At 46.7% G+C, this 70,984-nt stretch overlaps 3 protein-coding genes and 1 long non-coding RNA gene across 13 annotated transcripts; 2 read left to right on the top strand and 2 right to left on the bottom strand.

Moving 5' to 3' along the window:
- Positions 1–36,558: 36,558 nt before the first annotated feature.
- Positions 36,559–42,172, top strand: LOC100193903 (uncharacterized). Its single transcript, NM_001138976.1, has 15 exons — positions 36,559–36,801; positions 36,893–36,925; positions 37,498–37,562; positions 37,821–37,908; positions 37,994–38,066; positions 38,382–38,488; positions 38,829–38,871; positions 39,011–39,067; positions 39,160–39,236; positions 41,045–41,090; positions 41,170–41,216; positions 41,325–41,398; positions 41,473–41,528; positions 41,608–41,746; positions 41,865–42,172. Exons 1-15 carry the CDS (start codon positions 36,707–36,709, stop codon positions 41,936–41,938), a joined length of 1,074 nt encoding a protein of 357 aa, NP_001132448.1. The 5' UTR covers positions 36,559–36,706; the 3' UTR covers positions 41,939–42,172.
- A 652-nt stretch (positions 42,173–42,824) lies between these two features.
- On the bottom strand, positions 42,825–51,896 carry LOC100272347l (uncharacterized LOC100272347). Its single transcript, NM_001146830.1, has 4 exons — positions 50,968–51,896; positions 50,337–50,418; positions 43,352–43,463; positions 42,825–43,248 (listed from the first exon to the last, which is right to left on the bottom strand). The coding sequence occupies exons 1-4, from the start codon at positions 51,645–51,647 to the stop codon at positions 43,127–43,129; spliced, it is 996 nt and encodes a 331-aa protein (NP_001140302.1). The 5' UTR covers positions 51,648–51,896; the 3' UTR covers positions 42,825–43,126.
- Positions 51,897–52,055: 159 nt separating this feature from the next.
- On the top strand, positions 52,056–65,268 carry LOC109941998 (uncharacterized). 10 transcript variants are annotated; one of them, XR_002264579.3, is made up of 7 exons: positions 52,067–52,334; positions 53,000–53,070; positions 53,233–53,301; positions 58,357–58,709; positions 59,375–59,445; positions 59,608–59,676; positions 60,980–62,616. XR_002264579.3 is itself a non-coding variant. In XM_020543349.2 (6 exons), exons 2-6 carry the CDS (start codon positions 53,037–53,039, stop codon positions 64,816–64,818), a joined length of 336 nt encoding a protein of 111 aa, XP_020398938.1. In that variant the 5' UTR covers positions 52,067–52,334; positions 53,000–53,036; the 3' UTR covers positions 64,819–65,268. The 10 variants fall into 10 exon arrangements, 4 of the variants coding, with proteins under 4 accessions (XP_020398938.1, XP_020398940.1, XP_020398939.1 ...); XR_002264580.2 differs by lacking the exon at positions 60,980–62,616 and adding an exon at positions 59,837–60,657; XR_004852001.1 differs by lacking the exon at positions 60,980–62,616 and adding an exon at positions 59,837–60,657 and having other exon boundaries at positions 59,375–59,449.
- A 489-nt stretch (positions 65,269–65,757) lies between these two features.
- On the bottom strand, positions 65,758–66,519 carry LOC109941591 (uncharacterized). Its single transcript, XR_002264249.2, has 2 exons — positions 66,145–66,519; positions 65,758–65,892 (listed from the first exon to the last, which is right to left on the bottom strand). It is a non-coding gene; the product is annotated as an uncharacterized lncRNA (long non-coding RNA).
- Between the last annotated feature and the right edge of the window lie 4,465 nt (positions 66,520–70,984).

Genomic DNA, 70,984 nt, shown 5'->3' with positions numbered 1-70,984 from the left:
ACCGAAGGTACATGTGTAATTTAAAATCATTTCTATTTCTCCACATGAATAAAATAGAAATGATTTTATGTTAATGTTTATATTTCATGCTTTATATGAACCCTTCGGCATTATTTATTAATTTTACGAAGGTATGTCCTTTATGACCTTCGTCCTAAAGCATTATTTTCCAAAGGGGCATAATGTTTCAGAGGACGAAGGACCTTAATGTTTAATATTTTCTATGTTGCCTTGTTCTTAACTCTTAGCGTTTGAGATCAAGTCCCCAACATTGGCGCCCACCTCCGGTGAACCCACTTCCACTTCGAGTTTTTGTGAACACCTTCGGAAGCTATAGACCTTCGCTATGGCGCCGAAGAAAGCTTCAGCGACTGAGGCAGCACCACTACAACCGCTGGACCACAACCAGGAGACCGTCTCTCTTCGGGAGGCCCGAAGCCAGAAGAGAAAAGCCGTCAGCCCGACGCTTGAGGAAGAAGAGCTAGACCAAGAAATCAGAGAGATGGAGATGCTACATCAACAAGTGCAGAGGAAGAAGGAGAAGATGGCCCGCCTAGCTGAGTTGCAAAGGCAAATTGACGAAGCTTCTGAGGAAGTTCGCCATCTCACTCACGATGAGCAGAACAGAAGGCCTCATCAGAAAGACCTTCATCAGGAGGGCTTCGTCAACGAAGACGACTGGTATGATAATTTCCATCAGGGAAATTTTGTTTTTGATGATGCTTCTCCTCTGTCTGCTGAGCTGCAGGCTACACCTTGGCCTCCATCCTATAAGCCACCCCAGCTCCCCATGTTTGACGGCCACTCCGACCCGAAGCAATTCTTGATGAGCTACGAAGCAACAGTGTCTTCGTACGGGGGCAACGCTGCAATCATGGCGAAGTCTTTCGTCATGGCCGTCAGGAATGTTGCTCAGACCTGGTATTCCTCCCTTCGGCCAGGAACAATCACTTCATGGCAGAAGCTGAAGGATATGTTACTGACCAGCTTTCAAGGATTTCAAACGAAGCCGGTTACAGCTCAAGCTCTCTTCCAGTGTATTCAGGATCACGAAGAATACCTTCAGGCGTATGTCCGAAGGTTCTTACGATTGAGGGCGCAGGCACCAACGGTGCCCAATGAAATCGTTATCGAAGCCATGATCAAGGGGCTTCGTCCTGGACCTGCAGCTCAATACTTTGCTCGGAAGCCTCCTCAGACCTTGGAGAAATTGCTCCAAAAGATGGATGAGTACATTCGTGCTGACAATGACTTTCGCCAAAGAAGGGAGGAGGCCTTCAGATTTTCTGAGATGACCAGGGGCTTCGGAGGAAGATACTACCCGAGGCATGTCCGTTCCATTCACAGCACTCAGAATGATGATAAGGGGAGTCAGCAAAACAGGCCGCAGTGCTCCTCACAGGCTTCGGGGCAACAACAAACTTCCTTTCGGCCACCAGCTCCAAGAGGCAGAGGCGCCAGGGGCTTCGGCGGAAGATTCGGAGATCAGCCAAGGAGACTGTTTTGCCTATTCTGTGGAGAGGGCAAGGGCCACACCACTAGGACGTGCCATGTTACAATCCAGAAGCAAAAGGAACTAGCCGAAGCTGCATCTCAACAAGCTCAGTCGAAGCAGGTTATGCATACTGCTTCGTTTCATCCGCCTTATGTCCCACAATACATAGACAACCACCCTGCGGCTTCTGTAGCTTCGGCAAGTCAACCTCAAGCTTCCTGGCAGCAGCCTCCGCCTCCACCTCCATTGCAGCAAGGTCAACAGCCAGAAGGGAGTCAATACGCTCCACAGCAGAGGGACTTCAGAGAACAGTCCGAAGCTCGCACAGTCAACAGCACTGTGCCAGAGTCGAAGCACATTTATTGACATATCCTACCTTTGATAGCAGTCTTTTCTATTCAGTTTTATTTTCTGTGAAGCAAAAAACATTGATAGTTTCCATGTAATAATTTCGTTGTTTCCACGAGAAAAATTTATTTGATTCACAGGCCTAAGTTGCCGAAGCCTAAAATTTCTTCCGTTACCAAGAAGGACCTTCGGACTAAAAATCCTTCGGAGTAACAAAAAGTCGTTCTAAGGAACGCAGAGTAAGTTTATAAAGTCACAAAAAGTCGTTCCAAAGGGAGCGCAGCGTAAGTTTTCTGCTCAGAAGTCGTTCCTAAAGGAATGCAGAGCCTACAGCGAAAAATCAACGCTGATACCGTCTAAGTAAAAGACGAAGAAGCTCCTAAGGGAGGCTTACAGCGAAAAGTCAACGCTGATACCGTCTAAGTAAAAGACGAAGAAGCTCCTAAGGGAGGCTTACAGCGAAAAGTCAACGCTGATGCCGTCTAAGTAAAAGACGAAGAAGCTCCAAAGACGTTCCTAAGGGAATGCAGAGCTTACGAATATATTTTATGTGTATCTTCGGAACAAATGTCACATGCATAACATAACATCATCACATCATTTTGCATAGCATAAGCATCATACATCATATCGCATTTGGCAAGAGAAGGGGACACTCTCAACCTTCGAAGGGATGCTTTGAAAAAGTGACATTGAAATTGTATAGCTTCGGAATACAGTTTCGGGGAATATTTTCACGAAACATGGGTGAACTTTATCAGATCAATATCAAAGTTGCATAGCTTCGGAAAATAGCTTCGGAAAATGTTTTCACGAGGCATCGATGTCATTCATCAGAATAATTTTGACGAAGGCTATCTTCTTCACGACGCATGAAAAGAAGGGAAGGTGTTTTTTCGCCGAAGGCTCAAAAGTGGTATGTATTTAAAGTTTCATGCATCGTAAAGAATTCAGTAATGAAAAGAGACTTGTATATTACATTCAAATGTACAAAGTGTTGTATAGATTACACTTTAAATGTTTTTTCCAAATAGCACCTAATCTTCCCTCAATACTGCTTTGGCGGCTTCATTCAGAAGTTGGTCAACAACCTTGTCCATGATAGTTTCGGCCATTTGATTAATTTCTTCATCCCCTTTTGTGTGGGGGACGGCAGATCGTCCAACAGTTTCTGAGCGAAGAGAACACTTCTTCAGTACTTTTACAAATCGCGAGCAAAGTTTAAAATGAAAATTACAACGCAACAAGAACGACTAGTTGGTACCTAACTGTCTTTCGGGCTCCCTACTCCTTTCGGCAGCGTCTGCTACTCTTCTAGCATCGTGAATGCCTTTTTCGCTTCTTTCAATGATCTCTCGCGCCATTCCTCGGCCGCCGTCGTTCCAAATATCAGTAAAAAATTTGCCTCCAACTGCGCTCGCTTCGGCCGAGGGGTCCTTGATGTCTTCGGAAGATAAGGTAGCTTCGGATTGAGCTAAAAATTTTACATGTTCGCAACCTTTCTTCTCTAAGACGGAAGCAATTCCTCTGGCGCCCGAAAAAGCACATATGTCGCCACGACTGTTCAGAATCTCTTCGAAGGCCTCTGCTTCGTGGCTAATCCATTCCAGCGGACCTTCGGGATTGCCTCGAGAGAAATTCTCTTCGCTGGAAAAAGCGCCTACGCTGGCGAAGCTGGATTTAATTTTATTAACACATTCTACAGATTTCACATAATATTTCCCCTGAGATGTGCGAAGCTCCTTAACTCTTGATTCCAATTTGCTGACCATAAAATCACTAAGTTCTCGTTTCGTTTCCTCAAGAGCGCGATCCTCTTCGGCTCTGGCCAGCTGTTTCTGAAGATCTTTAATTTCGAGTTTTTGAGCTTCGGCCTGGGCCTTTGAAGCAGCTTCGTCTTTTCTCACTTTATCTACCAGTGTAAGCAGAATCTTATCTTTTTCCAAAGTTTCGTTTCTCAGTTTGATAACTTCGGAGCGTAAATTATTAAACGCAATTTCATAACTTTCATCTTCGGCGCTCTTTTGCGCTCTTAACGCGTTGCTTAGGATCAGGCCCTATATGAAAAAGAATTCATATAAGAAAAAAGGAATGAGTTGCGTAAAAAAAATAGGGGGTTTTTTCTCAAGTGTTTAATTCCCGTACCTTCAGGCTGTTGTACGCGAGGCTGTCTGCGAGATCCTCTTTCGTCATGGCGCTTAACCCAGCTTCAAGCTTCGGAAAGCCTATGCTTCTCGCCATCTCTCGGCAGACGGATAGCTCTTTGTTATCAGGCAGGCAGTATAAGAAGTCATCTTCATTTGTTCCATTGAATATTACTGCCCCCTTCGGATATTTCAGCTCCTTTGCATAATGGTTGGCCTCATGAGTTTCTTCCTCAGATAGCTTTTTCCCCGAAGCATGTCGTATGATGTAATCATGCATGCCGGCAGGTGCTTCGGGGATGACGGTGTCCGTTTCTTCAACTAATATTGGTTCCGGAATTTTTACTGCTTCGGCTTCAAAAGGTTGTTCTTTGAAGGGCTCTGAAGGCCCAGCTTTAGCTTCAGCTTGTTGCGCCGAAGCTTCAGTAGAAGTTTCAGCAATCCCAACACTCTTTTTTGGAGTTGTGCTTGAAGACTTAATCGTTTCCAAGACATCTAGTACATTTACCATTCTTTTCCTTTTCGGGGTCATCGTCGGCCCCTTTTGGATTTTTGCTGCTCCGACATTTACTATAGGACTCAAAACTTCTGATGCTTTTTCCGTAGTCGGTTTTTTCACTTCTATTTTTTCTGTGGATGGCGTTTCGGCCAACACTACAACTTCTGGCAGCAAGGTTGGCTGTTCAGCTTCGGCGGCCGAAGATGTTTCCCCGGTAAACTCAGGCACCGAAGCTGGTTCAATATGGCGTGGCCGGTGTGTGAGGACCTTCAACCTTTTTTCTTTCGGTACTGGCTCGCTAGGAGCAGTTACAGCTTCTTCTTTTTCAGAAGTTGTGTTTTTCCTTTTTTGCCTTCGGATGGGATAATGATAATCAGGGTAGAAGAACCCGACTGCATCAAACACTCGGTTGAGTCTCTTCTTTTTTCGGCCTCCGAAGGCTGCTGATAGCGCAGTATGTTCAGCCTTCGAATATGCCCCAAGTAGATCATCACTTAATGTTTCAATGCTCTTCAACCAGTCATCATCAGGTTCAACGAATTTATCAGCATATTTGAATGTGTATTTCAGTCTAACTAGACCGCCTTCGTCGGGCTCTTTAATGGTCTCCTTCGGCATTTCCCACTTCTCCGCAAGTGGCCATACCCTGAATGCAATGTGTTCTTGGACCAAGACCCTTGACCCAATAAACGAGCAGACTACCCCAAAGGCCCTTTGGCACTCTTCGGCGGCTTCGTCCATTTCAACCTTCGGCCTTCGAAGACCGAAGCGTTGCCAGATTGGTCGCATAATGATTTTCTTCACATTTTCTTGAGCTGTTAGGTCATTCTTCACGTAAAACCATTCAGTCATCCAGGCTCCGGGCCACCTCTTCCGAAAGGTCGGCACAGGGCAGCTTGACCCGGAGCGCGCGCCGAAGCTGTAGCACCCAAAGTTGTTGTGGTATTGCTCCTTTCCCCAGGGCTTCGTCTCGTATAACAACTCATGAATGTTACAGAAGCTTTTAGCGTTTGGTTCCAAACCTTGGCTCCTTGCAGCCCAGGCAAATATCCCCATTCTTATAATGGCTTCGGGAGTAATTTGATGCAAGAAGATTTGAAATGTTTTCAGTACTTCAACAACGAAGTTGCTTAAGGGAAATCGAAGCCCAGCTTTGAGAAAGCTTCGGAAGATTACGACCTCATCTTCTTCGGGGGTGGGGGTAGTCTTTTCTCCAGCATCAGCCCTCACAATAGTTATATCTCGAAAGTATCGCCCCCTCATATTATCAATATGGCTCTGTTTGATGGCAGTTTTCCCAAAAACCGCGTGACTTGGTCGCCACGGTCGATCTTCGGCCTCTTCCCCGCCACTCTCCACATCAAAACTGTCGCTGTCATCAGTGTCTTCGGACAGACCTTCAAGGATTTCCTTGGTGATTTTCTCTGTATTGGTTTCCGCCATTGCCATAATAAACCCTAAGTTCTTCTCCTCCTCGAGACTCAGCTTCGTTTCAGTAGGGATCTTCTTGCCTTCAGACATCTTCGGAAACGCTAAAAAAAATTATTCCCGAGACCGAAGCTTCAAAACCAAAAAGACCAGCAAAACTTGGTGCACAAGAGCTAAAAATTTTAGTGGGCCGAAGCAGAAGGCAAGTGTGCGTACCAAATGAGTTCGCGATGTGATCTTATTTATACGCCTAGGGCGTTGAAAATTGAAAGGCCCCGCTTGTCAGTGAATGTTGCTATTCTAGCAAAGGGAAGGTGTTTTTTCGGACCTTCGGCTCAAGGCCTTCGTCCATATCGCAATCTGAATTTATTACTTACAAATTAATATTGCGAGGGGCTACTGTTGGGGGCCTTCGTCCTCCGAAGGTCCTCAAAAACATGATCTGACAATGTTTTCCAAGTGGATTATGTGAACAGGTATTTTCGGATTCAGAATTATGGATATGGAGCACGGCCAGGACGAAGCCTGAACCAAACGAAGGTCGAAGACAGCCGAAGCTGTGCGCAGGGAAGCTTCGGCGCGATGGCATAAGGGGGAACCGACTTAAAGATGAAAAGACTTCGGGGGCCTCGACAGATTTCCATAAACTTTCAACAAATGTGATGGACATGGATGTAATTTCACGTGGGCTGCGTCCCGCGTCTATAAATAGATGAACAGTACTCCCGTACTGTTCACGCTGACTTGGCATTGGCTTTTTGCGTCACGCTTGTAATCTTTACCTTCTCTCAGGACCGAAGGTACATGTGTAATTTAAAATCATTTCTATTTCTCCACATGAATAAAATAGAAATGATTTTATGTTAATGTTTATATTTCATGCTTTATATGAACCCTTCGGCATTATTTATTAATTTTACGAAGGTATGTCCTTTATGACCTTCGTCCTAAAGCATTATTTTCCAAAGGGGCATAATGTTTCAGAGGACGAAGGACCTTAATGTTTAATATTTTCTATGTTGCCTTGTTCTTAACTCTTAGCGTTTGAGATCAAGTCCCCAACAGGAAGTACTCGGTAAAGAAAAGCAGCCGTCACGGCGCCGGGTGACGGAGACGGTGTCTTTGCCGGGTGTCCTAGGTGACACTCGGCAAAGGAGTTACCTTTGCCGAGTGTCTGTCGGCCAGCACTCGGCAAAGAATCCGCCAGCGGGGTCCACATGTCAGGTTCTTTGCCGAGTGCTTTGTATGGCACTCGGCAAAGCGTGGTTCTTTGCCGAGTGCCAGAGCCACTACACTCGGCAAAGACCCTATACTGGTGCCCAAGACTTCGTTCTTTGCCGAGTGCTATGGTCCTGACACTCGGCAAAGCACCTCTTTGCCGAGTGTCACACTCGGCAAAGTGACCAGTACACACCATTTCTATTTGTTTTTCCTATTCCATCCAAACAAACAAAAGATATTTCACAGATATCACATATATACATCACAGATCATCACAGACATATATAGCCAACACAAACATTAATATACAAACATAAGTTCAGAAGTTCTCAACACAAACAGTATCAACACAAGTTCAGAAGTATCAACACAAGTTCACAAGCTCTGACATAAGTATTCAACATAAGTTTTATAGTCTAAACACTAAAAACATAACTCTCATTGAGGTGGGCAGTTGGACTGGTGCTGCGTTGGGTTGTACCCTTCATGAGGGTTGTTGGATGCCGCCCCAGATTGGCCCTGCACAGAGAAGAGATTGCATGTGTTATACCAGATGCATTACCAACATCTAATTACAATTTTGATACTCACACGAGTATGGAACAGAGCAGGGTCAACTGCAGGGAACAATGGAGATGGCGGAGCAAAACCCTGTGTGGCGCCAAGGCTCTACATGTACTAGAACATCTCCGCCATCCTCTGATGATCTGCCAGGCGAGCCTCCCGCTCCGCCACCATCCTCGCCTCCATCTCTTGACGTTCCCTCCTCTCTTCTTCTAGTTGGGTATGTAATATTACAAGCCAACGTTATAGTAACTCAAAGAGAAGGTATATAACTCAAGGAAGGACGAGTTACAGAAGCACTAACCTCGAGTTGTTGTATGCGATGCTGTGAGCTGTCGTGCCGAGGTCGTATGGCTGGACTCAAGCCCGTGCTCCTTGCTCGCACCTGAGACAGAGTGGGAGTGGAGGACGAGTCGATTGCCCCGTCGGCAATCCAGTACCGCCCATGTCTCTTGCCTCCTCCGACCCTCATGAGCACATCGGGGTCGATCTGCTCGGTGCTCGGATCATATTCTGGGCCATGGACCTCCTGCGCCATGGCGGTGTAGTCATGAAGGCGGCTGTAGACGGTGGGGTTGGTGTAGGCCTCGGGCCCATCATCCGGGTTGTAGGTGACGTCGGACGTCGCCTTGCCCTTATGGGCTGTAGCATAGGCCGAGAAGATGGAGCAAGGTTGGCCACCATGTGACGCCGACTGCAAGAAAACCAATGAGATAGTTAGAAATAATATCTAATCCAGTGCTATATACCTAAATAAAAAAGAGGGCATATCCATGCTTCTGCATATTGGCCCAGGCTCCGACTGCCTTGGTGGTCGAAGGGACCTTGCATCATCATACGCCGTTCCCGGCTAGCGTTGTGCGCCTCGTCCCACTCAGTCGAACACCACCTATCCACCATCTGCTCCCAGCATAGAGGATGTGCGGCGCACCAATATGGAATCATCTACAAAGTAAACACGTAAAGTGCATATGAGAAGATAAAATAAAATTCATGCATGGAGTATTGGTACCAAACATGCATGACTTTACCTGCAGGTACTGGTCCCTGGTCAACGACATGGTTTGGGCTTGCTGCTTGGTCACCTTCTCCCCAAGTACGGAGTCGTGGTAGCTGACGATGGCCTGGATTCGGGCCTCATAGTGCATGTCCACGACGAGCTTCTTACAGCTCGTGGTGGCCACCACATCCGCCCTAGCCTTGTATCCAGCCTCGCATCTGAAGAAATCCTGCATACAAAAACGATGTATCCATACATTATTTCAAGAATTCACAACGAATGTGACATATTTTACATTATACTAAGACTTACCCATAGCTCTTGCTTCACTCGCTCCACCTTGTTGTTGAATTCCCGGTCGTCCCGGTCTACTGCATCGGGGGCGACGGCGTAGTGGTCGAAGGTGTAGGCTGGGCCCGTCACTCCGGCGTACTCGACCAGTCCAGGGAAGTGTTCCCTGCAAAGCAGGCCGAGGATGCCATTGGGGAGGCGACGATGACCCCCAGCATAATCCACAATCGTCCAAGACCTATCCAAGTGATAAATAAAAAGTATTAGTTTATATTATGATTTTGAACACATAATATAAACAAGAATGAAGAACATAAAGTTACATGCCTCTCCCCATCCGGCCGAATCAGCGGTCGCCTGTCCCGAAGTATGGGACGCTGAGGGAGACTCGCGGGACCTCGCAGGTAGATGCTCCTCGAATCTGAGGCGCCAGAAGCTGAGGCGGTCTGCTGAGCTTCATCGTCGTCCTACTGCTGGTCGTCATCGTCCTGTTGCGCCGCCTGCTCTACCTCGTCTGTCGTCCTACTCCTCCTCCCCCTCCTCCTCCTCAGCCAATTACCGCCCACCATACTTGTCCAAAAACCTGCAATTAAGAGTAAACAAATAAGCACATATAAAAAGATGTATTTAAAAACAGGTGCAAAATAAAAAGTCATATAGCATTACATTGATTAAAAATAATCTTCATATGTGTCGGGGTTAGCCGGATCAGAACTCTCATCATCACTATCAACCATTTCAATCTCAACACCATCGGAAGATGCAAGTTCGTCATTAATGTCATTGCCTTCAAGGATTACTAAGTCATTATCATTTTGCACCTCATCATCCTCCTCATCAACAACCATTTCAATATCTACGTCCATTCTGATAGCTTCGGTTAAGTCTATATCAAATCGCCCTTCTAGCCCATCTTCTTAGAAGAACTCTCCATCATATGTGTGTGGGTCTAAGTTGTAATCTTCATCGTTAGGAATATTTAACCTCCCGTGCGGCGATATCTTATACACAACATCCCAACCCTTAATATGTTCTTTTGTTTGGCACGCATATGGGAGATAATACACTTGTGTGACCTGTTGGGCCACGATATAGACATCATCTCCTGGTAAGGTGGAATCTTGTCGAATTTCGACTATCCCAAGATTAGAATGTGTTTGTCTCATCACTTGAGGGTCAAACCAATGACATTTGAATATCACTGGAGTAAGAGGTTTAGAACCATAAAATTGAGCTCATATATTTCTTCGATTAGTCCAAAATAATCGACATCGTCAAGGCCGGGCGTAAAGACTCTAGAACACGTTGTTTTCCGATTGGGCCGACTTTTGTCGTAGTTTATTCTGCGAAAACGGTATCCATTGACGTCATACCCAGAATATTTCTTGACCCTATAAGCAAAGCCGTTGGCTACTTGTCTCAACTCGGCACTCATAGACGGATCTCTTTGGCCCTACAAGTATTCGCAAGTTAAAAGACGCTAAATTGAGTTCATAGACGAATCTCTTTGACAAACTAAGCACGTACCTTACGTTTGAACCAGGAAATGAAATCGGGCAACCCATTTCTCGCACCCTTTCTAAGAAGAGTGTCATATTCCTGTGGAGTGGGGTCCCTTGATCGACGCCAGAATTCATGAAGAAATTGTTCCATGTATGGCGTCACCTCTTCAAGGTTGGTCAATACATATAGCATGATATGCCGCCACTCTTCATGTGTCAAGGTCTTGGTGGTCGAGCCACTTGCGCTTCCAAGTTGGCCTTAAAATATGCTAAGGTTCGATTCATTGTCGCCATCATTGTAACGAGGGGGTGGATTATGTACGCTCGACAGTTTGTCACCATAATAAGTTGTTGTGAAGTTTGACACCTCCTCTAGAATGTATGCCTCTGCAATGGAAGCCTCGATTTTGCATTTATTTCTACATTTCTTTCGAATAGTCTTTAGACATCTCTCGATTGGATAGCACCAACGTCCCTGCACGGGCCCCCCCATTCGTGCCTCATAGGGGAGATGAAGAATCAAATGCTACATTTGATTGAAGAAGCAGGGTGGAAATATCTTCTCAAGCTTACACAGTAACACGGGTGCCAATCTTTCCAAGTCTGCAACCACGGTCCGAGATAACTCTTTTGCACAAAGCTGACGGAAGAAATAGCTCAACTATGAAAGCGCTAGCCAGACATGCTCAGGGACATAGCCTCGAACCATCGCAGGAAGAATCCGTTCAATCCATATATGGAAGTCATGACTCTTCATCCCTAAGACTCGCATAGTAGATAAGTTCACCCCCCTACTCAGGTTAGCTGCATACCCATCAAGGAACATCAACATCTTGATCCACTGAAGTACTTCCTTCCTCTGGGCCCTGCTTAGGACGAAATCGGCCTTAGGCCTTCTCCATGTCTTTCCACCACTTGGCGGCTTCATCTCTTGGTTTGGTCTATCACATAACGCTGCCAGATCAACTCTTGCCTTTACATTATCCTTTGACTTATCAGGAATGTCCATAATTGTTGCCCACAGTGCCTCGGCAACATTCTTTTCAGTGTGCATCACGTCAATGTTGTGTGGAAGGAGCAGGTCGTCATAATAGGGGAGCCGAGTCAAGCCAGACTTATGTGTCCACATATGCTGCTCACCATATCCCACAAAACCACCTTCTGTATTGGCCACGAGCCCATCTATCTGTTGAGGAATTTTGGCACCAGTCATCGTTGTAGGTGGGCGGTCTGCCACTACGACACCTTTCATAAATTTCTTGATGTCTAGGCAGAATGGATGGTCAGGAGGGAGAAATTGTCGATGTTTATCGAAGGACAAATATTTGCCACCCTTTTTCAACCAAATGAACCTAAGAGCTTCCTTGCAAACTGGGCATGGGAACTTACTGTGAACACACCAGGCGCAGAATAGCCCATACACCGGTAAGTCATGCATGGAGTACTGGTACCAAACATGCATTCTGAAGTTTGTCTTCGTAGCTCGGTCATACGTCCATACCCCTTCCTCCTAGGCACGTACCAATTCATCGATCAAAGGCTCCATGTACACGCCCATTTTATTCCACGGGTGTCCGGGAATTATCAACGACACAAATATATTCTGCCTTTGAAAGCACACACCAGGGGGAGATTGATTGGGATAACAAACACGGGCCAACATGTGTACGGGGCAGCGCTCATTCCATAGGGATTGAACCCATCTGTGGCCAGCGCAACACGTAAATTACGAGCCTCTTCGGCTTTCTCACGATGAATAGCATCAAAGTGTTTCCATGCTTCACCATCAGATGCGTGCACCATCTTGTCAGGTGTAACGCCCCGAATTTCAGAGTTAAATTTTTCTTTCTCCTTCACTCGCCAAATTCGGGCGTTACCTCTCTTTTCCCATTTCTTTTTGCTACACCTTACACATTTCCAAAACTCTATGTCGTGTAATAATAATAAATCCTAGAAGTGGGTTTCTTTGGTTGCTGCATCATGCCGGATCATGCATTTTTGTCGTTTGATTGAGAGGGTTTGTCAATCATGCATTCTAGTGATGAATTATGGCTAAAATAGGAAGAAAAATAGAAAAAGGAAACCCCCAGCGTCCTGGGCTCGCCTGGCGGCCTGCCCGTGGCCCACCTGGCCGTGCCCCCTCCCCTCGGCCCAGCTTCCCCTCCCCCCCCCCCCCCCCCCCCCCCCCCCCCCGCGCGGCCCACGAACCCCCCCTCCCCCCCGTCTTGGGCCGGCCGGCAGGCGCGCGGCCTAGCCGCCCCCAACGGCTCGCCTCGCTCCCACCGCGCGCGCTGGGCGGTTGCCCAGCCACCACCGCCCCTCCTGGTGGGGCCTGCTAGTCAGCCTCCCCCCCCAAAAACCCTTTCTCTCTCTTCTCTAACCCCCCACAACGCGCGTTCTTCTCTCCCGCGCACACCTCTCTCCTCCACCTCGTCCCGACAATCGGAGCCACCCCCGACGCCGTTCGCCTGCACCGCCTTCGCCCCTTCCGCGGTGAGCCCCGGCCCCTTTTCTTCCTCCCTTCCTCGCCCCGTTCTTCCCTCGGCTCGGCGGCCCTCTCCCGGCCTGGCGCGCGTGCTCGCCCCTGCCCCTCGCCGCGGCGCGGCGCTGAAAGGGAAATGTGCCCTTGGGCCATTTCTAGTATATTTTGGTGATTAAGTGTCCAACACATATTAAGTGGGTTATTATATGTCAAATGATGAATGAAGTGTAAATCAACAAGAAGTTATGTTTCTAGAATTAGTACATTTGTTTTGGGTACTAATAAAGGTACCTAAGTGCTAGAAACAGGAAAAGAAAAAGATTGGAAGAGAGTGCCTGTGTACAGCCAAGACTCAGCACAGTCTGGCACACCGGACTGTCCGGTGGTGCACCGGACAGTGTCCGGTGCGCCAGGCTGGTCTCCGGCGAACTGGCCACTCTCGGGAAAACTTCGGCGGTGTACGGCTATAATTCACCGGACTGTCCGGTGAGCCAACGGCGCTAGCGCAACGGTCGGCCGCCAAATCCACGGGCGACGCGTGGCCCGCTCCAACGGTCGGCAGGGGCACCGGACAGTGTCCGTTGCGCCAACCAGCCCGAAGTTGCAACGGTTGGCTGCGCCAGGAATGGAAGGAAATCGTGCACCGGACATGAACAGTGGTTGTCCGGTGGCACACCGGACTGTCCGGTGCGCCACCCGACAGAAGGCAACATTAGCCTTCCAAGAATGCCTCCAACGGCTTCTAGCTGCCTTGGGGCTATAAAAGGGACCCCTAGGCGCACGGAGGAGTTACCCAAGCATACTTTGAGCATTCTAAGTCTTCCACACTCCGTCTCCGTTTACTTGATCGACCGTGTTAGTGATTTGAGCTCCGTTCTTGTAGTGAACTCATTGTGCTTCATTTTGAGCTCAAGTCTTGGCTTGTGTGCGTGTGTATTGCTGCGGATTTGTGTGTGTTGCTTCCCATCCTTACTCTTGTGCTTTCACTGTGATCTTTACTGTAAGGGCGAGAGACTCCAATTTGTGGAGATTCCTCGCAAACGGGAAAAGAGATAAGCAAAGAAAAGCCATGGTATTCAAGTTGATCGTTGGATCACTTGAAAGGGGTTGAGTGCAACCCTCGTCCATTGGGACGCCACAACATGGAGGTAGGCAAGTGTTATACTTGCCCAACCACGGGATAAACTCGCGTGTCTTTTGTGATTGTTCTTCTATGATACTTGTGTTCACAAGAGCTCGCTACTTAGCCATACTAACACTCAACCAAGTTTTGTGGCTATTAGTTGTTAAATTTTACAGGATCACCTATTCACCCCCCTCTAGGTGCTCTTAGGCGCGCCCGTCCCGTCCCCGCCCGGTGCGGCCGAGGTGCCCCCCGGTGCGGCTTCCCCTCGCACGTTCCCCCCCCCCAGCCATGGCGCGCCCCACCCCGGCGCGGCCCCGGCGCGCTCGCCCTTGCCCTTGCCCTCCCCGGCGCGCCCGCCTGCCTCGGCGCGCGGCCGTGCCCCGCCCCGGCATGGCCCTCCTTCCCCTCGGCTCGCGGCCAGGGCGCTCGCCTGCACCTGCCCGCGGCGACCCCCGGCTCGCCTGTCCCTCCTCCCCGTGCTCGCGGCCTGTGGCCTGGAGCTCGGCCGACGTGCCTTTGGTGCGCGGCCAGAGCTCGGATGGCGCGGCTGTGGCGCCCCCGCGTGGCGCGCGGTGTCCGGCGTGGCCCGCCTGGCACGCGGCCATGGCGTCTGCGGCGTGGCGCGCGGCCCTGGCGCGTGGTGCCTGGCGCGGCACGTCCAGCGCGTCCATGGCGCTCGGTGCACGCGGCCTGCGGCCCTCGTGCGCGGCCAGAGCTCGCGACACGGCCGTCCGCGGCGCGCATAGCGCGGCTGCTCGCGGTCGGCCCCCGGCGCGGCCTGCTCGCGGCGCGCGGCCCTGGCGCGCACGACCTCCCTCGCGCCCCCGCGACGCGGTTTGCTCAGCCAACGTGACCCAGCGCGCGACAACCCCATGCGCAGAGGCTTGTAGCGTTGTTCGCATGACGACACGCATGTTTTAGTTCCCTTTTTATGCGTTGTGTCGCGCGGCGACTCCTCGCACCACTTAAAATTGCTAGCATTAGTTGATTTACGTCAGGAAATGACATGTTAACTAAGCGTGGAATTAATTATGATTAGATAACAACTATAATTGCACCTACATTAAATATCGGTTAGTATAACTACATGGAATTAAGTGGTTAAGTTCATTCTTTTACTTAGCATGAGTATAATGAGTTGTCGATCGTAATAATAGTTATGTTATTCTTACTACTCATACGGTCGTAAGCGCTAGCCATATTGTCGGGTGTATGATTATTGGATCCATCTCTTTGTATGGTGTACTGTTTACTTTCTGATTTGAGATGTGAATGTATGTTTGTGCTCACATAGATAACAGTCTGGTTGTGGAGTCCGAAGAACTCACAGGAGAAGACCCTGAGCAGCAGCTGGTTGGTGGAGGCAAGTGTCCCTTGACCTATCGTTGTCCTATACATTCTATAATTCACTTCCCGCATTTACACAGTTATACCTAAGGATTGACTAGCTTTTGTTATCCATGTCCTTGCTTACCTATTTGGGTTGGATTATTTTGGTTTAGCTTGATGCTAGTGCTTAACATTAATCAATGAACACGATGAGATTTATCTATGGTACGTTGTTTTTCTTCTTATTTATGATGATATACTTGTGGCATTTAAGGGGACTCGAGCGGTTTCTCGAGTGCCTCTCCGTAAGGACCTGTTCGTTGGATGACCGCCCGGGAAAACAGTGCAACCATAAGGGTGGAATGGGACGCCCTTAGCTGAATAATTAAAGGAACCGGGGTGTAGTTCGCTTAGCCGTCGTGTCGTTAATGGGGCTTGGTGCATGCGGCTCGCTCTGCCAAGGTTGGTTCGCCCCCTTGGGGAGGAGTGCGGTGCATTTAGGAAACCTAACGGGCGGCTACAGCCTCGAGGAATCTTTGTAAAGGCTACGTAGTGATACCCTGCTGGGTCACCTTGGTAGTGATCAATGGAGAGTCATGATCTCCGGGCAGAAAGGGAATCACGGCTTGTGGGTAAGGTACGCAACCTCTGTAGAGTGTTTGAAAACTGATATATCAGCCGTGCTCGCGGTTATGAGCGGCCAAGGGAGCTCCATTGATTAGTGACACTTGATCAGAGATGTTCGGATTACATGTAGCAATGAGAATGATGGTTTGGCATTGACTATGGTAATGGTAAGTGGTACTCTTTCCGTTTGGAAAGGGTACATTTGGGTTAATAACGTGGGTTAATTCTAAAACTTGGCTTTCTCTGCTAGTAATAATAATCTGACCAACTAAAAGCAACTGCTTGACTTACCCCCACATAAAGCTAGTCTACAGCCAAACAGGACACTTGCTGAGTATGTTGATGTGTACTCACCCTTACTCTACACACCAAACCCCCCCTTCCCCAGGTTGTCTGCATTGCAACCACTGCTCAGGAGAAGATGAAGCCGTGGAAGGAGACTTCTAGGAGTTCCAAGATTACGACGAGTTCTAGGTGTGGGTTAGCGGCAACCCCCAGTCGGCTGCCTCTGAAGGCCGCGTGTATCTACGTTTCGTTTTCGCACTTTGATTATTGTTAAAGACTATGTGGATGTCTTAGATATATGATGTAATCGACTATTATTCCCCTTTTATATTATGATTTGAGCATTGTGTGATGATGTCCAGTTATGTAACTGCTGTGTACGTGAATTGCTGATCTTGGCACGTACATGGTTCACATTCGGTTTGCCTTCTAAAACCGGGTGTGACATCAGGATTGTATCGTTTTCCATTTTTGTGCCATGTCATCTGTTTCGCGGATTCCTCTGTCATGTACAGACGCTGGATCCTCGGTATGAATGGAAGGTGTCGTAGCATTGTCAAGGGGATGTCGAGCTGCCTCTTCTGTCCATCACCAGAATCTACCTCCATGAACCTAGACGATTTACACTTGGGACAATACTTTGCCTCCGCGTATTCTTTCCTAAATAGCACGCAACCCTTCGGACAAGCATGAATCTGCTCATACGTCATCTTGAGTGCACGAAGGAGTTTCTGTGCCTCGTACATGCTCTTTGGAAGAACATGATCATCCTGAAGCAGGCTCCCAATAACCGTCAACAAGCCATCGAATGCGACTCTACTCATGTTGTACTGTGACTTGAACGCCATTACACGCCCAATGGCATCCAGATGAGAAACCTTCATCTGGCCGTGAAGGGGCTTCTGTGCTGCATCGAACATGTCGTAGAACGCCTTTGCAGTCGGCTCTAGCTCGTCATCCATACATCCTCCCGTGTACTGTGTCTCCTGATAGTCGTTCAACATATCCGCTACCCTCGCATCCGTGTCATAATCCTCGACACGTTGTCTCAGCACCTCCTCTCTCGTACGATGCGCTTCACCATGAAATATCCACCGAGTATAGCCCGGCGTAAATCCATTCTTCCAAATATGTTCTACCATGGCCTTCTTTGGTTTTCTTTTCTGGTTGGCACATTTGCTGCACGGGCATGGGACTAGACTCGCTCCTTTAGCAGCTTCGCCATATGCCCGTTCCACGAAATCATCGGTCTTTCTAATCCATTCATGGATCACATCATTCCTTCCTCTATGGCCCGTGTACATCCACTCACGGTCCTCCATCCTCTAACATAAGCCTAGCAATAGAAAATTTCGGCAGCACCTCCCCTGCACGGGGAGGTTTATAAAACCTGCAAATAAAAGTATCAGCACGATGGCTGACAACCACGCATATTTCAACGGCACGATGGCCGGCAATCACATCTATATATATTCAATCTATCAGAGATAACACAACAAGACTACATATTAACCTAACCAAAACACGTATATAAATATGACTCAATATTAAACCTAATCATTTCATATAAATCACCTTGGAGGTTTGGTCGCGGGCGAGACGGCGGGTCACGGGCGAGACGACAGGCCGCAGGGGTTGGAGGTCGACCGCGTGCACTTTGCCGACGTGGAGGGCGCGGCGGCCGAGGCGCGGCGGCGTGGAGGGCGTGACGGCGGGCGGGCGAGGGCGCGGCGGGGGGCGTGGGCGCAGCGAGGGGCGCGACGAGGCAGACAGCGAGCGGGCGCGGCGAGGGCGTGGCGAGGCGGACAGCGGGTAGGCGCGGGCGCGGCGAGGGGCGCAGCGAGGGGGACGGCGAAGGGCGGCGGCGAGGGGCGCGGGCGCGGCAGGCGGGGCACGTTCGGGCGAGGGGCGGCCGGGCACGGCCGGGCGTGGGACGGCGAGGGGCGGCCAGGCGTGGGGTGGCGAGGGGCGGCCGGGCGAGAGACGGCAAGGGGCGGCGGGGCACGTCGAGGGCGGCGGCGGCGCGAGGGGACGGCGAGGGGTGCGACCGGGCGAGGGGACGGCGATGGGCGTGGCCGGGCGAGGGGACGGCGAGGGGCGCGTCGAGGGCGGCGGCGGCGCGGTGAGAGTGAGAGTGAGAGAGTGAGGAAGAAAGGGTGAACTGTCGGTAAGTAAACGGTCTTTGTCGAGTGCCCATGATCTGGCACTCGGCAAAGATTTTTTTAAAATTTTAAAATACACTTTGCCGAGTGCCCCCGATCCGGCACTCGGCAAAGATTATTTCACTACACTTTGCCGAGTGTCAACCAGTTGACCCTCGGCAAAGTCTTCTTTGCCGAATGTCAACCAGTTGACCCTCGGCAAAGGCTTCTTTGCCGAGTGTAATCTCTGGACACTCGGCAAAGTACATTTTTATTTTTATTTTTTTCCAACCAAACTTTTTGTGGTATGTTCCTACACTATGTAGACCTATATGTACCATTTTGGGACAATTATAACAGAGTTTTCAATAGGTAGTAGATTTAGTTCGTTTATTTGAATTTCTTCGGAAAATTCAGATTTGAACTGCAGGTCACTCGAAACTTGAAAAACCGTGCATGCAAATGATATCCATGCTACTTAGCACAAGTTACGACCGATTTTAGGAGCGGACCGAAAACTTCGAGCAACATGCTCACTAAATATGACCGTGAACTTGTCATCCACGTGTTTAAAAATGGTATAAAACACAAAGTCAGAAAATAATGAAACTTGGCAAAGTATATACACTACCGGAATTTAGCTCTTTGCCGAGTGTCATATTCTTTGCCGAGTGTTTTATTTCGGGCACTCGGCAAAGAGCTCTTTGCCGAGTGCCACGCAAAAAACCCTCGGTAAAAGAAAACACTCGGCGAAGAAGCTCTTTGCCGAGTGTTTTATTTTTGACACTCAGCAAAGAGTTTCTTTGCCGAGTGTCTTTTTTTGACACTCGGCAAAGGGCTCTTTGCCGAGTGTCACAAATACAACACTCGGCAAAGAGCTCTTTGCCGAGTGTTTTTTCTCCAACACTAGGCAAAGACAATTTAAAAATAACATTTTAAAGTAGTAAATTAATTCAAATGAAAAAGTTTTCAACTACAAATTTGTATAACTCATCATGATGTACAATTTATATATTGAACATTTCTTCATATGACAAAATAAAAATAAATTTGTTCATAAAACCTATATCTCTCTCGTAGTTTATGAAACTACGAGAGAGACGTATAGAATTTGTGCATATTGTTAGAACCATCATCTGAGATAAACAAATTATCAAACAACCAAAATAAACTTTATAGATCTTGAGAAGTTATAAAAGTTTATAGTTGACAACTTTTTCATTTGAAGTCATATTGTCAACGAAAAATACGTCTCAATTTAAAAAATTTAAAATTTGAATTTTGAAAACGACTTCGAAAGGAAAAACCACCAACATGAAAGTTGTAGGTATTGAAGAGTTATGAAACTTTGTAGTTGACAATGTTTTAGTTTGAAATCATCTTGTTATGCAAAACTATGTTTGAATTTTGAAATTTGAATTTTTCAAACTGTCTCGGATGGAAAAACCACCAAAATAAAAGTTGTAGGTCTTGAAATGTAATGAAACTTTGTAGTTGACAATTTTTTGATTTGAAATCATCTTATCATTGAAAATTTCGTGTGAAGTTTTTAAATTTAAAATTCAAATTTTATAAACGATCTCGGATGTAGAAACTATTAAAATAAAACTTTTAGATCTCAAAAAGTTATGCAACTTTATAGTTGGTCACATTTTCAAATGAACTCATTTAGTGCCTTAAATAATCAAATTACTCTCGATTTGTTATAGCACATGGGGAATGGAAACGTAATATAAACATAATTGGTGTAGTAGTGTAGTGGTATAGGAGGGTATGCGCGAGAGAGAGGTTGCGAGTTCGAATCTCACCATTTACAAAACATATAAGTTTGATTCAAAATAATAGTGAAAAATGATAGGGGAACGGGTAAGGTAATAGGGTAGGGTTGGAGAGTTGTTCCTAGAATTTAAAAAATGTTTTACTGTTTTTTTTTAATTTTTTCGATTCTTAATTTGCCGAGTGTTTTTCTTTGCCGAGTGTTTTTTGACACTCGGCAAAGTCTTTGCCGAGTGTCCGAAAAAAAGCACTCGGTAAAGAACCCTTTGCCGATGAAATCTTTGCCGAGTGTTACACTCGGCAAAGCCTTTGTCGAGTGTAAAATAGCCTTTGCCGAGTGTCTTAGACACTCGGCAAAGAACGCGATTCCGGTAGTGATATACTGTCACTACCGGAATCCGAGGCTTTGCCGAGTGTTGGCTTCTTTGCCGAGTGCCTTTTGTCGGGCACTCGGCAAAGAAAGCTTTGCCGAGTGCCGCACTCGGTAACGTTAGGCACTCGGCAAAGACAACTTTGCCGAGCGCTGAACACTCGGCACAGAACGGCACTCGGCAAAGACAACTTTGCCGAGTGTCAAACACTCGGCAAAGTGGGCTCTCGGCAAACGGCCGTCAGCAGCCGTCCCAAAGCTGACGTCCGTTAGTCTTTGCCGAGTGTCATCCGTTGGCTCTCGGCAAAGAGATTCTCTACCGAGTGCCATATAGTAGGCACTCGGCAAAGCATACTTTGCCGAGTGTCATTCCTGGACACTCGGCAAAGTATATTTTTATTTTTTTTATTTTGTCTCTCGAAATTTTTGTGGTATGTTCCTACACTATGTAGACCTACATGTATCATTTGTGGACAATTTTAACAGAGTTTTCAATCGTTAGTAGATTTAGTTCGTTTATTTGAATTTCTTCGGAAAATTTAGATTTGAACTGTAGGTCACTCGAAACTTGGAAAACTGTGCATGCAAAAATGATATTCATGTTACTTAGCATTAGTTACGACCGATTCCAGGAGCGGACCAGAAACTTCGAGCAACATGCTCACTAAACATGGTCGTGAACTTGCCATACACATGTTTAAAAATTGTATAAAACACAAACAAAGTCAAAAAATCTTGAAACTTGTCCACGTGTCATGATATCATATGTACAGGCTGCGATAAAAATTTTAGAATGTTTGGAGAAAGTTGTGGGACACTATTTGTAGAAACCTAGGAGAACTACACATGAAATCATAGAGTTTCAATGTAGTTCTCCTAGGTTTCTACACATAGTGTCCCACAACTTTCTCCAAACATTTTAAAATTTTTATCGCAGCCTGTACATATGATATCATGACACGTGGACAAGTTTCAGGATTTTTTGACTTTGTTTGGGTTTTATACAATTTTTAAACATGTGTATGGCAAGTTCACGGCCATGTTTAGTGAGCATGTTGCTCGAAGTTTCCGGTCCGCTCCTGGAATCGGTCGTAACTTATGCTAAGTAACATGAATATCATTTTTGCATGCACGGTTTTCCATGTTTCGAGTGACCTACAGTTCAAATCTAAATTTTCCGAAGAAATTCAAATAAACGAACTAAATCTACTAACGATTGAAAACTCTGTTAAAATTGTCCACAAATGATACATGTAGGTCTACATAGTGTAGGAACACACCACAAAAAGTTTGGTTGCCAAAAATAAAAAAATAAAAAATACTTTGCCGAGTGCTGCCCAGTTAGCACTCGGCAAAGACAACTTTGCCGAGTGCCTGTCCTTGGGCACTCGGCAAAGTCTGTACAACACATCTTTGCCGAGTGCTCTACAGCTAGCACTCGGCAAAGGCGACTTTGTCGAGTGCCTGAGATCCAGCACTCGGCAAAGGCGACTTTGCCGAGTGCCCGAGATCCGGCACTCGGCAAAGTTTATTTTTTAATTTTTAAAAAATCTTTGCCGAGTGCCGGATCGCGGGCACTCGGCAAAGAATGTTTTAATAGCGTTACAGCGCCCGCACTCCCTGTCTCTCTCTCTCTCACTCTCACTTTCTAAACGGCCGCCACCCGCCGTCGCCCGCCGGAGCCCGCCGTCGCCCGCCGGAGCCCGCCGTCGCGACCGCCGTCGCGCCCGCCGTAGCGCCCGCCGTCGAGCCCGCCGTCGAGCCCGCCGTCGCGCCCGCCGTCGCCCGCCGTCGCCCGCCGTCGCGACGCTCGAGCCGCCCGCCGTCCGCCCGCGCCGCGTAGTCTGCCCGCTCGCCGCCGTCCGCGCCGCAGCAGGTACGTATGTTGATATACATAAGTAGTTCCATTTGTTGATATATATGCAATAGAGAATATATATTCACTAATTCACATTTGTTGATATACATAAGTAGTTCCACTTCACAATAAAAGCGATAGTAGCACAGTAGCGCAGTACGTATAAAGTTTCTATATAATGTTTGTGTGGCGATAGATATGATTGTGTAGGGGTCCTAGTTTTAGTTGTATGCCGATTAGATATGATTGTGTGATGGTGGATATGAATGTCGATTAAATGTGATTGTTGGCCATCGTGCCGTTGATATATGTGTGAATGTCAGCCATCGTGCTGTTAATTTTATTTGCAGGTTTTGGAAACCTCCCCGTGCAGGGGAGGTGCTGCCGAATTTTTTTGTTGACATACTTGTTTATTTTTTTTGCAGAGGTCTTCCTAGCCGCTGCGGGTCTGCCTCGCGTCGCCACTGCACCGACCCACCACAGCCCCACTAGCCTGACTCCACCGCCACCCTAGGTATAACCTCTACATCCGCATCATGGTCGTAGATCACGTAACCCTGTTAGGCGTCTCCCGTTCGAAAGAGATACGGTGTAGATATGCAGATCTTTGCATATCTACAAATGTATCAGTTTCGAATTGTCCACGTTTTTTGGACAGCCTGCGGTTGCGTAGATGGTGTTAGTTTCCATGCTCTACTCCGGTCCGAGATAGAGTTTCGGCGTCACCTCCCTGTTGTTCTCCGGACAGTACACTCTCCCTGTCAGGACGTGTATCCGGAGAACAGCGGGTAGGTGCTGCCGAAATTTTATCTCGGATCGGAGTAGAGCATGGAAACTAACTCCATCTACGCAACCGCGGGTGGGATTAGGACCTATCATCACCTATTAGAAGGTAGGAACGTAGTGTACATGCATTACATGTCTATATTAAACTATACTCGGTTATATATGTTAGAGGATGGAGGACCGTGAGTGGATGTACACGGGCCGTGTTCGACGTAATGATGTCACCCCAGAATGGATTAGGAAGACCGATGCTTTCGTGGAACGGGCATATGGCGAAGCTGCTAAAGGAGCTAGCCTAGTCCCTTGTCCGTGCAGCAAATGTGACAACCGGAAAAGAAAACCAAAGAAGGCCATGGTAGAACATATTTGGAAGAATGGATTTACGCCGGACTATACTCGGTGGATCTTCCATGGTGAAGCGCATCGCACGAGAGAGGAGGTGGTGAGACAACGCGTCGAGGATTACGATGCTGATGCCGGGGTAGCGGACATGTTGAACGACTATCACGAGGCACAGTTCGCCGAAGGATGTACGGAGGACGAGCCAGAGGCGACCGCAAAGGCATTCTACGACATGTTTGACGCGGCACAGAAACCCCTTCACGGCAAGACAAAGGTTTCTCAACTGGATGCCATTGGGCGTATAATGGCGTTCAAGTCGCAGTATAGCATGAGTCGAGACGCCTTCGATGGTTTGTTGACAGTTATTGGCAGCCTGCTTCCGGAGGATCACGTTCTCCCAAAGAGCATGTACGAGGCACAGAAACTCCTTCGTGCACTCAAGATGACGTATGAGCAGATACATGCTTGTCCGAAGGGCTGCGTCCTATTTAGGAAAGAACACACTGAGGCAAAGTACTGTCCGAAGTGTAAATCGTCTAGGTTCATGGAGGTAGACTCTGGTGATGGACAGAAGAGGCAGCTCGACATCCCCGTGACAATCCTACGCCACCTTCCGTTCATACCGAGGATCCAGCGTCTATACATGACAGAGGAATCCGCGAAACAGATGACATGGCACAAAAAAGGCAAACGATACAATCCTGACAAGATGGTTCACGCATCCGATGGTGAAGCATGGACCCACTTTGATGTCATTCACCATGAGAAAGCTAAAGAGGCTCGTAATGTTCGTGTTGCGCTGGCCACAGATGGGTTCAATCCCTATGGAATGACCGCTGCCCCATACACATGTTGGCCTGTGTTCGTTATCCCCATCAATCTCCCCCCCGGCGTATGCTTTCAAAGACAGAACATATTCGTGTCGTTGATAATTCCTGGACACCCGGGGAATAAAATGGGCGTGTACATGGAGCCTTTGATTGATGAATTGGTCCGTGCTTGGGAGGAAGGGGTATGGACGTACGACCGAGCTACGAAGACAAACTTCAAAATGCATGTTTGGTACCAGTACTCCATGCATGACTTTCCGGCGTACGGGCTATTTTGCGCCTGGTGTGTTCACGGTAAGTTCCCATGCCCAGTTTGCAAGGAAGCTCTTAGGTTCATTTGGTTGAAGAAGGGTGGCAAATATTCGTCATTCGATAAACATCGACAATTTCTCCCTCCTGACCATGCATTCCGACTAGACATCAAGAACTTTACGAAAGGTGTCGTGGTGACAGACCGCCCACCTGCAATGATGACTGGTGCCGAAGTTCGCGAAGAGATAGATGGTCTCGTGGCCAACCCAGAAGGTGGTTTTGTGGGATATGGTGAGCAACATATGTGGACACATAAGTCGAGACTGACTCGGCTCCCCTATTATGATGACCTGCTCCTTCCACACAACATTGACGTGATGCACACTGAAAAGAATGTCGCCGAGGCACTTTGGGCAACAATTATGGAGATTCCTGATAAGTCAAAGGATAACGTAAAGGCAAGAGTGGATCTGGCAGAGTTATGTGATAGACCAAACCAAGAGATGAAGCCGCCTAGTGGTGGTAAGACATGGAGAAGGCCTAAGGCCGATTTCGTCCTGAGCAGGGCCCAGAGGAAGGAAGTACTAGAGTGGATCAAGATGTTAATGTTCCCTGATGGGTATGCAGCTAACCTTAGTAGGGGGGTGAACTTATCTACTCTGCGAGTCTTAGGGATGAAGAGTCATGACTTCCACATATGGATTGAACGAATTCTTCCGGCGATGGTTCGAGGCTATGTCCCTGAGCATGTCTGGCTAGCGCTTGCAGAGTTGAGCTATTTCTTCCGCCAGCTTTGTGCAAAAGAGTTAGCTCGGACCATGATTGCAGACTTGGAAAGGATGGCACCCGTGTTACTATGTAAGCTGGAGAAGATCTTTCCACCTAGCTTCTTCAATCCGATGCAGCATTTGATTATTCATCTCCCTTATGAGGCACGAATGGGGGGGCCCGTGCAGGGACGTTGGTGCTATCCAATCGAGAGATGTCTAAAGACTATCCGAAAGAAATGTAGAAATAAATGCAAAATCGAGGCTTCCATTGCAGAGGCATACATACTGGAGGAGGTGTCAAACTTCACAACAACTTACTATGGTGACAAACTGCCGAGCGTGCATAATCCACCCCCTCGTTACAATGATGGCGACAATGAATCGAACCTCAGCATTTTTCGAGGGCAACTCGGAAGCGCAAGTGGTTCGACCACCAAGACCCTGAGACATGAAGAGTGGCGCCATATCATGCTATATGTATTGACCAACCTTGAAGAGGTGACGCCATACATGGAGCAATTTATTCATGAATTCTGGCGTCGATCAAGGGACCCAACTCCACAGGAATATGATACCCTTCTTCGAAAGGGTGCGGGAAATGGATTGCCCGATTTCATTTCCTGGTTTAAACGTAAGGTACGTGCTTAGTTTGTCATTTGAAGTTGCTCTTACGTGCGAATAATATAACAATCTAGCGTGTTTGAACTTGCAGGGCCAAAGAGAGTCGTCTATGAGTGCCGAGTTGAGACAAGTATTCAATGGCTTTGCCTATAGGGTCAGGAAATTTTCTGGGTATGACGTCAATGGATACCGTTTTCGCACAACAAGCTACGACCAAAGCCGGCCCAATCGAAAAACCACGTGTTCTGGAGTCTATACGCCCGGGCTTGACGAGGTCAAGTATTATGGAAGAATTGAAGATATATATGAACTCAATTTTTATGGTTCCAAACCTCTTACTCCAGTGATATTCAAATGTCATTGGTTTGACCCTGAAGTTACGAGACGGACACATTCTAATCTTGGGCTAGTCGAAATTCGACAGGATTCCACCTTACCAGGAGACGATGTCTATATTGTGGCCCAACAGGCCACACAAGTGTATTATCTTCCATATGCGTGCCAAACGAAACAACATCTTAAGGGTTGGGATGTTGTGTATAAGGTATCACCGCACGCTAAATTACCTGTTCCAAACGATGAAGATTATAACTTAGACCCAGACACATATGACGGAGAGTTCTTCCAAGAAGATGGGCTCGAAGGGCAATTTGAGATAGACTTAACCGAAGCGATCGGAATGGAAGTAGATATTGAAATGGTTGTTGATGACGAGGATGATGAGGTGCAAAATGAGAATGACTTAGAAATACTTGAAGGCAATGCCAATGACGAAATTGCGCCTTCAGATGATGTCGACTATGAAATGGTTGATAGTGATGATGACACTTATGATCCGGCTAACCCGGACACATATGAAGATTATTTTTAATCGATGTAATGCTATATTTCATTTATTTTGCATATGTTTCTAAATACATATTTTTTATCTGTGCTTAATTGTTTACTCTTAATTGCAGGTTGTTGGACAAAGATGGTGGGCGGTGGGACGAGGACGAGGAGGGGGAGGGGGAGGAGGAGCACCCGTAGGACGGAGGAGCAGGCGCAGCAGGACGACGCCGTACAGCAGCAGGTGGAGCAGCAAGCCGCTGTCGATGCGGCACAGCAGGATGACGACGATGCGACGCAGCAGGACGACGACGACGACGACGACCCTCAGCAGGACGTCTCAGGTTCTGGCTCCTCAGGTTCGAGGAGTATCTACCTGCGAGGTCCCGCGAGCCTCCCTAAGCGACCCATACTTCGTGACAGACGTCCGCTGATACGACCCGACGGAGAGAGGTAGGTAACTTTAGATATTGTTGCTGCCTTTTCATATTATATGTTCAAATTAATAATAGAAACTAATACTTCATCTTAATCACTTGGACAGGTCTTGGATGGTTTTGGAGACTGCAGGGGGTCACGGCCGCAACCCCAATGGCATCCTGGGCCTTCTATGCCGGGAACACTTCCCTGGACTTGTCGAGTACGCCGGAGTGACGAGCCCAGCATACACCTTCGACCACTACGCCGTCGCCCCCGATGCAGTAGATCGGGACGGCAGACAATTCAACAACAAGGCAGAGCGGGTGAAGCAAGAGCTGTGGGTAAGTCTTCCTCGCACTATATTGTTTAATAAGTCGCATTTGTTGCATATTCTTGAAATAATGTATGGATACATCGTCTTTGTATGTAGGATTTCTTCAGGTGCGATGCTGGATACGAGGCCAGGGCGGATGTGGTGTCTACGACATGCTGTAAGAAGCTCGTCGTGGACATGCACTACGAGGCGCGCATCCAGGCCATCGTCACTTACCACGGCTCCGTCCTTGGGGAGAAGGTGAACAAGAAGGACGCCCGAACCATGTCGTTGACTCCGGACCAGTACTTGCAGGTAAATACAAAACTTTATTATTGGTACTAAATATGGTTATTTTTTTCTTCTGATATGTTGTGTACTTATATTTTTTTAGATGATTCCTCATTGGTGCGCCGCGCATCCTGAGTGCTGGGAGCAGATGGTGCAGAGGTGGTGCTCGGCTGAGTGGGATGAGGCGCACAACGCTAGCCGGGAACGGCGTTTGCTGATGCAAGGTCCCTCCCACCATCAAGGCAGCCGCAGCCTGGGCAAATACGCGGAAGCATGGGTACGCGCTCTTTTTTATTTAGGTATATAACTTTCGATTAGACATGATTTCTAACCATCTCGTTGGTTTTCTCGCAGTCGGCGGCACATGGTGGCGCGCCTTGCTCCACGTTCTCGGCATATGCCATGGCCCACAAGGGGAAGGCGACGTCCGACGTCACCTACAACCCGGATGACGGGCCCGAGGCGTACACCAACCCTGCCATCCACAGCCGACTCAGTGAGTACACCGCCATGGCCAAGGAGGTCCATGGGCCAGATTACGATCCGAGGACCGAGGACATCGACGGAGATGTCCTCATGAGGGTCGGAGGAGGCAAGAGGCATGGGCGGTACTGGATTGCTGACGGGGCAATCGACTCGTCCTCCACTCCCACTCTCTCTCAGGTGCGAGCAAGGAGCACGAGCGCGAGCCCAGCCATACGACCTCGGCAGGACACCTCACAGCATCGTATCCAGCAACTCCAGGTTATTCCTTATCTATTCATCGTTCATTGATTTTTATATATCTTCTCTTTGCATTATCGTAACATTAGGGCGAAATATTACAGACTCAGCTAGATGATGAGAGGAGGCAACGTGAGGAGCTAGAGAAGAGGATGGCGGAGATGTTCGCGTACATGCAGAGCCTTGGCGCCGCACAGGGTCATGCTCCACCACCTCCGTTGTTCCCTGCAGCTGACCCTACAGAGTTCACTACTCCTGTGAGTATCAAAATTTTAGTACTGCATGATATATATTCATATGTTCTCACACATACAATCTGTTCTCTGTGCAGGGTCAATCGGCGGCGTCGAACAACCCTCATGCTTCGTCCAGCCCTTCGCCGAACCAGTCCAGATGCCCACCTCGTTGATGATTTGTTTTGTGATGATCCAGACTTACCTTTATGAGTGTTGGTGATGTTTGTTACACTTTATCTTGTGAGATACTTGGTGATGTTAGTGATGATGCAGACTTGTATCTGTTTTGTGATGATCCTGACTTTAGTGAGACTTGTGATCTGTTTTGTGAGACTTTGTGATATATATGGTGTTGATGATAAATGTGTTCATTATGTGATGTGCTTGATATATAATGTGATGTGAATGATATATATCTTTTGTTTGTTTGGATGGAACAACAAAAGCAAATAAAAAAGGGACATTCTGGTCACTTTGCCGAGTGTAACACTCAGCAAAGGGTTGCTTTGCCGAGTGCTATGACCATGGCACTCGGCAAAGAAGGAAACCTGGGAACCGGTAAAGACATCTTTGCCGAGTGCTGACAGTGGCACTCGGCAAAGAAGGAAACCTGGGAACCGGCAAAGATGTCTTTGCCGAGTGCTTTTGCCAAGGCACTCGGCAAAGATACTGGCAAAGGGGCCCACTGGAGGGTTCTTTGCCGAGTGCCAGTCCACCAGACACTCGGCAAAGAAACCTCCTTTGCCGAGTGCCTACTAGGGCTCTCGGCACAGGGACTGGCTGTGGGGTCCACTAGACCAGTCTTTGCCGAGTGTCGCCGTTGGCACTCGGTAAAGGATCCGTCACCGTCACTTGGCGCCGTGACGGTGACTTTTCTTTGCCGAGTGCCAAATGGCACTCAGCAAAGTCTTTGCCGAGTGCCCGACAAAAAGTACTCGGCAAAGAAGCTGTTGCCGATGTACAGTTCGCCGAGCGTTCTTTGCCGAGTGTAAAATAGCCTTTGCCGTGTGTTTAGAACACACGGCAAAGAAGCTTATTACGGTAGTGTGTACCATGCGCCTTAACCACGTCGGCCCCGGCCTGGTGGTCCATGGATGGATATATACCTACCTGCATGACTGCATCGAGGATATATAGTCGGTGTGAGCGTCGTCGCATCCGGCCGTTGTTCGTCGAGGGGACGGCCGATCTCTCTCTCCAATGGCCATCCATGTGATGTGCATATTCCATGCATGCGAATTAAAGAGCGTCAAGTCGTTGTACCGGCGCCTAGCTAGGTATACGTAGCCAACGTGTAGGGCGGACCGGCGGCACGCACAGATGCATGGCCTGGCCGGCCTGCACACAGTGATGACTGATGAGGCACTGGGTCGGATCGCCGGCCTGTGGTCCTCCTCTCTGGCTGATATCCCGGGCAGATGCCGATGCCGGCGGGCCACCCAGTGGCGCCGGCCAGATCCATGCATGCACTGATGCACGCATCGACCCGTCCGAATGGTCGGCCCGATGGATCGTCGGAGGCGTTTTTCAGCGCAGTTCGGTGTGGTGTTCGTCTTTTGAATTCACCGGCCCGGCCGGCCGGCGTACGTCGTACGTTGTCGCAGGAAAAAAAGAGCCAGAGTAATAAAGTCGCCGCAAGGATCGGAGATCACCGCCTGCGGCGATGTCGCAGTCCTGCATGCATCGATCGGCCCCACGACGTGTACCATTCATCCGAGAGTCCGACGACGACGACGTTCATGCGTGGACGCGTCGTCGTGTAGCCCGCCGGCAGCAGGCAAACAACGGCCCGGCCGGAGAGGGGTCCAACGTACAGGAGGAGCAGCGCAACATGGTTAAGGAAGTGTTCGGTTGTTTCAAGACACGTACGGCTTATCTCATACTACGCCGGCTAGCCCTCGCTTCCCTTGCATGCAGGAGCTTGCATTGATAAGGGTTTTGACCCATGGATGTGTAGAGCGTATTAGCATATTTATTATGTTTGCCGGGTGTCGTTGTATGCCAAGTGTTTGGCGCTTGGTAAAGGGCAGTGTTCGTGTCAAGTGTTATTGTTCGCCGAGAGTGACACTCAGAAGTTAGCTTCTCATAAGGTTTTGATTGGAAGTTAGCTTAACTTCCAAGAGGTCTCTCGCAAACTTCCTCTCGGAAGTAAATGGCTAACGTCGTTGGCCTCGCGGATGCGCCTTAAGCAACTAACTTCCAACCGTTTTAGAGTGCCTCTAGGAAGTTAGAGGCTAACTTCCTACCGTTTTGCTGAGGCCCTCTAGGAAATTAGCTACATAACATCCTGCCATTTTACTGTGTATCTAGGAACTTAGCAGCCTAACTTTCTATCATTTACTATTCCTCTAGGAAGTTAAATTGACCAGCACTAAAAGTGCTATTTTATTTTCATTATTCACCAAATTGCACACATAACAAATATACAACAACCACGATACACCACATGTCACATATAATATCTCACATGCATAATAACAACATCAAATCCAGCATCGAGGATATTCTCACAATAGTCTTACAAGCCATAATACACATATAACATCCATAATTTACAAAAGTCTCAACACAACAATTAACAATAGTCTCACAAGACACAAAAGTTTCAAGTCTCACAAAACACATCAAATGGAAGCTCAGTATTGTCGATCAGTATCGGGAATCAGCGACTAGTGATGTTCGCTACCTCTATTGGCGAAGAGCGCACTGACAAAGTCTAGCTCGTCATCTTGTTGCTGCACCGATAAGGTAGCTAGAGGGGTCTCATATACCAGTACAAATGACATTCATCGAGTTACATCGTAAGATAACAAGTAAATGATGATAAATTTGCATACCTAATGTGTGGTAGGTGGAGGTGGAAGTGAAGGCCAAGGAAAATGTATGGGAGGTGGAGGTGGGGGAGCTATCGGGAAATGTATCCCTTGGGTTTGTGCTAGTTGCTACTAAATTGTCGAATTCATTAATGTCAGTGTTTTAAATCAATACATAACTTAAAGTGAAAGATCTTTTTGAACTTACTTATATCAGTGCTTACTGTTATTGAAATTGAGCAGCATAGTATTCTTATCGCGTAGCATGTTGCCTCAAGTATTCCTCCTGGACCCTCTGTCACTCATGATGTTGCTTAAGCTCTTGTCATAGTCACTCAACTTCTGCTATATCCTGAGTAGAGCGACAGGAGCTACGAGCAACAGACCTCGATGAGCCTCCCCTTTGAACTATCACCTGGCTCGAGTCGATGGCATTATCGAACATCGAGTACCTTCAAACAAGTAACATCACAATACATTCAAAATAAATGTATTATACTTGAACCGATGAAACAAGATAAGGTATGTAGAGTCCACACCTTACATGAGGTTTTCCACCACTTGCATACATAACCTGTGGATCAATAAGTGCGGTCCTCCAGTCGTAGTTCGATCCGTGCTGACTAGACATCGCCTCGCCATATACAGCCTCCATACAAAAGAACAATGAAATCTTACATACAAAAATTCATATGAACATAATCTAGCTACAAAGCATTTCAAAACACTCACCAGATGATCTGTTGCCTTTTGGCTACACAACACATCTGGATTTGTAGGATCTGGTCCTCTGTGTCCCCTAAGGCATATTTGAACATCATTGGGTGCTACACCACTGCTAGCTTCATGTACGTACATTTGACAAACATTATAACCAGAAATTACAGCAAGTCAACTACAATCAACAAAAAGAAAATATATTGTACTTACCATTCGTTTTGCCAAATGAAAGTGATCATCACCTCCATACTTTTGATACGACTCGGTTCCAAGATTGGAACTTTGTCGCATAGACCTTGCCTTAAAATCATCCGAAGCCTAATAACGGTATAAGGCACGCCAATCAACATCATCTGTGCTGATTCTTGACAGAGCAAAAGCACGATAAATAAAATTCTTTGTCTTTCTTATCCACTCCGTTGAGGGATCATTCATACGCCAACCTTCATACATACATCGACGGTCCTCACCTACCATTTTTTATGCTAAAACAATAGAACACATAATTCAGATTTTTCGGTACTAAACACATATCGATCGTGTCACTACGTCTATAGAAAAAGATAGGTCATAAACCCACCCATTAGTGAGTATTTATGACGAGCAACGAGTCCGAACGAAATTTTGGCAGCATAACCCCGATGTTATCCATTTGCACACCCATATATGGTGCAATGGAGAACAAAAAGGTTATCACCGAAATCTCGTTCGGACCCATCATCGTCATAAATCCATAGCTTTATCGCCCACTAACAAGCTGTCAAAAAAGGGACAATTCTAGACCAATACAAGTCACATATGACTCGTGTCAATACGGAACGAGCGACACATAGGTTTCACAATACCACGACAATTTTGCGAAAATATTACTAACACGTAACAAACAGGAGGCTAACATAATTAAATTATATATGCACCAACTAGCTTATTAAGTTGATTAACTTGATTAACATAACTTCCTACGGTTTAAAAACAGTTAACTCTCAGAAGTTATTACATTTAATAAAAATACAATAAAACCACTCGGAAGTTACTTGAAGCAACGAAACATGAAATAGTAGCACGATGATGCTCAAACAACGGGTCGAGGCGGAGGCACGGATTAACGTTGTAGAGGCCGACAAGGACAACGGTGTCGATGCCGAGATTGACAGACGTGGACGATGCTGCGCGGAGGGGTCAACGGCGGTGCACAGGATCGAACACGAGGGCCGGCCTTGCTGTGCTGGAGCGGTGTTGGGGCAAACATGGTGGGGGCGCGACCTACGACGCAGTGAGGGGCGAGGCCGGTGCAGGGGCACTGCCGTGGTGGCTGTTGAAGCGCGGCCGGGCGAGCACAACAGGGCGCGGCCGTGGCAGCTAGCGTCCGGGCGAGCTGGGTGGTGCGGGGTGAGGCCGACGAGCAGGTCAGGGCAGGGCGGGTCCGGCGAGTAGGGCCGGCTTGCAGCGGCGACGCGGGCACGGTGGCTTGCAACACGACTGGGGGAGAAGGTAGGACTGGGCATAAAACCCGAGCCCGAAGCCCTTACCCAAAATACCCGAACCCGTACCCGTTTAACCCGATGCCCGTTACCCGAACAATTTCAACGGGTAACAAAACTAAATACCCGAACTAAGTTTGGGCCTAATCGGGTATTCACCCGCGGTACCCGAAGTACCCATTCTACCCGAACTGGTCCTAGCCGTGGGCTGTTGCCTGTTGGGCTGCGCTGTTGGCGTGGGCTACTGGGCTGTGCAGCCTGTGCCGCTGCTTCTGCCTACTCCGTGTCCGGAGTCCGGCTGCCCCTGATCCCATCCCAGCCGTCCCAGCAAAGCAAGGCAGCAACCCTAGGTCCCTAGCTCAGTAGCTCCCAGGCGGCCGACGGGCCGACCGCCGACGGTGTCCTCCTCCAGGCTCCATTCCGGCTCCTCCCAAGCTCCCAGGCCCAGCACCGCAGTGCGCGCAGACGCACAGTCCTCCTCCCAGCCCGCTCCCAGCGCACTCCTCTCATCCTCTGTCCCATTCTCTGTCCCAAGGCTCAGGCTGCAGCCTGCAGGCACACGCGCACACGCGCCCGGCGTTTAATTTAGCACAAAGCTAAATTAAATTTCTGTTGGCGACTGGCGTTTAATTTCTGTTGGGCGTTTAGCACAAAGCTGTTGGGTGTCCGTGGATCTTCGTCCTAGTTGGCTGTTAGCACAAAGCTGCTGGAGTTTAATATCTGTTGCGTTGCTTTGGAACCGTAGCAGTTTACTTAATGATTATCTTCGTCCTAGTTGGCTGTTAGCACAAAGCTGCTGGAGTTTAATTTCTGCTGCAGTTTACTTAATGATTATCTTCGTCATATAGATGTCTTGTACTCTTGTAGTCTTGTGTATGATTTATAATACCGGGTACCCGAATTCTACCCAAACCCAAACCCGAAATTGCGGGTACCCGAAATTGCGGGTACCCGAAAGTTTGGGTACGAGTACGAGTTCTACTGTTGAAAACCCGAAATATAAAAAACCCAAAAAACCCGACCCGAAATTTCGGGTAAACCCGAACGCCCAGTCCTAGGAGAAGGTATGAGGCGTCGAATGCTTGGCGAATAGCAGACGACACCGTTAGTGTTAAAAACTAACTTTCGAGATGCTAAGTGAATACCGTCGAAAGTTACCTTATCTTCTAAGAGGTTGTTTAGTCACCGTCAGAAGTTAGGCGCTTCCAGTTGACTACGGCTGTCGGTCAAAGCCCTACGAGTTAACTTTCGAGAGCCCGCACTAAAACCGTTGGAAGTTGTCTCGCAGTACCACTCGGAAGTTATGCTAACTTCTTAGAGATTGCAGTACCCTTTCAGAAGTTATTAACTTCCTAACGTTTCTATAGAAAGCAGTAGAAAAATAGTAAGCCGTAGGAAATTTACATTTTTTATGTAGTGTTGGTCAAAAAATTATAGGACATCCTTTCAAGTGCCCCAAATATACTACACCACAGTGGGCTGTCCTATAATCTAGATTTAAAACTTCGTTGTCGGAGTAGAATATTTTATTGGTGTCCTAAATTCTATAAATTATATTCATTTTTAAGTTATAGTCATTTTTTATAGTTCACGCATTGGAGATGCTATAACCAAAGTATCCTAACAAGACCTTATTTGGATATCTCTTACTAGGGATGGATTCGGATCGGATACGCATGGAAACAGATTCGAATGTCACTATTTACCATATTTTAATTCGAATACGGATACGAATACGAATACTATCGGATACGAATACAAAACAGATAGTTCGAATTCGGATTTATATTCGGATACTTACTTGATTTAGAACATAGCATCATAACAAGTATTAATTTGTTTTATCGATGGATTTATAGTTGATAAAAATCACATTACAAGCAAATTATGAACAATAGTACATATACATTATTTAGTTGAAACTTAGTTGAATATCATATTTTTAAATAAAATATTTATATTTTGGACTCTAATTATAATCTTTTTGTATATTAAGTATTTGTATTTTGGACTCAAACTCCAATAATCTAATGTATTCAAAATTATAATTTTTAATATTATTAAAATTTATCATTGTATATCACTAGTACTGTAAGATTAACACGGTCATTTGTTTATGATATAAATATTTTTAACATTTTAAATAGTGTACTTCAGTTTTTAGTATATTATTTAATATTTAAAATCACTTGTAATTAGTAATTAGTAATAAAAGTAAGTTTAAATTGATTTTATTAAGTGCTTTTTTCTTTCGGATACGAATAGTATCGGATATTTCACGGTTTTGTCGAATGTTGTCGAATACGAATCTTAAATCGGATAGAGAAGAAACGAATTCGGATATGTCTATTTAACATCCATATTAAAATCGAATACGAATACGGATATCCATATTAGCGCTTTATCCGAATACGAATACGGATATTTCGGATCTCCAGACATCCGAATCCATCCCTATCTCTTACCCCTCCCCCCTCTCCTGCTCTCCCTCCCCCTTTGACCCTCCCCCTTGACCCTTCTCTTCCTCTTTCCGTCGCCGCTCCCATCAATCTTTTCCCTCCTCTCAGCGTTACCAAGGGCTATAACAAAACGACGACGACGACGAAAGAGATGCGATAAGATCTCGTTTGGGCCCTCAGCGGGATTACTTCGGAGCCCGTTTACACATGTCCAGCCCAGCTTTGTCTCAGGCCTTAATAGCCCAGCTCTGCCCGAGACGCCCTCCCACGGTCGTTTGTGTTTCCTTCTCCGTCAGCCGCGCCGCCGCCCGCCTCCCCAACTGTCAGGCGCCGCGATGGAGGCTCTCCACGAGGAGATGCCCTTCGACCTCGACTTCCACCCGTCGTCTCCGCTCGTCGTCACCTCCATCATCACCGGAGAGCTCTGCCTGTACGCCCTCCGCACCGCACAAACCGAAACTCCAAGCTTCCCGTCCCAGTTTGCTTGTTCTAACGCTTTTCCAATCTGGTTGGTTTCACAGGTTCCGCTACGGCCCGGAGTCGCAGCCTGAGAGGTACATACGGAAGCTCTGTTATTGCTCATGATCTGTTAGTTTCGCACTTAGAATTCCGCCTCGCGGCGCTCGGCACTGTGTTGCTTTGTTTGCAGCATCGGATTAGTGTTCCTTGGTCTTTGATTAGGCGTGCACAAAGTTTCTATAACTATGTAGTCTCTATCTACGGAGGACATATCCTGTGCAATCACTCATTTGGTGCAAGCGTGCAACCAAACCATCCAGAGCATCCAATCTAGATCCAACGGTTTCATATGAAAGGGGTTAAAAGTAAAATAGGTATTATGTTTCAGGTGGAAGGGGTTAAATGTAAAATAACAGTTATCATTAGATCTAGATTAGATGCACCAAATCGTTTGATTGCACGCTTGCACCAATATAAGTGATTGCATAAGATATTTCCCCCTATCCTACGGGCCTGAATTGAATTGCAAAAATAGAAATGCCATGTGGTTAGTGCATTCCGTGATTCTGGAGTCTTTGATTGAGGCTATGCACTTATGCTTTGGCAATCCGAAGGTTGATTCCAACCTTAGAGATTGACATTCACTTCGTTCTTGTTTGATACTAAGGTTACTTTTGTTAAAAGCCCACAAGGAGTCATGCAGAGCTGTTCGTTTTGTGGACTCAGGAAAAGGTAATGTCTTTTGTTATTGAATTCTGTTATATACCTGCCAGCCTGTGTACCCGCTTGCACTGCATGTCATAGATCGTTCTGATCTTTGTTTCTTACTCTGTTATGTTTCAAACACGATACTACAAAGTTAGCAGCTTTAAGCTGGCAATGACAATCTGGGACTAATTGGGAGGCAGCACACCTTGATACACCCTGTTGCATGCCTTATGTCCTCTAACCGTATCCTGATGATTTCCTTGATGTTGTGGTTTTGTTCAGTGATTTTGTCAGGGTCAGCTGATTGCTCAGTTCTTGCCTCAGATGTAGAATCGGGCAAGGCCATTGCCCGCTTGGAGGATGCACATGAGTGAGTTTTGTTAGTTTTCAGTGCTAGTGTTTTATTTATTTTCTTTGTGGAACTAAACATTGGCCCATTTGTAACATGATTTTAGGAATGCCATAAACCGCCTTGTCTGTCTTACTGAATCTACAATTGCCACAGGTGATGATGAAGGCTGCATTAAGGTATGGAGCAGCAAGTCTGCTGTCCTAAGATGTATATGTGCTAAAATACAGTTCAGTTTCAATCATTTTGTTTCCAGTACCTTCACATTTTGGGGTCATATGAGGAGAAGCATTAATAAGCTTATTTATATAACAATGCTTGTGCCGAGCATACTGAAATCACTGTTACAGTAATGTTCATGTATGTCTGTTTTTGGACTTATGTGATGTTTATAAGATGGTTCCTTTTGTAGAAGAAAATGTTTTATATGCAATTATCTTCTATTAGATGTATAATTTAGTTTTTGACTTAGTTATCCTCATTTTTAATTTTAGGTATGGGATACCCGGGAGCGATCTTGCTGCAACAGTTTTGAAGTCCACGATGATTACATTTCAGATATGACCTATGTGGCTGAGACAAATCAGATACTGGCCACAAGGTACAACTAGATTCCCTGCAGTTGAGATGTATCAAGCATAGCTGAAATGTTGTTTGCATGGCAAACACCTAAAGATTGTCACCAATCCACTTATTTTATTTCCCTTTTTTTTGTCATGAAGCAGATATAAGTACTCCTGTTTTTAGTTATGCACTTAACCGCTACATCATGTGGAGTAGTTATTAAGTAATTTGATGTGATTTTTTAATACCAGCTAACAAAAGACATTCTATGAATCACTGAAGATGTATTTATTTGCAAACCATTTGTCTGTCGAATTTATCGACATCTATTCGGTGCATTATACAACTAAGGGTTAAACTTCTTTGTTTCCGTGTAGTGGGGATGGAACTTTGTCTGTGAACAACCTGCGGAGGAATAAAGTGAGTTGCTCTTGCATCGACTCTTGCTTATAATGTGTTGAGTTTTGTGTTTTGGGACTTCTTATCAATGGTTATCATTTACTGTTGAATTGTTGTAAGTTAACTTGTAATCTTGTAACTGTTTCTGATTTAATACCAGGTAAGGTCACGATCTGAATTTTCAGAAGATGAGTTGCTATCCTTGGTGTTAATGAAGGTACCTATTTTTGGCAAACAGTTTTTGCTGAGCAACATTTCTCTCCTGTTGTTCATGATAATTGAACTTTAACTTAATTCTTTGTGACTCAGCATGGTAAAAAGGTTGTGTGTGGAACTCCAAGTGGAGCACTCTTATTATATTCATGGGGATACTTTAATGATTGCAGGTAACCATATTATCATTACACAACACTAACTGCTGAAATAAAATAGCAGAAAGCAATGATTTCAAGTCGTCTGACTAAATCGCGATTAGTCGGGTTGGTCGGCAATTAGGACACGATTTGTTGGACGACTCGACTAGAAGACCTAGTCGTCCTGGTCGTCCGACTAATCGTCGACTAGGGCGACTAGTCGTCCGAGTTATGTGTCCTGGTCGTCCCGACTAGGGTTTAGTTATTGGGCCTTTTTTAGCCCATCTACAGTCTAATTTAGAGTACCCTCTCCTCTCCTATTCTAACCTAGCCGCCAACAGTCTCCAACCTGCACGTCTCCTCTCCTCTCTTGGCACCGCCCCTTCAGTCCTGGACTCCTGATTGCCGGCGGCTACAACACCCTGTGTCCCCTGCCCCTTCTCCTGCAGTGTTGCTCGCCTGCTGCACTGCTGCAGTCTCCAACCAGCGGTGGCTGCGAACCAGTGACGAGATGAGCACGTCATCTGAAGGTTCCTCCTGCTCCCCCCACTTCTCCCCCTTCTCTGTACTCCATTATGGGATGTCACATATCAGGTTAAGGTAAGTCACAAATCACAATGAAGCAATATGTTACTTTGTTTATCCTAGTTGTTTGTTCTAATTTATATAATGTATACATGTATATTTATATATATACCTATCAATGTTTTCAAGTCATCCGACTAATCGCGATCAGTGGCGATGAATCGTCCAAGTCGGTTTGGACGAATCACGATTAATCGCCCAAGTCGTCCAACTAATCGCGATTAATCGCCCTAGTCGGTCAGCCACAACGACCAGCAAGTCGTCCGACTTGAAAACATTGATACCTATATAAGTATAGCTACTAGTCTAGGACGACCAGGGACCGACTAGGACTGACTAGGGGTCGACTAGTCGTCGCCTAATCGCGACTAGTCGCCTGGTCGGTCCCAGGGTTCGACCAGGCGACTAGGCGACTTGAAATCATTGGCAGAAAGATAAAACTTCATTAACAAAACTTATTTTAGCTAATGCTATTTGTATAATACACCCTTCTGTTCTAAACTTCGATCAGATTTTTAGAAAAATATAGTAACATATACAAGATAAGTGCATTATCAAAACATATTTCATGAGGAAGTTAATGAAACTAATTTAATGTAGTAGATATTGGTGTTTTTTCTACAAACTTGGTCAAAGTTAAAGAAACTTGACTTCGAACATAACAATGTGACCTATAATTTCGAACCGACTTAACTCTATTCCATCAATGTAGTTCTTTGGATGTGGCTTTCCCTAATTCTTTGATGCTTATAAACATCGCTTGTATGTTTCCTACCAATATTTTTCCTCTCATCATGATTGTAACTATCATTGGCGGGAGCAATTTTTTTTCTTATTGGTAATTTGACAAGTTCGAAGGGTGGGCCTGGTGCAGCGGTAGAGCCTACCGTCTGTAACCGGAAGGTCCTGGGTTCGAGCCCCAGCCTCTGCATATTATGTGGGTAAGGCTTGGCGCTTAAAGATACCCTTTCCCAGACCCCGCACAGTGCGGGAAGCCTACGACACTGGGTACGCCCTTTAATTTGACAAGTTCATGGCTTCAGGCTTTATTGGATTGTGTGTAATCCGTTTCCTTTGATTATTCCAATTTTCAAAGATCTTGTGATCAGTAGACCCTTAGAGGGATCTTTGCTTCCCAAACATGCCACTATGTGATGTTGCCAGTCTGCTTCCTTCAGTTTCTGTGTCTTAAATCCAATTAATTCTGCTAGTGATGTGGTCTAAAGTTGTTCGCTGACATGTCTTTTTATGGTTAGTGACCGCTTTATCGGACACACGCAGTCTGTGGATACAATGCTGAAGGTTCGTGGGTCCCTAGTCTTATCATGATAACTCCCATTTCTGCCTTATTTGTGTATTATTAATTCTTATTGTGTTCTAGCTGGATGAAGACACTTTGGTTTCTGGATCATCAGATGGTGTGATCAGGTTTGGAATTCACCACTGTTGCTTTGAGTTGACATATCACTTCTCAGGCAATTTCCTGTTAGTCTGATGGACTGCTGTTCTGACATGAAATCCTTGTTCTTTGTGTAGATTGGTGGGCATCCTACCTAATAGGATAAAACAGCCACTTGCTGAACATTCAGAATACCCCATTGAGGCCCTTGGTACGTGCGTCCATTTGATTGTAAGATATGGTGGAAACAACAACGTGTTCTCATTTCTTATTTATTCTATGCAGCTTTGTCAAACGACAAGAAATATTTAGGCAGCATCTCACATGATAAAATGCTGAAGGTGGCGATGCTCTCTCTCTCATTGTTGGTGTGCCCATATGTTGGTCTGACTTGGCCTTTTTTTCCCCCTTTGTATGCAGCTCTGGGACTTGGAAGAACTCTTGAGTGGCCCACAGGTAGCCAATGGTGATGAACCTGCTGAAGCTGGTAGTGATGACAGCGATGACGATAGCGATGATGATGTGATGGATGTAGACATGGCGGCAACCTCTTCTAAAGGTGAGAATTTATCGAGAGCTATATTCTGTGTGCCATTAGCATGATAATCCTGCCTTCTGGGTTCGCATTTCTCGTCCGAAAGCCGTTTCTTATCTTCTCTCTGGGGGTGGTTGTTCAGGTTCAAGGAGTAAAAAGGCAGGTAAAGGACAGAGTTCGAGTCGGCCGGCATCGGATTTCTTTGCAGATCTATAGTCGTCAAGTTTCCTAAGTTAGAAGCTGTGTACTCTCCTCTCTGGTTTTTTTTGGGTTACTGTACGCGAGTGCGTGTGCGAGTGGGCAACTTTGACCGCCGGTGCAAGGCATGCCAAATGTTGTTTTATTTATAAGTATATTGCTGATGGCATTTATCAGAAGTAGAAGCAGTAAGTGTTGTGGACATGGTGCTAATGGTTTGGAATTTGGAAAGCGGAAACCAAACCTTATCCACCTGAGCCCACCCCATTCTTGCATTTCGGAAACCAAACTGAACCAGTCCGCTCCAGACCTCGCCGCACCCGCACAACGGCACTCTAATTCCTGCCTGCTAGCATTGCTATCTGCTAGTAGCTATTTGATCATCACATCATCGGTCATACAAAGGTGACCATCGAAGGCAGAAAGGAAAGATGAAGATGGTCGTCCGAGTTCCAGTTTGCCGCCTGGGTGGCTGGGGGGCAAGGAGCTTGGGTGTATGGCTCAACGGTGTGGCACCTGCCGGCGGCGTGGTTGGATTGCGGCGAGAAGAGCAGGGTCAAGGCCGTGAGGGTATCAACCGGGTCGAAATCATTAGCCAAACCAAGATCTTGCAATCGTTCCCAGCCTCTGGAAAATGTGAAGCCATCTCCAAACCGAACTAGCCCATTGCATCTGCTGCCCCAGACTGAAGTAGCCTTCTAGGGCTTTTGTTCTGTTAGGAGTAAATTGAAGGGGATTAAATCTTTAATCAAAATTGAATTGAAATAGATTTAATCCCCTGCGATCATCATGCAACCGAACAATCATCGTGCAACCAAACAATGCCTAAAATGGCACAGTTCGGACTCTCGACAAGTCCACTTGCACTCAACTGATAGGCCACGTAGATCCTGACCACATTCGTACCATATCATATTCAGAATATGAATATACCACTAGTTTCGATACTTGACACATATCTCCATCCATGTGATATTCGTATCTATGTACTAATGTTTCATCCTTGTGACAGTTTCGCTACACTGCATAACAAGCTGTAATAAAAGAGGCTGGCTAATGTGTTCTCGTAACAGTTACAAGTTCCAACTCTGTCCTAACAGCATAAAACTTCCTAATGACATCAAAGGGACCTTTCTAAAAAAATCGATTCGAACTTAGAAGCACAAAATTAGTTTCTACTACAGAGCTAAAGCCTTCAGGTTGTGCTCATGACATCAAAGGGACCTTTTCTTGACCCTTCCCATCTGCTTCACACAAGAACGGTGGCCTCGCTGCTTTGTAGTAGAAAAACGCCATCATCCTCGACCATGCCTCCGCCGACCGGACAACTAGTGGCACCAGATGTTTAAGGTCAGACAACTTCACGACACAGTCGATCGAATGCAAATCAGATCAGTGGAGTGTTTCTCTATGGTGACTCATACAACCAACCTTTCTCACGGTGTATTATCCTCCCGGCGTTGGTGAAGAGAATCTCAGGGAAACCAGAAACTTTCAGAGCGTCCACGAGGTCAGGCTCCGCACAGGCATCTACAGCCACACACTGCAGAAAATAATCAATAATAAATATATGCGATTTGCATTGGGGGATGGCTAGCAGCTCCGCGAGCGCGCCTTGCGACAGCGGAGGCGACTCCAACTCGGAGCCGCCCGACGCCGGCCCCCCTCGTCCACCCCCCACCGCCCGCACCACCCACCCAGGCCTCACGCCACGCGTTCTGCTGCCCACTGGAGCTTCGCGCGCCGGAGCTCTTCCGCTTGGTTCAGGGACACTCCTCCGTCCAGGTGCCCGCATGCAGGGATGGCTCCTCGCCAACTATCATTCCACCGTCACCCCAGGTTCGGTTTGCCTCCAAACGCCGGCTCATCTCTGGTTAACCCCATCTTCCCTTCTCCCCCACTACAACATCCACTCCGTCAGCAACGCGGCAAACTACCTCCTCTCGGTGCATCCGGATCGCCTCCGTGTCGTGTGCGTGCGTCCTTGGGTGTTCAGGGTCTTAGTCGCCAGTCAAAATATTGCGAATGTAATTGTGACTCGGGGTCCTCTTGTTCTTGCGTCGTCTGTGCTCATTCCGCACCACTCTCTGGCTTCTGCGGTGCGCGCCGTTGCCCGCCTCACAGAGTCGTCCGAGGTTGAAGATGATGTGATCAATGCAGCCCAACCACCACCCCGCCCTGTGGTCGCGTCGTCACTGCCGACCATCCCGTCCACTGTGCCCGGTCACTGCAAAAAATCGAGGGATACGATTCTGTCTGACTCCGCCGCGGGCTCTGACAGTGGTGGAATTACACGTCTTGTCTCACCTGCCCCCCCTTTGCTGCCTCTCCCCGTCCCGGCTGTCGCTCGCCTTGCGACTGTCGCGCCCCCTCAAAGCTGTAAATCCTTTTTAAACGCTGTGCTCTCGCCCGCCAAAGCTCCTCCTCGCCAACCCCGCCAAAACCTCCGCCTACCACCCGCCACCTCCAGCTGCTTTCGCTGCCTTGCTGCGGACCACCAGGTTCGCGATTGTCGCGATCCTGTTCGCTGTCGTGGTTGCGGTCGCGTCGGTCATCGACGCTCCGGCTGCCCGATGCCGATCGCCCGGGTGCTAACCCCCCACCCTCGCCGCCGTTCTCCCATCCCAGCCGCCCGTCGGGTGCCCGTGCCTGCTCCCCCCTACCCTGAGGACTCCTCGCTCTCGCCGGGCGTGTCCGCCCCCACCGAACCATCGACGCTCGCCGCCTCCATGTCAAGCCCTCCCCCCACTGCGCCGCCCTCGCCCACCCTGGCACCTGCCCTTGCTTGCTCCGCCCGCGCTTCTGCGGCTGCTGTGCTGCCCCGCCCCCTCGCCACGCCCGCCCCCCCCCCCCATTTCCCCCCCCCCCAATGTTTTGACGTCCGTATGGTCGTTCGTGGCGGGATGTGCCACCTTGGCCGTCAGCCCTCGTCGCCGCGCTCCCCTGACGGCAGACGCTCCCCCCCTACGCCCCCAGCCACCCCACTGCCGGTGCGGGCCTCCTTGGCCCCACCCCCACCCCCTTCCTCTTGACACCTCCAGGCCTCCCGTCCTCCCGGGAGATGGCAGCAGCATCCCCGCCTGGGAAGGGCGAAATCACTTCTTTGAGGCTTGGCTGCCACAGGGCGACCTGCTTCTCAAAAACCGTCTGGCGTTCGCCTTCCTTGACAACCCGGCTGCTACCCCCGACATTTCGTCCTTCATCGACGCCGCTCTTGGGTCTGCGTGTCCCGGCATCCGCGTCGAACTCCTCCCATCTTCTAGGGGGGTCAAACTCCTGCGGTTCGCCAACAACTCAGACCGGGAGCGGCTGCGGGCGCTCAGCCCCATCAGTTTTGGGGGGTTGTCCCTCTCCCTGGAGCGCCCGGAGGAGACCTCTAACAGATTCATCCGCACTCCCGAGTGGTTGGCTCTGGTGGCCCTCACTGACTTCCCTCCGGAGCAGTGGTCGGACGCCTCTATCCGTCGCTGCTTCACGGCGGGAGCTGAAGTTCTGGAGATCAACCCGGACTGTCTGGATGGGCACAATTATGGCCCCCTCCAGCTGGTCTTGCAAGTGAATCACTATCTTGACATCCCCTACGAGATTCTCGTCTCTGAACCCTGTGGCCTTTCCCGCGAAGGCAGCCTAGTTCAGGTGACGCCTCTCCGGATCTGGCCCCGTTCGGAGCAACTGGATACCGCAGGGCGCCTGATCCCTTTCTTCCACCACCCCCACCACCTCCAGATGCCTCGCGGCAGCATGCCGGCTCGTCGTCCGCTTTGGGGGACCAGCCTCCTAACTCGCGCCATGGCCCGCCCGCACCCCTTCCCCCCACCTCGCCTGCGGCCCCTGCTGGTAACGTTCGTGCTGTGCAACTCCTTGCCCTCGCCGCCTGGCTCCTGCAATCCGCCAGGCTTCACCTCTCTGCAGCACGCCCAAACATCCACGCCCCACGCCTACCCCCGCGCCTGCCTATCGCCGTCTCGCGATCGCCCTCCCTGGCCCACTATTGCGCGCTGCCTGAGATCGCCTCGCCTCAGGCCTTGCCCACCCTCCCACCCCCGCCACCCACCAACGCCGAGCCACATCGCCGCGGCTCTCGCCTGCACAAAATACCACCTGCCGCCACCCGCAAAAGCTCTCGCCTCGCGGACAGGGCCTCTCCGTCATTTACCCATGCTATAGCCAAAGCTATGCACCGCAAGGCTCTAAAAGAATCCCTCGATGCCTGCTCTGCTGCCGTGAAGCTGGAGACAAAAAAACACCGCCTTCTCTCCAGGACAATGCTCCCCATCCCAGTGCCGACCCTTCGCAAACTTGTCAGAGCTGCGGGGCTGGGCTGCCACGCCGCAAACTCCATTGGAGTGGTGCCTTCTGGTTCTGAATGATTGCCTCTTCCCTCCTGACAGCCGGTGGACGGGCGCCCTGCCGTCAAAACTGTAGCCAATCTGTTGTCGGTCTTTGGTCTGTAATGTTATCCTGCTGTCTCTCCAAGTCTGTTGTATGGTCATACCTATCCCTGTATGTCACATGTCGCCGTGGTGTGTGCCCCCTCTGTCGTCGTCGTAGTGTGTCCCCTGGTGGTCTGTCAGTTCAGTCATGAGTCCGGGTTGTAAAAACTGTGTTGTGCTCTCGTGGAACGTCCGTGGTTTAGGCGATCCGGATAAATGCACTATCGTTCGTGATGTTATCTCCCTTGCCTCCCCGTCCGTTGCTTGCCTACAAGAATCCAAACTTTGCGACCTCAGCTGCCTTAAAGCGCGCTCGTTTTTGCCTAAAAATCTAGCCAGCTTTCTCTGCCTCAACGCCGACGGTTCCAGGGGGCGTCGTGACCGCCTGGGACAGCGCTGTGCTTGAACTCACGTCCAGCATCTCTCGCTCTTTCTCCCTCACCACCACCTTCAGCTCGCACTTTGCCAATGCGCCCCTCACCATCACCAACGTCTATGCCCCATCCAACCACCAGGACTCCCCAACCTTCCTTGATGAACTCTCAGACCTCCTCCCCAGCATCTCTGGTCCATGGCTTCTGATCGGTGACTTTAACATGCTGCGCGGTGCTGCTGACAAAAACCAGGGTCACCTGGATAACCACCTATGCACCATGTTCAACAGCACCATCGACTCCCTTGTCGTTGCCGAACTCCAGTTACAGGACTGCCTCTTCACCTGGTCCAACATGCGTTCTGTTCCCACACTCGCTCGTCTGGATCGAGCCTTTGTGAACAACTCCCACACCTCCTCATTCCCCTCCACCTCTCTCACCACCCTGCCCAGGCAAACATCCGACCATAAACCACTGCTGGTCTCCATGTCTACCTCCATCCCCAAATCCCAAATTTTCAGATTCGAAAATGCCTGGCTGCATCACCCTCTCTTCCTCCCTGAGGTCCTCCCTGCATGGCACCAGGAGTTTCCCTGTTCCGACGCGGCTGCCCGGCTCGCAGGTAAGCTCAAGCGCGTTCACGCTGCTGCTAAACAGTGGGCAAAACGGCATAGAAACCCCCCCTCCCTAATCTCTAACTGTAGGTTTCTGATTCTCCTCCTCGACTGCCTGGAGGAACACAGGTGCCTGTCCTCGGCTGAGCAGCAAGTCAAGCAGATTTGTCATGAACGTCTGGCTGTGGCGATTAAGGCAAAGGCTGCATTCTGGAAGCAACGGAGTAAGCATCGTGCAATAATTGAAGGGGACGCGAACACAGCCTTCCACCATGCGATTGCGACACAGCAGATGCGCCGAAACCAGATTAAATCCATCACTGTTGGAAGCCGTGAACTCTCCAGCCAAGCTGATAAAAGTGCCGCTGTCACAGAATTTTTCAAAGAACTCATGAGCTGCAGTGACCCCGCGAGGTGGGACTTCAGCTTGGACACACTCTACAGCGGCTGCCCCCGTGCCAGTTTGTCGCTGGACGCCCCCTTCCTGGAGTCTGAAGCAACTTGTGCTGTGCGATCGATGAATCAAAACAGCGCGCCGGGCCCAGATGGTTTTGGTCCCAGTTTCTACCTCGCGACTTGGGAGACGGTCCGCCCTCAGATATTACAGATGCTGGCTGCGTTTTACTCCAGTAATATTCAGCTCAGCAGGATCAACCGTGCCTTTGTGGTGCTATTGCCGAAAAAAACTGCACCTGTGTTCATCAGCGATTTCCGCCCTATCTGCCTCCAGAATTGCAGCGTGAAGATTATTTCCAAAATCCTTACCACACGGCTGCAACGCGAAATTCACAGTCTCATTTCATTGGATCAAACTGGCTTTCTTAAGGGCAGGTCGATCTCTGAAAATTCGTGAAATTCACAGTCTCATTTCATTGGATCAAACTGGCTTTCTTAAGGGCAGGTCGATCTCTGAAAATTTTGTCTACGCCCTGGAACTCATCCAATGCTGTCACAAGAGGAGGTCCCCTACCATAGCGCTGAAATTGGATTTTGCGAAAGCTTTCGACTCCGTCCACTGGGATGCGCTGCGCTGTGTCTTGCGCGCTCGTGGGTTCAGTGTACGATGGCAGAACTGGATTGACAACCTTCTTAACACATCACTGTCCGCTGTGCTGATGAACGGTTGTCCCGGACCCTGGTGGAGCTGCGGCAGGGGCCTTCGTCAGGGTGATCCACTGTCGCCATATTTGTTCTTGCTGGTGGCTGACGTCCTGCAAACTCTCATAAAGCGTGACGGCCGTGTCAAACACCCCCTGGCCCCTGCAGAACCCTGTGCTGTGCTACAATATGCGGATGATACTATGATTGTGATGGAAGGGAACCCGGCCCATGTGTGTATACTGAAACAGCTCCTGGACAGCTTCAGCAAGGCAACTGGGTTGTGTATAAATTTTCAGAAAAGTGTGCTGGTTCCAATTCACATGAATGAGACTGCCGTCCAACAATGTGTATCCCTGCTCGGTTGTCGGCGTGAAGGCTTCCCACAGACATACCTAGGGCTCCCTCTCTCCCTAACAAAGACTAGGCTCTCAACCTTTGTTCCATACATGGCGAAAACAGACAAGTATTTAGCAGGCTGGCAAGCCGCTCTCCTCAATCCAATGGGTCGCCTGGTGCTGATCAACTCGGTTCTGGACAGCCAGCTTGTATACGTCATGAGTTCCTTGCAGCTGCTTCCAGGCTTCGTGAAGAAAGTGGACAGCAAACGTCGCTCCTTTTTGTGGTCTGGGAAGGACAGCTGCTCCGGTGCAAAATGCCTGATCGCTTGGGGCAACGTCTGTTCAGACAAAAGTGAGGGGGGCCTGGGCGTCACCGATCTGATTACAAGGAACACCTGCCTACTACTCAAGTTGCTGCATCGGATCTTCACTGCCTTGGATTCTTCCTGGGCCGGCTGGGTCAGAGGGCGAGTCTGCTTAGCCACGCTGACAGGGGACCTGTCTGGTGACCACTGGACGACCCTACGCGCCCTGCTCCCCCTCTACAGATCAATTACCACGTGCTCGATCAAAGATGGCCAGTCCACAGCTTTCTGGTTTGATGCCTGGCTAGGGGAAGATGATCTGTCTACCAAATTCCCATCTCTGTTCAGCCATGCCAAGAAAACTGAGATCAGCGTGCGGGGAGTCCTGGAATCTAGTCTTTCGGCGCACCTCGTGCCACGCCTGACCCCCCAAGCTGCTTCAGAGTGTGATGCGCTTCAGTTGGTCCTTGACGACGTGATGCTGTCTGAGGCGCCGGACGTACGCCACTGCCCCCTAGCTGCCACTGGAGGCAACCTGCACACTGGGGGACTTTATCGTGTCCTCCGCAATGGCGAGGGAACGCACAGCGCTGAGGCTTCTTTTGTTTGGCAAAACCAAGCCCCCCCTCGGGTGCGCTTCTTTGGCTGGCTTGTTAACAACGGCCGCGTTCAATGCCACGTCAATCTGGCCAGAAAGAGGATTGTTCAAGACGCTACGTGTGAGATATGTGGGCAAGCTCCCGAGGACACGGCACACATCTTCATCCATTGCGGATTTGCCTCCCGCTTCTGGGGTGTTTTGGGTGTCCAGATTGCCCCGGGCCGCAGCAGCGTCCTTTTGAGCCTGCTAAGGCCGCCTACGGTTCCGGCGAAACACTACAACATGTTTGTCCTTCTCTGCTGCTGGCAGCTGTGGAAACGCAGAAATGATGTGGTATTCCGTGGGGAAAGATCGCCGCTCGCAACAACCATGTCATTGTGTCGCGCTGAAGCGGAATTATGGAGATGCAGGCTGCGACAAGAAGACCACCATATCGTGGCTGCCTGGTGTCGTGTTTTTGTGTGTAACATAGCATAATTCCGTTGATGTAACCCCCACCCCCATGCTGTAAAACACAGGGCGTTTTGGCCACAAAGGAATGAAAATTCAGGTGGGGACCCTCTCCCCTCCGGTGACATTCAAAAAAAATAATAAATATATGCATAATTGCATAGTCAGAACTTGAAGCGATGTTGCAACGAACTCTATACCCTTGGTGACGGCAGATTGTGTTCCCAAAACATCTCAATTGCCTTAGTAAGCTCAGCCCTCGCCGTCTCATTCTCCTGCGGCCTGCAAGAATGGACATCATGCTTTGTCAAACTAACTTAGGTAAATGGGTTCTCAATAAATTCATGGCCTATTCATCAATAATTGAAACCAAGGCAATGCAGTAAATCCCTTGCAAATTTAGACAGGAACATACAGGTTCAGCATATATCAGGTCTATTCAGCTGCAATGTGCAAGCGCACACACACCAATAAGCCCTTCTAACCGACTACTATGCAATCAGCCTTAAATACAAGCATGCAAACGAACCTCATGTTTCGTTAGATCATGATCTAATCATATATTACATTTAACACTTAAACCCTTCCACCATCAGTTCATGTAGATTTATAAAAAAATACTAACAAACCACAACTATTGCCAACTATATCTATGGTTAGATCATGATCTAATGGACCAGAAAACTCGCTTACACGTTTGCATCTAAGACATGATTGCATAGTACTCGTTGCCTCTAATCAGAACAGACACATCATGCATATCTTCTACCCATAGAGATAAATGAGTTGAGAAACAAGAAGCACTCAGCAAGAGCAAGGAATGAATTATACCTCTTATATCTGTTATGCACAAGCACAACCATCGGCCCGAAATCGGTGAACACGGACGCATCCCAGTCCTGTGTCCTAACATCCCTCACCGGCCTGATGTAATTGTCATCCTCCCAAACAATCTCCTTGTCGCTCTGATACCCCGAGACGTCATCCTCCTCGGTGTCGTCCTTCTTCTCGGCCTTGATGGTGATCTTGTCGAAGAACTGGCCGAGGCTGAAGCCCATCCCATCCTCGGCGTCCTCGGGCCAGTCCGGGTCCTCCTCCTCTACCACCAGCTCGTACTTGGTCAGCAGCTCCCGCATCTTGACCCTCCGCTCCTCCGGGTCCGTCAGCTCCGCCGTTTCCGGGACGCGGTCCATCATCTCCCGTATCTTCCGGCGCAGCGTCCTCCGCTCCTCGTCCGTCATGCGATCCTGCGCGTCCTCTTCATCGCTGGACTCGGAGTCAGTGTCGCCATCGTCGCCGCGCGCACGGCCGCCCAGCACCAGCTCCACGGCCTTAGAGTCGCTCGTCCCCGCCCGCGCGCAGCCGGTGTGCACGAGCCTCCGGTGGCGCGGGCCAGAAAGAGCTAGGCCTACGAGGCGCGCACGGGACCTCGGAAAGCGGGGATCAGGCCGCGCCGCTGCTCGCAGCCACAACGTCGAACAGGTCGCGGGCAGGGAGCAGTGCAGCGCCATCGTGCTGCCTACCACGCACTGACGCAGGGCGTATCACTCACCTCTTTGCTCGAGCCAAGCTATGAGCTTGGAAGTGGCGGCCACGGCCACGGGCGCGGGCGCCAGGCCCAGCCGCGTGGGCGTGAGGGCGCCGGCCGCGGGCGCTCAGCGGAGCGGGGAGTCGTGGGCGCCGCGCGTGGGTAGGGACAGAGGATAAGGAAATGAGAGAAAAAAACTGATGGATGGATACCGTTTGAGCTGACCAAAAAAATTCTCCGCGGTGGGTCAAAGAACCGACTCAATTCTATATTACAGAGCGCGACGCAAAGCTCACACCACATGTGTCCACGTCTCCTGAATTCTTCTTAGCCGTTGGATTCGACAAGCACGGCCATGAAACATCTCCTCAGGCTCAGCAGCTAGCACGACATCACGGGAGACTCTGGTCCCTTCCAGAGACGAGTTGAAAAAACACACAATCAAAAAAGGTGATTCTGTTAGCGGTTGTCTTCTCCGTCGGCGGCGGCGGCCTGGTAGCGGTCCCTGTCCCATTGGCCCTCCTTCCCCGAACGTCCCCGCTCTTCTCCACGCCACGTGATTCTTCCGGTGAGAGGTCCCCGTCGGCGAGAGCAACAGTGCTGACGGTCGCCGCGTCGTGACCCTCCTGCTCCATGAGTTCGAATACCCATTATTCGTCTGCTCACCCAGGTACGAAAAGTTTTCTAACCATGTCTCTCTAATCCTCAAGATCTCAAGGAGGCAGACAGGTCGTTGGTAGCCTCCAAGTGGACTGGAAGGGAAACAGTTGGTAGCCCCCAAATAGACTCATCCAGTCATCCTCATTCTCATCCGGCCATCCAGGAGATCATCCAGATATTCAGATTTGATCTCAATCTGAACTATCTATCAAAGAGCCAAGAGGCAGAGGCCCAGAGCGCAGACCGGAGAGCCGAGAGAGGCCAAGAGCGAGGAGAATTCGATGCTGTGGGTTTGGAACATGATGGCACTGCACGCACCAGATGGTCGAGCGAACGAGCTCCACTGTCGTGTGTGGCTTTAAAGATTCTCTTCCCTAACACATGCTCGGCCGCCACAACGCTTTGCCTCCTCTATCTGCAACGGAAGCAAAGCAAACACAAAGAGAACGGTTGTCACAGCCACGCCAACCGTCTATCTCTCCTCCCTCCCTCGGTGCAATGCAATGCACACTCTTTCTCTCCCATCTGGTTTCTTTCTTTCTTTTTTATTGGCTCGTGTCCTGATGAAGCAAAATTGTGAGACTGGTTCTGGTTTTCGATGCAACTTACTGTGTGATTTATCCATGTTTATGTACTTTTTAACCTACCATGTGAAACATCTTCCTGTGGGTGCAGATCTAGCGTAAAAACATGCTGCTTTGGTGAAGGAGAAATGCTCATCAACTGGACCTTCACCATATGTCATTGTTGGTATTCTTAGCTTTTGTTCCCGAGGCAAACACTTTATAGTCCGACCAAATCGGCCATGTTACATGTTGTCGTCTGCATACGTTGAACAAATGCGTTATTCTATAATTTGTTTGCAAAGATTAGTAGCCACTTGCTAACATGTTTCCTAATCGTTTCAGCATGTCGCCTCATCACACCATAGAAATACATCTCCAATTTCTCGGCACTCGCAACACCGACAACAAGAGGTAAGGTCAACTAATGTTAGATTTAAAAAAATGTATCTACATTCCTATAGTTATCAACAGTGAGCGTTCACCACTTGCATTCAACCAAAATTTGTTTAAGCATATTAGTATCTAGATGCTTTTTGATTTTCTGTTCGATTCTACATGCTCACCATGTCAGGTGGATATATATCCAATCTCCTAAAGATTTCAACGCCGACGATAGCACGTACATCCATCTAACACCCTTCCCTCTATCTATTATTTTTTCATTTATTTATCCTTAAGTTTGTCCATTACCCTTGCTGCATCCTCATAAATAATCTATGCATGATTACACATATACACATTAAAATCAGATTATACTAATTGCACAGTGTCGTATACATACGAATTCAATATTCAAAGCAACGATCCTTCCCCTTCTATTGTTTGTCCATTTATTTATCCCCACATTAGCTTGCTTCCCTTGCTGCATTCTCATAGACAACCCATGCTAATCTTATCTACTTAATTATTAATTGTGGTACCAGATTACATATGAAATCAGCTTCTACAAACTATACAATGGCGTATACAAACAGATTCAATATCAATCAACGATCCTTCACACATTGATATATATATATATATATACATTTCCTAACGTGCGGCCGCTGCTCATTAAGCAACGATCAAATGCAAGCGCTGATGACTTTAATTATTGCCACTAATGTTATTTTTATTATTACTACCTTTATTATTGCCATTAGTACTACTACATTATTCTCATTCCTCCTCCAATAGAAACAGATATGGTCTACATGTGCTAATATGATGTCACCACTCGATTTGGATTCTTTATTAGATGATGCTCCTTCGAATTTCCATTTTGAGTTTACTCCTTTAGATACTATCATATTACTCCATTTCGTGCCTGGACAAAAGATTGTTGTTTTGTTAGTGTGTTTGGCTTCATCTTGAGTTACAGAAGTTTTATCATATACTCAGAACATCAAAACCAATGTTCTAATACTGCAGACACGTGCCTATTCTAATAATTCTACCACTTCTAAATGTATATATTCACATATATTGGTCTTTCTATATGTACACGACAATAATCCAATTATTGTTTGCTCCTTCGAGGTCAAGGTTCCATTTTGAGTATACTCATTTGCAGTTTATACTCTAATTGCTTAACTACCTCACTCAATATGTTATTCTTACCACTTATATTACTTTTATCTATACGCGTGCGGGGCACGCGCACGTTACTAGTAAACACTAGTTTGGAAGCTTAAATCCTCACGGAGAGTTTACTATTTTCCCGGTGTTTTCAGCCTACGTGAGAAGCTTTCACGGACTACCGCTCTGTCTTGTTTGTAAATCGGCTCCGTGTGGGATGATGGCCCAGTCCGAGCCCAACTTCCACGTGGAAACTGGTCCGGCCTTCGGACATAGGGTTGGATTAGAAGTGGAATAAGAGGATTTGAGGAAATTAAAGACATGTTTGGTTGCCTACCTCAATTGCCACACTTTGTCTAACTTTTTTTGCCTAAGGTTAGTTATTCAATTCGAACGACTAACCTTAGGCAAAGTGTGACACATTTAGCCACAAACCAAACATGCCCTAAATCCTTTATTAGTTAAAACCAAATAAAAAATATTTAACCCCTTTAATCGTTTCCTCCGTGGAGCTAATGGGGCGGGGCACGAGAAAGAAACTACCCCATTGGGCTTTAATATCAGGAACTTGATAAAAAAACTTTGTGTATTTATGTATTGTGGTTTGTAAGAGTAGGAGACTATTACTAAGTTAAAATAATTGTGACTTGTGAGTTATAACTTGTATTATAAGGATCTATTTCAGATTTATTTGTCTTATTATCTTCTAAAAATTGATATATTTATAATTGTTATCACACAATAAATTTTTTTTTGTGTTATAGTATTTCTCCACGGTCTCAAATGGGGAACTGAGATTCGTGGGGATGAGGATAGGGATGAGTTTGTCCCGTTAAACTAAATGGGACGGGGACAGAAAATAAGTTTCGGGGAACTAGGCGGCCTCACAACCCCACCCGGTTGCCATCCCTAGATACCGGTGAAGATGGTGAGATTTTGTGTTTATGGGGTAATCAATTGTTGCTCTAGAATTGTCGCTCATATATTGGGCACACCGAGCCTCCAAAAATTAAGGTCCTAATCCATAAACACTCCACTTAGACTGTTGTTGGTGGGAGACCATGTCGACTATGCAAAGGTGATATCAACTCTCATGGTTCGGGCACGCGTAGGTTCGCCTCACCGATCGGTGCTAAATCGACCATCCTTATTGGTCGGTAGTGTTTGCATTACAACCGGAATTGGTCGATAGATATCGACTGGTGCAACAGAAGGTTGGTATTGACCTGGATCGGTCGGTATAGATCGATACTAACGCCTGCTCCCAATATGTCATCTTTAATTAGTCAACTTTGTTTTTTTATGTTAAAAACTAAATACAAAAAAACTACAAACTATCTCTATGAATTACGTAACTTTTATTTTCATATATTACGTATTTTATGTTTTATGAATTATATTAGTTTTATTTACAGTTTATAAACTACGTAATTTGTAATTTTTATGAACTATATAATTTTTATTTGCTTAATTATATACTAAGATGGATTTTTATTTTAATAAAACGTTGTTTCATTTTAGATAAGAGTCTGTAAAAGAATTTGATGTGTCATCGAGGTAGTTGTAAATGATAAAAACTGTGCACTAGAGTGTAGCATATAAATGCTGATGATGTTAGATATAGATAGAACGATAGCTGATGTAGCGATAGATATATAGGATCTTAGGGTTGGAACGACTCACTCGAGCACAGTCATTCAACGACTTCTCCTATATACTTCATGTATACTAGGTGAGTGCCCGTGCGTTGCAACGGGGACATATAATACTACGGTAACTTATATACAAAATGTGTGTTATACTATTATGAGAAAATGTTTCATAATTCATTTGTGATTCTGGTCATACATAAATTTTGTTGTTTTAATCTAATTGTTTCACCACTACATTGCAACCATCAGTATCATACCGACTTCGATATATGCCACGATTTCCATGGTCTCATCATTGGAGAGCACACCCCACGCCTGCCAGAAGAAGTTTCCTCGTACATCGTCAGTCATCAGGCATGTACCACCATACGCGCTTACTCAAACAAAAAACAATTGTGTGTTTTTGCGAAGAGAATTAAAGGCAGACCAGCACAAAAAGCTACCCCGATGGTGGTGAGGATGACGAACTGATCATTGCTGTCGGTCCTCCTCTGTGTCACCTCCGGCGCCGAGATGACGCCACAGTCCATGATATAGTAGTCGTCGAACGCGAGCAACATGTCGAGTACCGATGACTCTTGGCTGGGCTGCCAGAAAAAGTGCACCTCGGGCTCATTAGCAAGGTAGTAAATCTGGTCGTTGCACCACCGGATGCGCTACTCCTCTACATACATCATGTTCGAGGACACTCACACAACGTCAACAACGACCATCGTTCGAGCGCACAAGAATTTATGGGCCGGTCAGTAGCGACTTACATGGCAGGTTGCGCTTCAGATGGACGATGAACTGGACGGCGTGATGGCGCCGTCGTTGGATGCGGTGCCCAGAACAACCTGAGAGTCGCCGACGTTGGCAACAACCATGAGGTCCCCCTGCTTGACGATAGACAACGCGGTGCAGTCGCTCTGGACCGAGTTCAAGCGGCGGCTGCGGCGGAGCTTGTCATGCACAACAGCTCATGCGGCCACGTAGGACTGCTTCTAGAGGTCAAACTGGCAGTCGTCAAGCTTCTTCTCGTCGTCGATGAGCGACGCCAACGTGAGCGCCTCCTGCTAATGGTGTTTGTTCGGGGTTTCCAAGCAAGAAACATGGATTCATCCTTGGTGTTGGTTTATGAAAATGACTCACAAGTGAGATCCATGAAAAAAAATATTATGAAGAATAAATGCCACACATGCAAAAAAAGAATTTAAGTTGAAAACATTATTCAAACAAAAGAAATTGCATGCAAGGCTCTTCTTTAAATACTACTCATTCCATCTAAAAATATAATTCAAGAATCTCGATGATACTTATCTACTACTACGCATTGTGCAAGGGTAGTAGGGTAGACTTGGGGAGAGATATAGTAGATGTTTTTCCTGTCATAGATGTAGACATAAACACACATGTGGTGTAGCTGCTTGCATTTGTCTGAGAGGTCGCGGGTTCGAATCTCCTTAGGGTCATTTGTGTTTTTTAATTTTAGCTAGACGTGGGTTGTACGTAGGAATAAGAATTGGAATGAGCTTTGCGGGGAGGGGAATGAGAAAAGCAGAACAGAGAATGACAGAACATGCAAGGAGGAGGGAATGGTGGCAGAACACGGAATATCTAGACGTGGGTTGTACGTGGGAATGAGAATTGGAATGAGTTTTGCGGGGAGGGAGAATGAGAAAGGCAGAACAGGGAATGCCATAACATGCGGGGAGAAGAGAATGGTGGCAGAACACGGAATTGTAGACTACTCTTGCAGCCTTAATAAATAGTAGAGATTATAGCACCAGAAATAGGATACGATGACCTACCATTACCGCTGATCCCATTCTTGTTTCTTCAATAAGAACCAACGATCAGATCAAATAGCATCGCGAGCGGTTTACATCGAAAACCATCCACGTGTACTTGAACATCTGATACTACAAATTAATGTGTTTGGTTTGATATTAAAGTAGGATGAGACGGGACGACACAGTTCTCTCGATTTTTTGGAATCACGGCACCACTATATGTTTATCTCGCCACCACGTGACTCTCATCCAAACACTATAAAAACTGGTCGCTCCCTTTCATCCCTCCTTGTACATCCAACCAAACACACCATAAGTGATACTGGGCACATCAACAATAGAACCAACAACGATGAAACATTGGACACTATTTTGAAATTCCCATGTTATCATTCATGATCAGGAGTACAAGAGTGGGCTTACAACTGTACAGTTACTCCGCGGAAAATTTTCTGATATTTACATACACTCATGAATCACTCCAGGGCAGGGGTTCACACCAAGAATTACCCTGAAGACAAAAAAAAGAATCCTGGAACCAGAAAAAGGAAACGCCAAGAATTACCCTGAAGACACAAAAAAAGAAGAATCCTACACCCAGAAAAGGAGGGCTATTCTACAACAGAAGGAAAAGAGTAATGATTCGCGTTAATTAAGAGAAACACCAAGAAAATCGATATTCTTCAATAAGTTTATGAGGGATCCCCGCTCTTCTCCACGCCACGTGATTCTTCCGGTGAGAGGTCCCCGTCGGCGAGAGCAACAGTGCTGACGGTCGCCGCGTCGTGACCCTCCTGCTCCATGAGTTCGAATACCCATTATTCGTCTGCTCACCCAGGTACGAAAAGTTTTCTAACCATGTCTCTCTAATCCTCAAGATCTCAAGGAGGCAGACAGGTCGTTGGTAGCCTCCAAGTGGACTGGAAGGGAAACAGTTGGTAGCCCCCAAATAGACTCATCCAGTCATCCTCATTCTCATCCGGCCATCCAGGAGATCATCCAGATATTCAGATTTGATCTCAATCTGAACTATCTATCAAAGAGCCAAGAGGCAGAGGCCCAGAGCGCAGACCGGAGAGCCGAGAGAGGCCAAGAGCGAGGAGAATTCGATGCTGTGGGTTTGGAACATGATGGCACTGCACGCACCAGATGGTCGAGCGAACGAGCTCCACTGTCGTGTGTGGCTTTAAAGATTCTCTTCCCTAACACATGCTCGGCCGCCACAACGCTTTGCCTCCTCTATCTGCAACGGAAGCAAAGCAAACACAAAGAGAACGGTTGTCACAGCCACGCCAACCGTCTATCTCTCCTCCCTCCCTCGGTGCAATGCAATGCACACTCTTTCTCTCCCATCTGGTTTCTTTCTTTCTTTTTTATTGGCTCGTGTCCTGATGAAGCAAAATTGTGAGACTGGTTCTGGTTTTCGATGCAACTTACTGTGTGATTTATCCATGTTTATGTACTTTTTAACCTACCATGTGAAACATCTTCCTGTGGGTGCAGATCTAGCGTAAAAACATGCTGCTTTGGTGAAGGAGAAATGCTCATCAACTGGACCTTCACCATATGTCATTGTTGGTATTCTTAGCTTTTGTTCCCGAGGCAAACACTTTATAGTCCGACCAAATCGGCCATGTTACATGTTGTCGTCTGCATACGTTGAACAAATGCGTTATTCTATAATTTGTTTGCAAAGATTAGTAGCCACTTGCTAACATGTTTCCTAATCGTTTCAGCATGTCGCCTCATCACACCATAGAAATACATCTCCAATTTCTCGGCACTCGCAACACCGACAACAAGAGGTAAGGTCAACTAATGTTAGATTTAAAAAAATGTATCTACATTCCTATAGTTATCAACAGTGAGCGTTCACCACTTGCATTCAACCAAAATTTGTTTAAGCATATTAGTATCTAGATGCTTTTTGATTTTCTGTTCGATTCTACATGCTCACCATGTCAGGTGGATATATATCCAATCTCCTAAAGATTTCAACGCCGACGATAGCACGTACATCCATCTAACACCCTTCCCTCTATCTATTATTTTTTCATTTATTTATCCTTAAGTTTGTCCATTACCCTTGCTGCATCCTCATAAATAATCTATGCATGATTACACATATACACATTAAAATCAGATTATACTAATTGCACAGTGTCGTATACATACGAATTCAATATTCAAAGCAACGATCCTTCCCCTTCTATTGTTTGTCCATTTATTTATCCCCACATTAGCTTGCTTCCCTTGCTGCATTCTCATAGACAACCCATGCTAATCTTATCTACTTAATTATTAATTGTGGTACCAGATTACATATGAAATCAGCTTCTACAAACTATACAATGGCGTATACAAACAGATTCAATATCAATCAACGATCCTTCACACATTGATATATATATATATATATATACATTTCCTAACGTGCGGCCGCTGCTCATTAAGCAACGATCAAATGCAAGCGCTGATGACTTTAATTATTGCCACTAATGTTATTTTTATTATTACTACCTTTATTATTGCCATTAGTACTACTACATTATTCTCATTCCTCCTCCAATAGAAACAGATATGGTCTACATGTGCTAATATGATGTCACCACTCGATTTGGATTCTTTATTAGATGATGCTCCTTCGAATTTCCATTTTGAGTTTACTCCTTTAGATACTATCATATTACTCCATTTCGTGCCTGGACAAAAGATTGTTGTTTTGTTAGTGTGTTTGGCTTCATCTTGAGTTACAGAAGTTTTATCATATACTCAGAACATCAAAACCAATGTTCTAATACTGCAGACACGTGCCTATTCTAATAATTCTACCACTTCTAAATGTATATATTCACATATATTGGTCTTTCTATATGTACACGACAATAATCCAATTATTGTTTGCTCCTTCGAGGTCAAGGTTCCATTTTGAGTATACTCATTTGCAGTTTATACTCTAATTGCTTAACTACCTCACTCAATATGTTATTCTTACCACTTATATTACTTTTATCTATACGCGTGCGGGGCACGCGCACGTTACTAGTAAACACTAGTTTGGAAGCTTAAATCCTCACGGAGAGTTTACTATTTTCCCGGTGTTTTCAGCCTACGTGAGAAGCTTTCACGGACTACCGCTCTGTCTTGTTTGTAAATCGGCTCCGTGTGGGATGATGGCCCAGTCCGAGCCCAACTTCCACGTGGAAACTGGTCCGGCCTTCGGACATAGGGTTGGATTAGAAGTGGAATAAGAGGATTTGAGGAAATTAAAGACATGTTTGGTTGCCTACCTCAATTGCCACACTTTGTCTAACTTTTTTTGCCTAAGGTTAGTTATTCAATTCGAACGACTAACCTTAGGCAAAGTGTGACACATTTAGCCACAAACCAAACATGCCCTAAATCCTTTATTAGTTAAAACCAAATAAAAAATATTTAACCCCTTTAATCGTTTCCTCCGTGGAGCTAATGGGGCGGGGCACGAGAAAGAAACTACCCCATTGGGCTTTAATATCAGGAACTTGATAAAAAAACTTTGTGTATTTATGTATTGTGGTTTGTAAGAGTAGGAGACTATTACTAAGTTAAAATAATTGTGACTTGTGAGTTATAACTTGTATTATAAGGATCTATTTCAGATTTATTTGTCTTATTATCTTCTAAAAATTGATATATTTATAATTGTTATCACACAATAAATTTTTTTTTGTGTTATAGTATTTCTCCACGGTCTCAAATGGGGAACTGAGATTCGTGGGGATGAGGATAGGGATGAGTTTGTCCCGTTAAACTAAATGGGACGGGGACAGAAAATAAGTTTCGGGGAACTAGGCGGCCTCACAACCCCACCCGGTTGCCATCCCTAGATACCGGTGAAGATGGTGAGATTTTGTGTTTATGGGGTAATCAATTGTTGCTCTAGAATTGTCGCTCATATATTGGGCACACCGAGCCTCCAAAAATTAAGGTCCTAATCCATAAACACTCCACTTAGACTGTTGTTGGTGGGAGACCATGTCGACTATGCAAAGGTGATATCAACTCTCATGGTTCGGGCACGCGTAGGTTCGCCTCACCGATCGGTGCTAAATCGACCATCCTTATTGGTCGGTAGTGTTTGCATTACAACCGGAATTGGTCGATAGATATCGACTGGTGCAACAGAAGGTTGGTATTGACCTGGATCGGTCGGTATAGATCGATACTAACGCCTGCTCCCAATATGTCATCTTTAATTAGTCAACTTTGTTTTTTTATGTTAAAAACTAAATACAAAAAAACTACAAACTATCTCTATGAATTACGTAACTTTTATTTTCATATATTACGTATTTTATGTTTTATGAATTATATTAGTTTTATTTACAGTTTATAAACTACGTAATTTGTAATTTTTATGAACTATATAATTTTTATTTGCTTAATTATATACTAAGATGGATTTTTATTTTAATAAAACGTTGTTTCATTTTAGATAAGAGTCTGTAAAAGAATTTGATGTGTCATCGAGGTAGTTGTAAATGATAAAAACTGTGCACTAGAGTGTAGCATATAAATGCTGATGATGTTAGATATAGATAGAACGATAGCTGATGTAGCGATAGATATATAGGATCTTAGGGTTGGAACGACTCACTCGAGCACAGTCATTCAACGACTTCTCCTATATACTTCATGTATACTAGGTGAGTGCCCGTGCGTTGCAACGGGGACATATAATACTACGGTAACTTATATACAAAATGTGTGTTATACTATTATGAGAAAATGTTTCATAATTCATTTGTGATTCTGGTCATACATAAATTTTGTTGTTTTAATCTAATTGTTTCACCACTACATTGCAACCATCAGTATCATACCGACTTCGATATATGCCACGATTTCCATGGTCTCATCATTGGAGAGCACACCCCACGCCTGCCAGAAGAAGTTTCCTCGTACATCGTCAGTCATCAGGCATGTACCACCATACGCGCTTACTCAAACAAAAAACAATTGTGTGTTTTTGCGAAGAGAATTAAAGGCAGACCAGCACAAAAAGCTACCCCGATGGTGGTGAGGATGACGAACTGATCATTGCTGTCGGTCCTCCTCTGTGTCACCTCCGGCGCCGAGATGACGCCACAGTCCATGATATAGTAGTCGTCGAACGCGAGCAACATGTCGAGTACCGATGACTCTTGGCTGGGCTGCCAGAAAAAGTGCACCTCGGGCTCATTAGCAAGGTAGTAAATCTGGTCGTTGCACCACCGGATGCGCTACTCCTCTACATACATCATGTTCGAGGACACTCACACAACGTCAACAACGACCATCGTTCGAGCGCACAAGAATTTATGGGCCGGTCAGTAGCGACTTACATGGCAGGTTGCGCTTCAGATGGACGATGAACTGGACGGCGTGATGGCGCCGTCGTTGGATGCGGTGCCCAGAACAACCTGAGAGTCGCCGACGTTGGCAACAACCATGAGGTCCCCCTGCTTGACGATAGACAACGCGGTGCAGTCGCTCTGGACCGAGTTCAAGCGGTGGCTGCGGCGGAGCTTGTCATGCACAGCAGCTCATGCGGCCACGTAGGACTGCTTCTAGAGGTCAAACTGGCAGTCGTCAAGCTTCTTCTCGTCGTCGATGAGCGACGCCAACGTGAGCGCCTCCTGCTAATGGTGTTTGTTCGGGGTTTCCAAGCAAGAAACATGGATTCATCCTTGGTGTTGGTTTATGAAAATGACTCACAAGTGAGATCCATGAAAAAAAATATTATGAAGAATAAATGCCACACATGCAAAAAAAGAATTTAAGTTGAAAACATTATTCAAACAAAAGAAATTGCATGCAAGGCTCTTCTTTAAATACTACTCATTCCATCTAAAAATATAATTCAAGAATCTCGATGATACTTATCTACTACTACGCATTGTGCAAGGGTAGTAGGGTAGACTTGGGGAGAGATATAGTAGATGTTTTTCCTGTCATAGATGTAGACATAAACACACATGTGGTGTAGCTGCTTGCATTTGTCTGAGAGGTCGCGGGTTCGAATCTCCTTAGGGTCATTTGTGTTTTTTAATTTTAGCTAGACGTGGGTTGTACGTAGGAATAAGAATTGGAATGAGCTTTGCGGGGAGGGGAATGAGAAAAGCAGAACAGAGAATGACAGAACATGCGAGGAGGAGGGAATGGTGGCAGAACACGGAATATCTAGACGTGGGTTGTACGTGGGAATGAGAATTGGAATGAGTTTTGCGGGGAGGGAGAATGAGAAAGGCAGAACAGGGAATGCCATAACATGCGGGGAGAAGAGAATGGTGACAGAACACGGAATTGTAGACTACTCTTGCAGCCTTAATAAATAGTAGAGATTATAGCACCAGAAATAGGATACGATGACCTACCATTACCGCTGATCCCATTCTTGTTTCTTCAATAAGAACCAACGATCAGATCAAATAGCATCGCGAGCGGTTTACATCGAAAACCATCCACGTGTACTTGAACATCTGATACTACAAATTAATGTGTTTGGTTTGATATTAAAGTAGGATGAGACGGGACGACACAGTTCTCTCGATTTTTTGGAATCACGGCACCACTATATGTTTATCTCGCCACCACGTGACTCTCATCCAAACACTATAAAAACTGGTCGCTCCCTTTCATCCCTCCTTGTACATCCAACCAAACACACCATAAGTGATACTGGGCACATCAACAATAGAACCAACAACGATGAAACATTGGACACTATTTTGAAATTCCCATGTTATCATTCATGATCAGGAGTACAAGAGTGGGCTTACAACTGTACAGTTACTCCGCGGAAAATTTTCTGATATTTACATACACTCATGAATCACTCCAGGGCAGGGGTTCACACCAAGAATTACCCTGAAGACAAAAAAAAGAATCCTGGAACCAGAAAAAGGAAACGCCAAGAATTACCCTGAAGACACAAAAAAAGAAGAATCCTACACCCAGAAAAGGAGGGCTATTCTACAACAGAAGGAAAAGAGTAATGATTCGCGTTAATTAAGAGAAACACCAAGAAAATCGATATTCTTCAATAAGTTTATGAGGGATCCATGTCAGGAGACAAAGTAACCTTTATATGTGAAGAAAGCACCGAATGGCTTCTCATTAGTACGAGAAAGAAAGCCATGGATGATGTAGTGCTTCGTCAGCTGTAGGTCTTTTCCTGGGGTTAATTTGCAGCAGATAAGACAGAAAATCGACAAACTCTGAATCAGGACATTGTATGTGTTGTCGCAAGGAGGATTTCTCCGGGATCAAATACTCTAGCTGATCTGTCTCCTGGATATAAATAAGGCAAAGAAGGGATGTGTTAGGGATTATTGTTCTACAACCAACAGTGCTAGACTCCTAGATATGCACAGTGAAACTCAAATTGAAAGGAAAAGCTTAGGTCTTCCATATTCGAACTAAAAAACTGACAAGGCCATATATTATGCCTTCAGCGTATCAAGTAAGAGGGTGTTTGAATGCAATAGAGCTAATAGTTAGTGGCTAAAATTAGTTGAAACATCCAAACAACCTAGCTAATAGTTCAGCTATTAGCTATTTTGGGTAAATTAGTTAATAGTTAGGTAGTTATTTGTTAGCTAGCTAATTTTACTAACATTTTTAGCCAACTAACTATTAGTTATAGTGCATTCAAACACCCCCTAAGAAGCCACATAAATATAATTCTATAGCGAATTCAAAATTAAAATTCGGTTACGTCGGGTTAAGGTGCAACACAAATTATGAAGGCGAGGGAAACAATCGGAAGCAACTTGTGCAATATAGAATTTTCAGTTAAAGAATACTCATTTAGCAGTGCCATAGGCAGGTGAGCAAGTATGAAAAAGGAATCGTACCTCATTTTCGGTAAAAAGGTCATAATCATCAGTGAAATACTTCTGTGTCTCCTGTCCCAATTCTAGCATTTCCATGTCAATTGGGCTGGTTATCCCGATCATTTGAGCAAGCATTACGGACACATGCTCGTTAGGAAATAATACCTGTTATATGTAAAGGAAAGAAGATATAGTTCCAAGGAAAAGAAGCACCCAAAACACCCATTCCATAACTCTCCAGCTCGCATGTGCTTACAACATTAATAAAAAAGATTAATTTCTAATTCTAGTTGGAGTTATACGTTGGTATTGCATTCATACAAGAAAAGAGGCCTCAAAATTTTGTCAAAATAATACTAAAGACCAGTTTCAATCCTACAAGCCACCAAGCATCTCAATTAAATAAAACATACTTACTTCACCAGTATACAATTCAGAAAGGATGCAACCAAGAGACCAAATATCAATCCTCTGATCATAAGGTAGGCCTAGAATGACCTCAGGAGCTCGATAAGAGCGTGATTGGACATAGAGGCATAAGCTGTCTGTCAAGAAGCAACTACTTCCCAGATCAATGACTTTAATTTCGTATCTACTGTAGCTCTTGATAAGAATATTTTCTGGCTTTAGGTCACAATGAATGATCCTCAGACGGTGCAAGTAAACCAAGGCCTCCAAACATTGCCGAGCTATAACCTACAACAAAGGCAAAGTTTCAAATTGCTAGAACTTTGTAACTTTCTGAATCAACTTTGCGAAGGCTACCATTTCAGGATATCAAATAAGTTTGCTCATTTACAACTCAATGGTTAAACGACTATTTAAATGTGTAGCAGGTTAGAAAATTTTTGTCTAGGGGCTGACTACAGGGTGAAATGCAAATGCTCATTATATACAAGTATGATATCATTATAAGTAGCAGTCGAGCGGGGCGAGGATGACGAGCACGATGCCCCGGTAGCGGTGCGCGCGATCGGCCAGCGTCTCCTGGCGGCCGCCGTTGCAGGCGCGGCGGGACTGCTCGGCGGCGGGGACTGCAGGCGCGGTGGGACTGCGGGCGCGGATGCGAGGACTGCGGCGGGGACTGCGGGCGCGGGGAGGGAGGCGGAGCGCACGATGGCAGAACGAGGCAGTGTGGACGCCTACACTGCTAACATATAGAGTAGTAGAGATAGTTCTATGATTTTACGTGCTCTTATGTAGCACTAAGCGGAGTTACTCGTAACTGAAGGTCATAACCGGTATTCAAAGCTGTTACTCAAAACTGAAACTAAACAAAGGTGAGGCTGTTGAAACAATGCAAACAGGAATTGCATGCTGGATCAAATATGTAATTCAAAATAAGCACTGCATTGAAGCAAATAGGATGATCGGAACTCAGATAAATATAGGACGCCTTGTATCAGAGTTATCTATTCAACTTCAGCTATCTGAAAGGCAGTGTAGTGCTTGCATTGTTGTATGCATAACTTATTGCTTATGGGATTGAGAATCCATTCTTAAAGCTGAGGTTATCGATCACTAAGTGGTCTATGTTTTAGTATTTTCCTCTTTATTCTCTTCCTTGTATATTATCCCTTCTTCAAACTGAGGATGGTGGTCTATACTTGTGTAGTAAGATGCAAATTCAAAAAACTTGAATCACCAATTTGCAAATAGAAAAAACAGCAGGCATCTCTGATTGTCGAGTGCAGAAGCAGACATGCTGATTATCAATTACTACTATCATTCCAAATTATAGTTTACTTTAGTTTTGTCCTATGTCAAACTTCTCTAGTTTTGATCAAGCTTTTAGAAAAATACATTAGTATCTAGAAGTTCAATCAAATTCACTATCAAGACATATTTCATGAAGAAATTAATGAAAAGAATTTGGTATTCTAGATGTTGATGCATTTTTCTATAAACTCGGTCAAAGTTAAACAAGCTTGACTTAGGACAAAGGCACAAAGCTAAAGTAAACTATTATTTGAGACAGAGGAAGTGTTGTTTGGTATAATCAAAATCTAGTATGCTCCTACATGGTATCTTTTAGCAAAATAGCAAATACTCTACCAGCTGTTATGTTTAAAGAATCACAATGTCCTTATCTAACTCCTAAAAAAGGCTCGAAAATCTTATTATTTCGACATCTCTAAATATCTAATGATATGCAGTAGTATTCTACGCCACCCATCCAAATTGCAAGGTCATGTAATGGGCAAGAAGGTACAAAGTACCATGATCAAGTATACACTTACTTGCATGCAGAGTACCGCAACTGTATCTCTACAAATTTTGCTTCACATTCCTGCACATATTAACAACTGTGAGCAAAGAACAGGTATGCAACTCTAACAACAACCACTTGATCAAGCTGCAACACTTGCAGATCACATACTTTCTCCAACTTGCCGACCTTCTGATGACGGTGATGACGAGCTCGATACAAGCCAAGCTTGTGTCTGTATAGAAAGCTAACTTGACAAAGTCAAGCCATCTCCTGTAATTTTAGCACAACAGAATAAATGACTATAGAATCACTGGTGTTCATTTATGAAACGTTGAAAAGTAACACTATTCACAATAAGAATAAGGTTTCCACTTCGCTGATCAGAATATCTACACTCAAACATAATAGATTCAGTTCTATTTGTGGAGTTCACTGAAACCAGAACAGAACAATTTCTGTTTGTGCACTCAAACATATTCAAATCTAGTTCCGTTGAGTTCTGTTTGTGCACTCAAACAAAATAGAACAATTTCTATTTTTACAGTTCAGTTCAATAGATTCATTGAAAACAGAAATGGTGGTTTTATCAGTGAAAACAGAAATGCACTGACAACAGAAAACAGAAACACACATTCACTTAAACAAGTAGTTCACAACCAGAATTCAGTTTACTTTTCACAAGCAGTAATCATACCAGAATTCCACTGATAACATGAGTTGAATACAATAACACAAGTGCACTACAAATCATAAGTTCACAACCACAACTCACTACGAATGTCACATAGAAAAATCCCACCTCTCTTCGAAGAGAATGAGGTGATGGAATAATGGAAATGACGATCGAGTTGTGTGTGCAAAATGCAAAGCAGAGCCAAAAAACAAACCTTCTAGAGCGAGGTGAGTCGATCCACGATGAGGGCATCAGCCTGGACGTCGTCGCAGTCAAGCGGGACCTTGTGGATGTGGAGGCTATGGGAGGCGATCTTGGATTCTCGATGGTGAAGACAAAACAATAAAATGTTCTGTGTAGAGTACTAAGCAAGTATATAAATACCATTCAGTAACGAAATTAAATAAAGGAAATTAAGATGCTCCCAATCTTATGATTTTACCTTCTCAACAATTATGACCTGACCTTGCAACACAGAACAGTCCAGATATTTGATGCAGTGATCTGCCTCCTTAGTAGCAGCCATGGTGACAAAACCAAACCCCCGCGATTCCCTTGTCCAAGGATCATATACCAGATATTCAATGCAGTGATCTACCAACTCAAATGCTTTTTTTAGTTGAGTCTACGAATTCCTAACGGTCGAACCCAATAATTCCACAAGTAAACAACATTGTAAAGGAGCTATGTATAGATCCTACACACTTGATGATTATATACCAGTCCCAAATCCCAACACCAAAAATCAGAAAGCCAAAACACACCTCATGAACATGCTGCAGACGAAAATTTTGAGACCATATCAGTTGTCTAGAATTAAACCCTGAATCGATAGGAGAAGGAAGTGACACGAAATTGCTGCTAGTCGCGGTTGTAGAGAACCATGAAGCTAAAAGCAGCACAGAGAATTGGGTCAGAACAGAACAGAACAACAAAGAGAACTCAGTAGTTACAAATGTCGAGACGTGGCGAGGCATTAGACAGGAATAAGAACATGCATATTACATCTGTTTAGATAGGTAGACCTGATCAGTTCGGTCTTCAGCAATGACATGACTGAAACCAGCATTCTTGAGCATCTAGATAATTTGGGAAACAAATGTTTAATTAGATCAAATCACTTGTATTAAACATTAACCACAGACACAAAATAAGATCAGGTAAAAGCTAAAAACCACCTGTCCATAAGCCTCCACATCATGGAGATCATAACCCCTTCCCTCCCCTCCTCTATCTTCCTTCCCCTGCTGGATCTAACCTCAGGCTCCACCCACGAATCCAAACCCTAGCGTGGACAAATTCGTCTCTTGGTGTGCGGGGAATGTGAGGAGGGAGCGTTGATGGGGGGAGGAGGGAGCACGGGATTCAGTGAGGGGCAGGGCAGGGCTTCACCTCGAGCGCGTGGTCGATCTCCTGGTCGGTGGCGTTGGCCCAGAGCGAGTGGTCCCTGATGGCGCTCTCCATCTCCGCGAGGAAGGCCTGGACCTTGCTGCCGTCCTCCTCGGCGTTGGGCGCGTGGAAGGAGAAGGAGAAGAGGAAGCTGTCGGCGCCAAGCTAACCACGGATGGGGATGGGGACGCCGTGGGGGGGTCTCGCTCCCAGACCCGCTACCACCACGCGCGTCGGAGTCGGACTCCGTCGCCATGCGTGAGTCCACGTCCATTGCCGCCAGCCAAACCTCGCCTCCTGCTGCTCCTAGGGTTTCGTGAGCTAAGCACGGGGTCCTCCACGGTGGGGGAGGGGGCGCGGTGTAGGGGTGCGGTGGGGGCAGGGGGCGCGTTGTAGGGGAAAGGCAGAACATCCTTGGGAAGCCGCGGAGACGGGCGGCATGGCGTCGTGCTCTAGGTCGGGCAGGTCCCTGGAGACCGGCGTCTTGAGATCCCAATCCATGAAAGGAAGCGGGGATTGAGGGAGAGAGTTGAGTGGATCGCATTCTGGGGAGCCGGGGCGGAGTCCGCGGGGATTCCTTCGGTGGGGGAGGGGGCGGACGCGGCGGCGGGATGGGCGGGGAGCAGATGACGATGCGCGGTGTGAGGGATGGGGCGTCGTGGCCTCGGGAGGCAGAACCGCACCAGATGTGGACGCCTACAATATGTTCTTAAGGAGTAGTAAAGATATAGAGAAGGAATCTCCTCTTATATATACAAGGGGAGCACTATACTCTCCTATTTGCCCCATGAGATGACGCGCGCTGGAGTTCTTACGAGAGCGGTTGGCCAATGCGCAAATCAGCACCCAACGACTTCTCTGAGACTATGTTTGGCCTGACTACTGCACTCTACATACAATGTGAAGAATGCAGCACATTTGATATTGTGGTATAACGACCGATACGAAGAAATACTTCCAGAGGGGAAAGAAATAATATTACA

The sequence above is a fragment of the Zea mays genome, chromosome 8, assembly GCF_902167145.1.
Source record: "Zea mays cultivar B73 chromosome 8, Zm-B73-REFERENCE-NAM-5.0, whole genome shotgun sequence".
NCBI lineage: Eukaryota > Viridiplantae > Streptophyta > Magnoliopsida > Poales > Poaceae > Zea > Zea mays.
The sequence above is the reverse complement of the archived record's forward strand: the minus strand, read 5'-3'. Positions and strand labels throughout refer to the sequence as shown.

What these genes read in the sequence shown, in the direction of transcription:
- LOC100193903 (NM_001138976.1), top strand. Translation starts at nt 36,707, where the DNA reads ATGGAGGCTCTCCACGAGGAGATGCCCTTCGACCTCGACTTCCACCCG. An exon ending in TTTTGTGGACTCAGGAAAAG is followed by an intron (nt 37,563 to 37,820) that starts GTAATGTCTTTT and finishes GGTTTTGTTCAG; the next exon opens with TGATTTTGTCAGGGTCAGCT. An exon ending in GGATACTTTAATGATTGCAG is followed by an intron (nt 39,237 to 41,044) that starts GTAACCATATTA and finishes TTTTATGGTTAG; the next exon opens with TGACCGCTTTATCGGACACA.
- LOC100272347l (NM_001146830.1), bottom strand. Translation starts at nt 51,647, where the DNA reads ATGGCGCTGCACTGCTCCCTGCCCGCGACCTGTTCGACGTTGTGGCTG. An exon ending in GTGCATAACAGATATAAGAG is followed by an intron (nt 50,419 to 50,967) that starts GTATAATTCATT and finishes CCATTCTTGCAG; the next exon opens with GCCGCAGGAGAATGAGACGG. An exon ending in ACAATCTGCCGTCACCAAGG is followed by an intron (nt 43,464 to 50,336) that starts GTATAGAGTTCG and finishes TATTTTCTGCAG; the next exon opens with TGTGTGGCTGTAGATGCCTG.
- LOC109941998 (XM_020543348.2), top strand. Translation starts at nt 53,037, where the DNA reads ATGCTCATCAACTGGACCTTCACCATATGTCATTGTTG. An exon ending in TTCACCATATGTCATTGTTG is followed by an intron (nt 53,075 to 53,232) that starts GTATTCTTAGCT and finishes TAATCGTTTCAG; the next exon opens with CATGTCGCCTCATCACACCA. An exon ending in TTCACCATATGTCATTGTTG is followed by an intron (nt 59,450 to 59,607) that starts GTATTCTTAGCT and finishes TAATCGTTTCAG; the next exon opens with CATGTCGCCTCATCACACCA.